General features: G+C 33.0%; 4 protein-coding genes across 12 annotated transcripts; 1 reads left to right on the top strand and 3 right to left on the bottom strand.

Moving 5' to 3' along the window:
• Positions 1–7,020: 7,020 nt before the first annotated feature.
• On the bottom strand, positions 7,021–9,967 carry LOC105780577 (peptidyl-prolyl cis-trans isomerase CYP22). The gene is made up of 7 exons (XM_012604980.2): positions 9,668–9,967; positions 9,548–9,571; positions 9,368–9,455; positions 8,593–8,685; positions 8,044–8,076; positions 7,467–7,523; positions 7,021–7,353 (listed from the first exon to the last, which is right to left on the bottom strand). Exons 1-7 carry the CDS (start codon positions 9,829–9,831, stop codon positions 7,243–7,245), a joined length of 570 nt encoding a protein of 189 aa, XP_012460434.1. The 5' UTR covers positions 9,832–9,967; the 3' UTR covers positions 7,021–7,242.
• Positions 9,968–17,124: 7,157 nt separating this feature from the next.
• On the bottom strand, positions 17,125–37,555 carry LOC105779593 (retinoblastoma-related protein). Of its 6 annotated transcripts, none has more exons than XM_052629786.1 (19): positions 24,466–24,720; positions 24,060–24,157; positions 23,866–23,970; positions 23,618–23,760; positions 23,433–23,529; positions 23,266–23,312; positions 22,427–22,625; positions 22,053–22,119; positions 21,652–21,831; positions 21,373–21,566; positions 20,403–21,273; positions 20,048–20,198; positions 19,886–19,958; positions 19,458–19,634; positions 19,253–19,372; positions 19,031–19,175; positions 18,804–18,916; positions 18,024–18,160; positions 17,125–17,584 (listed from the first exon to the last, which is right to left on the bottom strand). In XM_052629786.1, exons 2-19 carry the CDS (start codon positions 24,141–24,143, stop codon positions 17,434–17,436), a joined length of 3,054 nt encoding a protein of 1,017 aa, XP_052485746.1. In that variant the 5' UTR covers positions 24,144–24,157; positions 24,466–24,720; the 3' UTR covers positions 17,125–17,433. The 6 variants fall into 6 exon arrangements, with proteins under 6 accessions (XP_052485746.1, XP_052485743.1, XP_052485747.1 ...); XM_052629783.1 differs by having other exon boundaries at positions 20,379–21,273; positions 24,466–24,719; XM_052629787.1 differs by having other exon boundaries at positions 18,045–18,160; positions 24,466–24,718.
• Positions 37,556–39,716: 2,161 nt separating this feature from the next.
• On the bottom strand, positions 39,717–50,985 carry LOC105780200 (THO complex subunit 1). 4 transcript variants are annotated; one of them, XM_052629780.1, is made up of 22 exons: positions 50,680–50,984; positions 50,488–50,571; positions 49,745–49,819; positions 48,635–48,728; positions 46,881–47,026; positions 46,645–46,716; positions 45,677–45,749; positions 45,530–45,595; positions 45,386–45,432; positions 44,410–44,481; positions 44,166–44,291; positions 44,023–44,088; positions 43,886–43,924; positions 43,688–43,804; positions 43,517–43,599; positions 43,175–43,241; positions 41,794–41,865; positions 41,566–41,616; positions 41,046–41,105; positions 40,810–40,959; positions 40,170–40,454; positions 39,717–39,990 (listed from the first exon to the last, which is right to left on the bottom strand). In XM_052629780.1, exons 1-21 carry the CDS (start codon positions 50,683–50,685, stop codon positions 40,185–40,187), a joined length of 1,836 nt encoding a protein of 611 aa, XP_052485740.1. In that variant the 5' UTR covers positions 50,686–50,984; the 3' UTR covers positions 39,717–39,990; positions 40,170–40,184. The 4 variants fall into 4 exon arrangements, with proteins under 4 accessions (XP_052485740.1, XP_052485741.1, XP_052485742.1 ...); XM_052629781.1 differs by having other exon boundaries at positions 39,717–39,985; XM_052629782.1 differs by lacking the exon at positions 39,717–39,990 and having other exon boundaries at positions 40,005–40,454; positions 43,889–43,924; positions 50,680–50,985.
• Positions 50,986–69,538: 18,553 nt separating this feature from the next.
• LOC105779286 (protein MIZU-KUSSEI 1) lies at positions 69,539–70,412 on the top strand. The gene has a single exon (XM_012603046.2). It carries the CDS (start codon positions 69,539–69,541, stop codon positions 70,274–70,276), a length of 738 nt encoding a protein of 245 aa, XP_012458500.1. The 3' UTR covers positions 70,277–70,412.
• The last annotated feature ends 1,677 nt before the right edge of the window (positions 70,413–72,089 follow it).

The raw sequence follows: 72,089 nt of genomic DNA, 5'->3' as shown, positions 1-72,089 counted from the left end.
GGACCTTGAAATTTCCACGGAATCTACCAAATTATCTCTTTTGTGTTCCACAACCTACCTTTTATTCTCCCATAGGCATTTTTAGTGTGAAGGAACCTGTTGTAGACCTTCCCCCAATGACTCTATCCGAACCAACTGTTGAATACAGCGGAGGGACCCCCACAATCCTCCGGATGATCTCGTCTGGGAGCCAAAGTTTGAAAAGATCAAGATTCTAGTGTCTTTTACCCGTAACCATGTCGTTAAGTGGGCAATCCATCGCCAAGTTAGAATGAGATGGAATAAAAATACAAAAAAGAACAACAATAGGAATCCAATGATCATTCTAGCAGTTAGAACTATTGCCATCTCCCACCGATCAAATTAAATTTTCTCGAATTAGAGGCCATACATTTGATAGGCTTTTCCAAATGAAGGAGCCGCTACTTTGATTCAAGGTTTCCAGTATACCATTATGGATCCTATATTTTGACTTGAGGAAACGAACCCAAAGAGCTTCTAGCTCTGAAACAATCTGAAGCCTAATTTTCATCATGAAGACAGTGTTATGAATCCTGAACTTGTCTTAATTTTAAACCACCATTAGGTTTTGGCTGACAAACATACTCTTAGCAAACCAACGCCATTTCTTTCCCACTAGTAGAAGACCCCAAAATAATCTGCCTTACCAAGCACTCTATTGGTCACAAATACCCTTAGAGATCATTATAAACTGTACAAAAAAACTTAGGATTGATAAAAGAACAAATTGAGCAAAATTGGCCTTTCCAGCTAAAGAGAGCTTTTGCGCATCCCAACTATTCGACTTACTTCGAATCTTGTCCACCACAAATCTTAAAGTGTTATTGGTAACTCACTCATGAAAAAGTGGCACACCCGAGTACGATCTCAGATTATTCACTTTTTGAAATCCCAAAATATTTTTAATCCTCAAAGCTAGCCCATTATCAACCCCCTTAGAGAAAAAAATATTCGTCTTTTACGCGTTTATCTGATGTCTAGAAATTTCACAAAATCTTTCCAATATACCTTTAAGAATTTGAGCTTGTTGAACATTAGCTCGACCAAAAATAATAAAATCATTTGCAAAAAATATGTGAGAAAGAGGTGGACCCAAACAAGATAATCTAATCAGATCCCAATGCTTAGAATCAATGTGTGCAAGAATGCTATGGCCAAGCCACTCCACACACAAGACAAAAAGGTGTGGAGATAAGGGAGAACCTTAACGGACACCTCTAGCCGGCTTAAATTTTTGTGTAGGGACACCATTCCCTAGAATCTGCAAAGTAGAATATGTAATATCAAACATGATTACATTAATAAGGAAAATTGGGATACCTGCAGCCTGTAATGAAACCTCAATAAACTCCTACCGAACTCGATCATAAGCATTCTCCAAGTCTATTTTGACGGCCATCTACCTTTTATTTTTTGCCAACTTTTCATAAAATGAACGACCTTCTGTGCAATGATGGTGTTGTCAGTGATATATTTGCCAGCTATAAAGCCTGCCTGTTTCTGGGCTATTATCTTCGAGAAGACCACATTGAAACGATTAGTGATGATTTTTATAACCAGTTTATAAAGATCTGAACACAAACTGATTGGTTGAAATTGAGTAAAATTTTCAGGACTCTTTTATTTAGGAATTAGGACAACTAAGGAATTATTTAAAATCGGATCAATAGGGTTACCCGCAAAAATCCCTTTAACCCAATCACATACAGAGCCGCATATTTGCTCCCATTGATTCTGGAAAAAAAAGGCATGAAAACCATCATTGTCGGGCGCTTTCAAAGGGGCCATATTGAACATTGCTCTATTAATTTCCTCGTCCATAACTGACCGGCTCAAAAAGTGGATCTCAGAATCATCAAGCTTAGGAAAAGCATTTGAAGGAAGGTCTCTCAACAGGCTTAATTGCTCACCATAAAATTTTTGGAAAAAAGTAACTGCCTTATGTTTGAGCTCCTATTCCTCATAAATCCACTCTTCATTACCACTTTTCAAGGCTTTGATCTTATTACCCTTCCTCCTTTGTAAGGTGAGTCTATGGGAAAACTTAATATTTCGATCTCCCAAATTCAACACACCGTACATCGCCTTCTATTTCCAAAGAAACTTTTCATGATGTAAAACACTTTCCAACTCCTCACGCACATCCATCTCTAAATGCAAAAGATGATCAGAATGCACCCTATCCAATTCTCTCTAGATTCTCGCAAGTCTTTATATAAAGATTTTTTTCTTAGTGCCAATGTGCCCAAAAACTTATTTATTCCAAATCTTGATACTAGAAGTAAAACAATTGAGAGATTCCATCATACGCCCATTATAGTTCCAATTTTCCTTAACAAAATCAATGAACTTCGGATGCTTAACCCATCCTACCAGAAACTAGAAAGGGTGCCCTTTATAATAACAAACTTCTGGTTTGGTAGCAAGAATAAGAGGCCTATGATCAAATTTAAGTCTTAGAAGATGAGTCACCAAACTGTTAGGAAAAGTAGACAACCAAGTTTCGTTACATATTTCCTATCTAATCTTTCCACAATTCCTCCTCTTATCCACGTAAATTTTGGACTTCGAAAACCTAAGTCATGGAGATTGGCTGAATCCATAAAATCACAAAATAAAGAACATCTCCTTCCAACGACCCGTCCACCCTTCTTTTCATTATCTGAGAGGATAGCATTAAAATCTTAAATTGCTAACCAATTGATCCACTCACTATAAAAAGTCAATCTCAGCTCTTCTCAGAGAAAGCTTAGCTTCTGCTTATTTGGGTTACCATAAACAAATGCGATTGAAACTAGATGTTTGAGAGATTTATCTGATACCTTCGTTAAGCTAAATTGTGGATGAATTTTAATAACCTCAACACAAATAGACTCATTCCATCCAATCTAAATTCCTCTTGAAAAACCAATAGATACAACCCGATGTAAACAATCAAAGCCAAGTTTCTCAATGATTAAGTCAGCTTTACCCCTACTGAATCTCATTTTGTAAAGCCCAACAATATATGGCTTAAACTCCCAATAATACTCCCAAAAAATGCGTGAAAATTTGCGACCTACACACCATTGACAATTCCATGCAGAAATAGAAAAATTCATAATAATAAATAGATAAGGTAGAAAAGAACTAACCTTTAATGGTTAGAAAAAGCTCCTACAACATTATGTTCACCATTAATGATCTTTTCACCTTTATCAACTTTAATTTGCATTTGTGAATTAATAAGTCTGGCCGTCGAGTTCATTGTTTCTAATAATGTCCATATCGGTCACATGAAAAATAGAACGTCAGTAACGACTCAAATTCCACTCGTTTTGGGTTAATAAATCTATCTATTCTTGCAGCTCTTTTATAGAAATGCTTTGATCATTAGGAACTCTCCAATTACTTGTAAATGTCATTTCCTTCCTTTATCTTGCTATTCTTTATCACATCTATATTGATCTCAAAAGTTTGCACAGATCCAATCAGCTCATTAATACACATTGTATTAATGTTCTTTGCTACCTCGATCATTATCACTTTGATATTGAACCTTTCTGGAAAAGATCTAAGAAGTTTTCTTACTAGTTTAGAATTCAAATACTTATTTATAAAGGCAAAAGCCTAATTGGACAAATAACAAAGTTTGGCATAGAACTCGCCAATTGTCTTATTCTCCTACATCCTCAAGGTTTCAAATTTTGTAGTAAGCATTTGAACCTTTGATTGCTTCACCATATTGTTACCTTCATGTGTTATTTCAAGGATATCCCAGGTCTCCTTGGCAATAGTACACTTAAAAATCCTCTTGAATTCTTATGCACCTACTCTATAAAAAATGCATAGAGAGCTTTGAAATTAGCATTGACAAGTTTCTCCTCTTCAATAGTCTAGGTAAACTTAGATTTAAGTGTCTTGACATCAAAGGCTATAGTGAATAGGCACTCCTAACTAGTAAGAACAGATTTTTAGGCCTTTCCATCTATAAACTTGATGAGAGTCATCATTCGAGCATTCTAGTAGGCATAGTTTGCACCATTGAGCATGGAGAGATGAGAGACTAAAGAACCTGCCATTGTAAGCCAATATCAACACGAGGAAATCCACTAGATATGTTAAGTGGCAGGCTCTAATACCAAATGAAATAACTTAGAACAATATTTTCAAACAAAACTGAGCAGTGCTAGTTGCTTTAGGCATTGATGAAGAACAAAGAAGAACATAATGATATGTTTATGTAATTCAATTTCCTTACATCTGTGGGGCATTGCCCAAAGAGATAATTCACTATCTTAACACTTCGTACAACAAGTTATCACAAGCTCTAAAACTCACCAGATTAGCAACCTCACTTTTCCTCCTAAGATCTAGATTACTCTCTTATATGTTATCCTCTTGAAAACTTAGGCTAGAAACCAAGTAATTCACTTATTTTCACACTCGCTAAAAACCAAGTAATTCACTTATTTTCACACTCAGTGCACTCACAATAACAAGTTTCTCACCAAACAAATAAGTTCTTAAAATTCTTCGCAGAAAACCTATACAAATCTCAAGTGTTTAAACTACTTTCAATTTGTTAACATGCTAAATCAATTAGAATCAATCTTCCAAACAAAACAGCAAGATAATAAGCTCAATGACTATTTTCAGTATGTCCAAGATAATTCTTCAAGATATGTTTCTAAGTTTACCCGATTCGATCCAATCTCCTCAAAATACGAAAGTCGATTTGCTTGACCCATTCCAAAGTGATCTCCAAGATATATTCCTATAATAGTTTTAGATGCCATAGATGATTCTGCACGCATCCAAAGTATCAACAAAGGTCACATCCAATATATTTTGTTACCAAAATTTACTAGCACCATATATGGTAAGGTATAAGGTTTGAGCAATGTCAAACACCAGTGGACACTGCTCTCAAGCACTCATCATAAACTACCTCGACAACTAGGGTTTTTATAAGAAAAAACATGGGTTTTTACAAGGCAAAACAATTTCATCTCTTTAATTTCCTCTATTTTTTAGAATTAATCTTAGTTTTTTTTTTATACTAACAAGGGAAAAGCTAGGTTTTGCATGAAAAAACTTGAGTTTTATTTTTCTAGGAATTGAGTTACATGAAAAAATTGGATTTCATTTTTGCAATTGAATAACTCAAATCCCAAGAAAACTCGCTTTTCTTTTAAAATAAATTTAATTCTAAAAAAGGAAACGAGTGATCAAAATGAAAATTTACTAAAGTTGTGCGACTAAAATGAATGTAAAATAACATTATATAACCCCAAATCAATAGTGGGTGACTAAAATAAAATGATTGTTAACGTTAATGTCTAAATGCAAATTTTTATTTTCGATGTCCAAAATAAAATCTTATGAAAATGGGATAATAGTTTACTTTTGCATCAACCATAAATATTTGTAGTGAAATTCAAATTTAGACTTTTTCATAAAAGAAACTGAATTAGGTTATGAGCAGATTTGTATAATAATAATAATAATAATTCTCCATATTGTCATTAAAAGTCAAAAGAAATTATACACTAAAAAATCATATCAATTACGTGGGTGATTTGGATAATAAGAACAGTTGGTTAGACGATCAGATGACGTACGCAAGGACGTATTTAGGCATTTTCGTGTTGACTGAAATGCCTTCACCTTCGACAGAGAAAGCGGCAATTGCGGGGACGGTCTTTTCTCAACAGTGTTATGTCGTACACTTTCAAACGGTCGAGTAGACCGGAGACCTTCAAAAAAACGTTGTACTTTAGTTTGTTTAAGGAGTAGGTTGAATTTTTTTTACTTTCTCTACCATTAGTTAATTCTTTTATATAATTTATTTTATTAAAAAAAGTATATATTTTAAAATTTTATTATGTGATATTAGTTAGTCTAAATAATTTACATCTTTATATGTGATAGTTTTCTTATTATTTTACTTTTACGTCATTTGTATGCAGACAGGTGTCTAAGAATAAAAAATTATTTACACTTAAAAGGTTATAAGTGATTTTCTTTCAACTATATATGAACGTCTTGGCAAAAACTATGAACGTGATAAAGTGACACGACTATAAACGTGATAATATGTCTTAATTAAGGCATAATATTCATCTAAAGTATAACTTGTAAAATTAAGTTGCAACTTGCAAGGAAGCCGTACATAAAGAGAGCTTTATTTGATGAATTAAATTTGATTTTATAAAATTTATCAAAAAACATACCAAGATTATAGCATAATAAAATTACAAATTTTAGTTTTATATTTGTGATTATAATTGGACCTATATAAAATAAGACCAAGTTTTAGACAAATTTTTAACTCTCTTGATAGCGGAGTTAATCATTCACTTATGCTTAATATTTTTATTTGGATTTAATTAAGTAAATATAAAAAAAATTGGATATTGTTAAGGATTTTTTTTATATTTTATAATTTAATTATGAGATAAAAAATATCGGATACAGGAATTATCAAGTCCATACAAAATCTCGGCTATCAAAACTTCATTATCATTATCAAGTTGGATACAATGGTAAGACACATTGCCTTCTCAAAGGGAGAACTCAGGTTCGAATCTTGGAGACGACATTATTGGGAAGGATTATCACGAATCCCGAACATGAACCGTAAAACATGAACATATATATATATACTTGATAATTGCCACACCCCCTGAGGCTCCTCTGTTTGGCATTTCAAAAACCAGAATACAAATCATGGTATTGAAAAAAAAACAGTGACATCCCAAATAGGTTTTTAATCTTTGATTTAAATAAGCCCTTAACATAAATCGACATTTCATTGAAAAAAACAGCTATATTAAGTACAAATAAAAATAAAAAAGGTAGGTTTACTTAATAAACGTAAACTAGTTCAAGGGCTTTTTTTAAAAGTTTAACCTGTGTTTTCTTCATGATAAAACAACAGTAAAAAAATCTACTAGCCTTACCTGACCAGAATAGTACTTTGAACTAGTTATACAATAACTCAATGGCACAAATTACTAATCCAATCATGTCCACTGCCTACTTAAAATCTCATTCAAATCAAGCATTTAACATTATTATACGAACATTCATCAAACCTCCAATGCCAGCAATATATTGGTAATCAAATATTTCGAGCCAAAGGGGGAAAAGAACCCCAGTATAAAAAGTCAACATATCTAGAGGAAATTAACTCTAAAATGGTTTTTAAAACATTTGTGGTTAGTCTTCAGAACACGTTTACATTTCCCCGCACTCGGCTATAATGCATGGTAGTTTTGGCCTATTGTTCGGTCCTGTAGCCACATTCTCAATCTTCCGAACAACAAGAAGACTATCTCCGAGCACCCTCTACATGACCATAGACAAATCATTTGTTATTTCGAAGAAGTAACAATATTCTTCAACTTTATAGAAGGTAGGAAATATTGATATATTCGGCACTAATAGGTTTGAGAACGTACCCCAAATACAACATGCTTATTATCAAGCCACTCGCATTTTGCACATGTGATAAAAAACTGCAGTCAATAAACACTGAAATCAATATAACCGAGAAGTTTATAACGGCAGATGATAAAAGTTCTACCAAGAACCTTTAGAAATCTTAACTAAAAGCACTCAAAGGCTTGATGTATTTGCAACAACCATGCTTCCACCCAATCTCAATTCACAAAACTGGGATTGGACAAACCAGAGAAATAATTCTCGTGCCCCTTTAATATATAGAGATGCTTGATCAATACCAATGCTGTGGGCATGAAAGCACATTGACATTCTTTTACATCATCAAATTGCATGTGTGCGCATATGCATGTAAGCATATGTTACTCCAATTATTCATTTTTCTTGAAGTACCCAAGTCTAACACCAGTGTAAGATGCATTTCTGGACATGGTGGTAATTGAGATATGACCCTCTAAATCCATGGAAAAACTTAGAAAAAACTGAACATGCCTATCTTAGACAGGAATCCATATCTGGACATTACACTCAAATCCGAGTAACATTAATGTAAGCAAGAGAGATAGAGTAAGTTACCTGACAACCATTGGTGTTCGGTCCACTGTTTGCCTGCAATGGAAATGGCAAAAGATATGCAATTAATAAATTTTCATTGAACTTATCCATAATATTCTAGTATCTTCATATTTTTCTTTCTGTTTCTCCCTCCAGTGTTAAGAGAATGTGAATCTAACACCAGTTGTGAACCCCAAGTTCTGGGCTATTGGTTGGGTGTTCACCTTCCCCAAGGATAGCCTGGGTTCGAATCACAGTTGTACAAAAAAAAAAAAACCAGTTTATCAACAAAACAGAGGTGCGATATAGAATATTGGGGACTGGAAGAGGACTATAAAAATTAAGGCACTTCGCAAAGATTATCGAGATGTGGCAACAAAATCCTTTCCCAGGAACCTCCCACATCTAAGTTTTCTCAATCACTTCCAAAATCAAAGAAGTCAATGCTTTCTATACCTTCCTTTATCAAAAAGGTATTTACAAAAAATGAAGAATCTTCGTTTGAAAAGTTTAGAGAAAACTGGAAAAAGAAAATATTGCTAAAGGAATACCATATAGAAAATAGCATACCATTGATAGCAAACCAGGACCAGTGTGTTTGGCAATGAAATTTTCATCGTCAAATTTGAGCCCATAAATGGAAGTACATCCACTGCCATCACCCTGCAATGTAAGATTTCACTGTAACTAATACATAACATGGGAGAAAATGGTCTAAATAGCATAATCATTGTCAACAAAAAGTAATACTCCTGCAATATTTTACTCCAACTCTTTATTTTTGCTTGAGATACCCATGTCCGACATATATTTAGACTTGGGTCAGGAATATGATCCTCCAAGGACCCTAAAAAATATGGAAAGACAGAAAAAATAAACAGTAACTTAGCTCTTCTGCATCTTTTATGTTTAACAAATCAAATTTTAATGAGCTAAGCTAGACCTTCCGTTACTTTGGCAAACACTACACTCCAATTTTTGGGTGAAAACAATCCTTAATAAGGATATTTGCGCCCTCATCCGGGCTACAATGGACATTTAACAAAGAACGTAACAACAGAAAAAAAGAAAAGAAAAAAGAAAAACACAACAACAACAACAACAACAACAACAATTCGATCATATCATCCTCTCAAGTCAGCAAGCCAAAACTTTTAACTTCTGAAATAATCTAGCTTTAAAAGGAGTCCCACAAAATCATTATTCCCAGATACATAAAGAGTAAAGAGTTCATAATCTGCAAAAATCTGAAGAAGCTAATTCTGGGAATTTAGAACTAACATGGAGGAGCAAAGTGGCTAAGATGATAAGTGCAAAAAAAAAGCTAATACAGTAAAGTAACAACCTTGAGGAAATCTCCAGCTTGAATCATAAAATCTTTAATAACCCTATGAAATTGGCAACCCTTATAACCAACAGGCAACCCAGCTTTCCTGATATTCAATCCAATTAATAAAATGAGTAAGTAGCAATTATTTATTTTGATGAAGATAACAGAAAATTTTAAGGGAAAAAAAAAGTGAACCTGTATTCGCCAGTGCATAGCTGCCTGCACGACGAGCAGAAAAATTGAAAATCAGAATAGAAATTTGGAAAAGTGAAAAATAGTTATGGAAAAAGAACAAAAGAAGGGAAGTGAAAGGACCGGAAATTTTCGGCGGTTTTAGGGGCAATATCAGCGAAGAGTTCCATTTTGATACGACCGGCGGGGATAGAACCTATGGTTATATCGAAAAATACGATTGGATTTTTTGGATTCGGTGGCCTAACGTGCCACTCCACTCCGCCAGCACCGCCTCCGGACATCATCGCCGCCGCACGCACCTCTCTTTTTTCTTTTTGCTCTCACTGTTTAAGAACTTTGGCTCTAGTAAAAGATTCTGGGTTTGTAGGCTTTGATCTCTCCGGTGGCACCGTCGAGATTTGAATGCCTTTTCACTTGAACTCAAATTTAATTAATTGAGATTAAAAGTAACGGTTTCGCCATTGGTCTGATTGAAAAATTATTAAAAATTTTAAAAAATTTAGTTTAATCGGTTTTAGTCGGTTCAATTGATTTTTAACCCATTCAATTGGTTCATATTAATTTTAGATTGGTTCTCAATCCAATTGGTCCAACCGATCAATTTTGGTACGATTCAAACAATAATGATGGAAAGTAATATAGGCTTCAACCTTTGAGATAATATTAGTGAAGAATAATATTTTTTATAACTACATCTAAGATCACTCAATTATTAGTCAGTTTACACTTTGATCACTCAATTTTAAAAAATTACAAATTTGTCATTGAACTATTTGAAAATTATCTTTTAAAATCATTGAGTTGTTAAATTTCTAACATATGTTTGATGGTGGTTAACCCACTATCTCTCAAAAAGTAAACTTACTTAAGGTCACCCGAATATTAGTAAATCTAAACTTTGGTCATTTAATTTCAAAAAGTGACAAGTTAGTTATGGAAACACACCTAAGGTTCCTCCTTCACAGTTGTATTCTAGTAATTGCGCCACCGTCCAGCTCTTCCTGTAACAAAGAAACACACTAAACTAGAGCTTTTTCCCTTTATTTTTCAACTTTATGGTTTAATTTTCCTTGAAGTGGCATAAAACTCCATTGATTTAAACTTGAAGCCATAAGAAGAAGGTCTTCAATCTCTGTCCATCTTCATGGGATGGGCAAATGACTTTGATATGTTCCTTTTCTCAACAAGACTTTCTCCTTAACCTTTTGGACTAAGCCTCCTTACCAGAAACTCTTTGACTAACTCCAAACTAAATCTGGTAAATTTGAGTATTTTATTTTTGTGATATGTTGATTCTCTTCTATATGATTTAATTTTGGCTCTTTGCATTTTGTAAGTCCTATTTGGGGCTCACTAATAAAGTAGATTTTCTTCCTTTTTTATTTGGTTATTTATTTATTTTTGTTTGCTTTGATTGTGGTTATGAGTTGTTGTTAATACTATTTGAATTATCAGGTTGGGGAATAATGGTGCAAAGATTGAGCGACAAGTATATGATTTTGGTCACTCAACACTTCAGTCAACCAATTTCAAAACGTTACAAGTTGGTCACCGACTTTGATTTGCATTGGAGACAATGAAGACTGACGAGTATATGATCTTGGGTAGACCTGTCCATGGGTCGGGCGGCCCGGCCCGACGGCCCGCCCGAAATATGGGAGGGTTCGGGTAAAAATATAAGCCCGAAATATGGGCTTGAGCAAAAAAAGAGGCCGGTTTAGAAAATGGGTCGGGCCTCGGGCAGAAGTTTTTGGCCCGGGCCCGGCCCAAAAATATATTAAATATATATTTTTATTTTTAAAATATACTAGTTTAAGTTTTTTATGTTTAAAAAATATATATATTTTTTATGTTTAAGTTTAAAAAATATATATTTTTATGTAACAAAATATCCTGCACATGTATTAATATTGGTTGGTTTTAAGATAAAAAATGTAAACTTATTTGTTTACAAAATATTTGATAATACAAAATGTAAACTAATCAAATGTTAGATTTTGTTACAACAATTAATAATTTGATAATTTTACTAACAATTAATTTTAATAACAATTAGTTTTAATTTTATCAAAAAAATAATTTTAATTAAACGGGCGGGCCGGCACGGCCCCATATTCTTTCGGGCGGGCTGGACAAAATCTCGGCCCATATTTCGGTGGTAGGGCCCCGCCTAGGAAGCGGGCTGAAAATTTTTTTGGGCCCGGCCCGGCCCATGGACAGGTCTAATCTTGGGTTTGCAAAATTAAACAAATTAATAAACATATAATTTAGAAAATCATCAAAGTTCTAAGAACACCAACAATGAAATAAGGTGGATTTTAACCTAAAGGAACTTGCTAGTTCATAAACATAAAGTTAAACTCTTTTACTCTCCATCTAAAGAATCTTGCGAGTGTTCATGGTGTTCACAGTTTTTTGTTTTGAAATATTTGCTTTCTTGTTTGAAACAATTCGATAGGAAAAAAGAGAGGATGAATTGGAAAGGGAAATAAGTACTTGAAATTGAAATAAGTGTTGGAATGGAACACATTTCATGGCCAGCTATTTACCTCATCCCTTAACCATAAGGTCAGGGATTCGATCCCTACCCATAGGAATGGAGCACATTTCATGGCCAGCCATTTACCTCTTCGGAAAGCACCCGCAGCGAGAGAAATAGTCATTGCTACTGATGATGGATACCCTAGTTACAACCAAAATAGAAATTGAAAGAAGTATTGGAAATAAAGAAGTGGAGTTTTGATCCGTTTGGTTAAAATTTTCTTTTGTTTCATTTTGTTTTTGAAATTGAAATAAATGTTGCAAATTTTCTTTAATGGACATTTCCTTCTTTAAGTATAATTTTTTTAGATTTCATTATTGGTGTGGTTTTGAATTTTTTTAGATTTTTCAATTTATAATTTCGATTTATGATGAAGATGTGTTAAAGGACTAAATTGATAGGATTTATAAATGCAGAGGGTTAAATTTGCTGAATTATTTAGAATTAGAACCAAAGTTTATAATGTGTAAATGTTGGATAAAGTGTGTTATTATACCAATTAAAAAAAAGGTAATGTCATCATTTCTTTTGTAACACCCACACCCAACTCGGTTGTCAAATCTGAATGTGAGATGTCACATTTTGTTGCCAGAGTAACTAAGACTATCTTGATTAATTTTTATCAAACTTTAAAAGAAAAACATGACATAAACTCACATTTTACATGTTATACTAATGATACGCATTTAATCAAGACTAATTGAGCCCACTTGTAGTGACACGAGGTCGTATGGGTTAAACACGGAGGCAAGATTCAAGTCCAAACTCAAACTATCAAAATTGAATAATATGTTTTAAGACAATGAAGTCATGTCTTCAGACATGCTTCCCATGTTTCCTTATTTTTGCTTCGAAGTTAAGTTATCTCGAGACAATGGGGCTTACGTCTTGATATTCAACCTCTTATGTCTCAAGACAAGTCTCAAGGCATAGTTCTCCTGTTTCAGACCTCTAGCTTCAATGTTTATGTGTCTCGAGACATGTTCTTAATGTCCCGATACCAAGTGGTCGCTTTACCTATAAAACACTTTCTAACTCATTAAAAAGTAACCAACACATTACTAACTCATATCAACATGATACCAAATAATCATTCATCAAATTGACCACCCTAAGCACATCTAACACATCAAGGATTATAAGCCTATTTGTTAGGTATGTTAGGCCCAAAAATACCAAGAGGGGTAAGTTGATATCTTAAAAATTCTCTACAAACTATTCCAAAATAAAATAGGAAGGGAGAATAGCTTGAACAATTTGATTTATAATGGTTTCGCCCCAATTACTTACCTCCACTCCCTTGATATACCTCAACCAAGGATTTTCCAATTCATTATACTTGAATTGATACCTTTCAAGGACAATACATAACCCTTACAATCCTTATCTTTTTCACAAAGCTAAGATAGAACCTTCCCCTAATTTTTATGTCTTAACTAGAACCTTTCTTATCCCTTTAAGGTTTTATACCTTAAAACCTTAAGTATACTCTTTACAATAAAAAGAAGATGTCTTGAGACAAGTTTGAATAACAGTTGTTGGCAAGCTATGTCTCGAGACATATAGGCTTACATCTCGCAGATTGATAGGCTTATGTCTCGAGACAATCTGTTAATTGTCTCTAGACATATTGCCCAATGTCTTTAGACTTGCAGCTCTTGTAGCAAAATTTTGCTTTAAAGTTTTCATGTCTTGAGACATATAGTCGTGTGTCTCGAGACTTGCATACCAAAGTGCCTTAAAAACATTTTATTAAATACCTTAAAACACTTTGGTATTAACCCAAAAATATTTTGATAAATTAAAACACATTTGAAACATATTTTTTAGTATTTTGTAAGTTTTTGAAAATGTTTGATAAATTTTTCAACCATATTTTCACCAAATGACTTAGGAAATATAATACATATAAAATTTATATTAAATGTTGTTATATCAAAAGCTTGGGACATCAAAGTTGACAACAATCAACATGATCAAGATTCAAAACTTAATATTAAGACCTTATAGATCTAAAATATGACCAAATATACCAAAATAGCATATAAAACCCACAATTCAACCTAGGTGTATGCCATTAACAAATTATAGACAAAAGATGCATGAACAATGTCCGAGATGAGTTGTAGAGCTTTGGATGCTTCAGGAATTCATTGATCTAACACGTCACCTTATCGACACCTGCACACAGAAACAAACACATCCATACATTAAGTATTGAAACATAATGGTGCTAATATAATTTGGATTCAAAACATAACATTAAATAATTTGTAAACTAATAAAACATAACATTAACATACAAAAAATGTACATGATATCAATTGTTTCATAACATCTATAATATATATATATATATATATATCATTTGATCACTCTTTCATGATACCCTCAAGGCATTTTTGTCGAAAAAATCGATTTAGAAAACAGTCATTGTAGATACAATAAGAGTTTAAAAATTTTCTTAATTCGAGCCTGTTGTGTTATTTATAATAAAAAACTTAATCGAAATTATACATATGCTTTGTGTGAGATGGACTAAAGTTGATCCTGGCTTTCAACCAAATGGCCTTCTCCGCTGTCCTTGAACAATGAATTGCCTTGAGTGTGGGCTCGAGCAACATGAACCAAATCACATAATGAAACCTTTTATTTACTTTCAACGAGAAAATAGATTCTCTTTATAACCGATAAATGTACATTTGTCCTAGAAAATAGAATTTATTCTTAAAAATAAATTCTACTAATTTCTAGCAAAATAATGATGTATGAACTATAACAAATATGGTTCTTTAGGTATTATATATTTGGTCAAAATGTGGTAATGGCTTGAATATAAGTTGAATAGATTTAAAATGCATGTTTTGATTGAATTTGATTAACTAGTGGTATAATTCAAATAGAAATGATCGTAGTCGCTCCAGCAACAAATGTGGCATCCTGTCGCTCGGACCCGACGTTCGGGTCGGGTATAAGATGTTACAAAAAGTTTGTAGAGACTCAATCAACTCATCAATACACATTATATCAAAGTCTTTTGCTTCCTCAATAACTATCACTTTGATGCTAAGTCCTTCTGGCAAAGATCTAAGAACCTTTCTAACTAGTTTTAGTTTGAGTAATCATTCCCGAGAGCAAAAGCTTGTTTGCCGTAAAACTCATCAATTGTCTTATTTTATTGCATCGTCAAGGTTTCAAGCTTAGTAGTCAGCACTTGCAACTTTGATTGCTTAATTGTATTTGTACCCTTATGTGTTGTTCAAGGATATCCCAGCCTCATTGGCAATGGTACATTTAGAAATCCTCTTGAATTATTAAGCATCCTCACCATAAAAATTGCATAAAGAGCCTTTGAATTCACATTAGCAAGTTTCTCCTCTTCAATGGTCCAGGTCAACTCAAACTTAGGTGTCTTGACACTAGAGGCTTTAGTGAATGGGGCGTTCCCAACCAGTAAAAACAAATCTCCAAGATTTTTCATCCACAGACTTGATGAAAGCCATCATTCTAGCCTTCTAGTAGGCATAGTTCACACTTCATATCATCTAACATGGAGGGATTGAACACTAAAGATTCTTCCATTTCAAGCAAATATCAACACCAAGATTTCGACTAAATGTGCTAAGTGGGAGGCTCTAATACCAATTGTTAAGACTTAGAAAGATATTTGCAAAAATAAAAATAAAAATAAAAATTGAACAGTGCTACGAGTAGTGCCAACTACTTCAAGCACTGATAAAGAACAAAGATGATCTCAACAATATGTTTATGTAGTTCAGTTTTCCTATGTCTATGATGCCTTGCCTAGAGAAATAATCCACTACCTTATTAAACTCATATAACAAGCGATTATAAGAACTTATACTCACCAAATTAGCAACCTCACTTTTGCACCTAAGATTTAGGTTTCTCTCCTCTAAGTTTCCCCCCTAATACTTAGGGTGAAAACCAAGTAACTAGTTATCACACTCAATATACTCACAATCACAAGTTCCTTACTGAATGAATAAGTGCTCAATCTCTCTACGAAAAACCTATACAAATATCAAGTATTTAAACTATTTTCAATTTGTTAACATACTAAATCAATTAGAATCAATCTTCCCATCAATAAAGCAAGATATTTTATAAAGTGAAACTTTAACCCATCTTTATAATTCTAAATATGCAATATAACACTTTGATAATAATTAATTTTTAAAAATTTTAAAATTAGCTCAAATAATGTTTACGATGCGCTAATATATAAGAAAATTTTAATTAACTTAAGTAATGTTACATAGATAATTAGAATATTTATAAAAAAACTAAATAAATTAGATAATTTATAATGTATATAAACCAAGACAAATAAGAAAATTAAATATATATATTTAAAATTTAATATGCATTATACATTTTAGATAATTAGATGACTTGTTTAAAATCTTAAAATTAGGTGATCCACTAGATAATTTGTTAAAAAATTAAAATTAAATAATTTGAATTAAAAGTTCATTTTAAATTAATAGTTATTGTCTTATGTGTCGTTAAATAAATTAGGTACAATAATTTATTTGACCCTTTAATTTACAAAAAAATTATTTTAATCGTATTTATTTTTAAAACCCTTTTAATCCTTCAACTAGCATGGTTTGAAATAGCACCTCAAAATGAATTAAAAAATTAACATTTGTTAATTTTAATGACATGACATCCACATAATAGTCTAAATGTATATCACATCAACAATTAATTAATTTTTAAAATTTAAAAATTTAAAAATATTATAAAATCATTAAAACATTAAAAATATTTTAAAAGGTATAAAATTTATTTATATATATTTTATTTTAAAATTAATTTGTTAATGTGACATATACGTTAACTACCACATTAATACCACATCAACAATTACAAATGTTAACATTTTCATTCATTTAAAATGATGATTTGACAATCAATAGAAGTAATATATATATATATATATATATATATATATATATATATACATCCAATATCACCTTTACCTTAAAAGACACTGTTATAAAAGAAATTGACCTCAAAATCTCCTAAAACATTCCCAAAGAAAATTACCCCCTTGAAGGAGCACTGTGATTCCAATATAAATGATCAGTGGTACTATTTGGCTACAAGCCGGCAAAGGCAAAAATTTATTCAATTTGTTAGGCCAAGCTTCAAAGTATTGTTAGCTAACATCAGTAAACACATTGGGGAGGTGGCGGCTATTCTACAGTAACTCACCGCTCATACGTACCCCGTGTGATGAACTTACATTCAAACGTACGATCTAACAAGAATACGGGAGTGGGGCAGAATATACAAGGAATACAAGCGTGCTGGGCTAAGATTCTGGTTGCTCGGATTTTAAAGGTGCACCGGATGAGGATGCACAGCTCCCATTTTGCAGGTAAAGGCTATTTGCAACCATAGAATCACTAACCAAACCGACATCAACATCGTCGAAGTTGAGTGCCCCTCTGATCTTCCTGCCACTGGGAAACATCAAAGCAAATGGCAGCGTCATTAGGCAAGTTCATCGCAAGAACTTTGGTGAATGTAATTGGTAGGTCCCTTTATTATATGGACCAGGTCAAATTAACCCATCAAGATCAATTTAATCTTTGTATTATTAAAAAAAATCAATTAAGGCCCAAATTTCAACAGAGTTCACATTTACTACTTATAAAATATTATTTTCTACTCTCTTTTTTGGTGTAGAACTGTCAATGAAAAAATTAAATTTCATCACTTTTTAATCAATAAATGTCAACTCCATTCCATTTTAGCCTTACTTGATTCTTTTTAATAATATAGGAATTCATATTAATTCATATTAATAGTTGAGAGGCTAATTTGATTCAATCCCGATACGAGAGGGCTTTTGTAGGTACTTTCACCCAAGAACTTCTATACTTAAAAAAAAATTGTTACCCAGTGAGAGGAGAAGAATACCCATTCAAATGATTGTTGATAGCAGTTAGGTCTTTCGAAGGGCTCTGATAGGCACGAGTACTCTCTCCAACACAAGCATAGTAGCTTCTTGAGCTATGCGAGATTAGAGCATCCATCTGCAAATGAAAACAAGATCTAATTAATAAACAACGGCACATACTTCTTTCCTGTGGAACCACAAATTCCAACTATATTACTCAGACTCCTCAGTTATTTTTTTTTGCATGTACCATGTTCAGACACCAGTCTCATGTATATCTATCTATACACATGTATATCAAACCATGTACAAGGATATAGCCTTCAGTAGTCTTCCAAATACATGAAAAAACTAGAAAATTCTGAACATACCCATCCCAGAAACATTCCCATACCAAACACTCAAACCGGAGAGCCTGAGCAACATAGGGTTCAAACAACAGCAGCTAAAAATAGAATAATTTTCCATCATGCCTTGTTCAGTCAATCAAGAGACATAACCCGAGATTCAACTTTTTCTACAAGATTCATAGAACTTGATATCGGAAATTTTAAAGGATCTTTTTCTTTTATTGGTCTTTTATAAGTGCAGAATCTCTCGAGGGGCAATGGTTCTAAGCAATCAACTAAACTATTTCCCGTTTGCTCTAGAAGGCTGGTCAAATCTGAAATCTACGAGTCTGATTTTCCACTAAATGAAAATTTGATGACTCAGTCAACTAAATGGCGAGAACAAGAAAAGAAAAAAAGATTTAAGTACCTAAAAAAAGATTTAAGTACCTTGGATGTCCGCAATGGAGACACATATACGTTATGTGTTGCAGATACTTTCTTTGGGGACATATCAGGTAGACTTGGAAAAGGAGAAACTTTAGGAGATCCCGGGCATGTACCTAATTAGGCAAAATGATGATAGAACAATCAAAATTAGATAGCCTGCACATGCAGCAAGAACAGAATATAAAACTGAAACCTGGGTACAATAATTGTCTAAATGAAACATTTACCATCATTACTATTGTTGGCTTCAGCAACTCTACTCGTTCTTGTGGTTGTTCCAGCAGAACCAAGTTCTCCCAGCAAAGGCTTTATGGAAGGAACGAATATTTCGTTGTAGAATGCAATGATATCAACATTGTCCTGCCCGGTTCTCTGTTTACATATCATTAAAACGGTTAAAATTTCCTCGAAAAGCAGGGAGATGAGAAATTGGAGATGAGATATCGTACCCCATTTCTTCGTGCAGATGACCTGTCAACAAATACACTTTGGAAAACTTGTGGCTTACATTGTGGTTGCTTCCTATAGTTGCAAATAATTTCTTTGAAAGTTAGGCGCAACTGAGAAATCTGCAAGTCATTTATTCAGGAAGTAAGAGAAAATAGTGCAGATAAATTTAACTGCGGCTAAAATGATCTCATAAGAAGCGCAGACCTTCGCAACTACATAGAAACAACAAAGGATGATCTGATCAATATGACGGTTAAAGAACAAAGAAGTCCTCTGGTTAAGTATTTTTTGGAAAAGAGAATACACACTCTCCCTTATCTGTTGAGACAGTTGTAGCCTCTCAACCATACCATTAATCCGGACAGCAGCCAACTTATTAATCTGGGCGGCGCAAAAAAAAAATGGAAAAAAAAAGAAGCAAAATGTAAGACATGTAGTAGATGATAACCATTGAATTTAAATCAAATTCAATAGTAAGTACTTGTGGGCAATTTGCCTCAAGAAAATTATATCGCAGTAGATTTACATTTTACTATCAAGTACTAGGAGGTTAAATTTTTGAACCAGTAAAAGCGTACAAAGGTACACCATAGTTTCATAAAAAAAGTCTAATTCATCTCATGGTTTGATACCTTGCCAAAAAATATACTTATTCCTGTTTCCGCACATGTTTCTCCTCCACCACCAGGGTTAGGACGTGTTGGACTACAAAAAAAGTACCCAAAAAGAAAATGCAGTAAGCCAGTGCAATTAGTACAGGTCTCTACTTCCCTAGAACTTGCACCCTACAATACCTGGCAAATGCAGATTGCAAAGGTGCCTTCTTAAGGTTGTTTAATGCTAATAGGCGATCCTTCACTGGTGATGTAAAAGCATTCCGTTCAACCAACACACTCCTCAACTCAGTGCAAGGTCTCATGGGAGACCTGACATCCCCATTTTGTCCTGACAAAAGTAACATGACAATGTAAATTAAGTTTAGGATAGAATACATTGTGAGAAAGAACTACAATAAAATCCATTAACACAAATTACTGCATTAAACAAGAAGATTGGCATACTGATCACAAAGTTTTCCCCATCTGAAAATATACTGGCTAAAATTAAGCTACCAATGTTGCATACCTAAGATTGAGCTACCAGCATTACCCGTTGATGTTTCGTGTTTCTGCAAAGAAGGCACTGGAGGTGTACTTCCAGAAAAGTTCACATGTGTCGCAATTGCATCCAAAGGTGGCATTGGTTCAGCCAATAAGCCAAGACGATTTATTTCAGCAGATAGGGCAGGTTTTGCAACTATCAAAGAATTGTACATTGAGGAACCTTTATCCCACACCATGCTCTCCAAAAGCCTCTCTTCCAGAGAATTTAGATGCCGCCTCAGTTCTCTTGGTAGAGACTCCTCATGTCTAATAAAACTCTCTATCACCTTGCTCAAATCAAAGGCTGTAATACCAGTTCTCTCAAGTACTGTAGGAAACAACATTGTGGCAGTCTTATGTGTCGCCAGCACTAGTTCAGCAGAACAAGCAAGCATACATCTGTGAAACCTCTCATTAGTTAATAAAGAGGTCAAATTAGGTGCATGTAATATTTGGGCCTCAGCAGTACACATAGCTTCCAAAACCCTATAGTACAACTTAAGTGCCTCCAGTATTCGTTGTTCCATCCATATGTTATCCATCAGGTTTACACTCTGAAGGCTTCCAGTTACACTACACTCTTGATTTCTAGGAAATATTGCCTCCAATATTATATGCGCCCTACAGATCACATCATTGGTAACATCTTTATCACAAGATGATAAAAAACGCTGCAACTCAGCTGAAGGTTTTGAAGGAAGAGGACAAATAACAGAACGAAGCCATTTCGCAGTTGTCATTGCAGCGCTGACCGGTGTAGCTGCCATCTTTGCACTTGGTGGCCCAAGGACACCATTTGCATGAGATGCAGGAGGGCGTTGAGGAGACAGCGGGCTTGAGATCGACTTTGATGGTGAAGCTACTGAATCAAATTTCCTCTACTCAAAACAGAATAAATGCTTTCTTAAATAAACTGACTGCTAAGTAAAGCATAAAAACTAAAAAGTAAAATGCATTTTCTCAAATTTGAAACAGACCTTGATACCAGTAACATTCATGGTCCCTCCAGAAAAGCTCCCTAAACCAAGTAAACTATCTTCATCGTTTACAAACACCCTCTCATCCAAATCACCTTTATTACAAATTGCATTATCGTAATCCTTCTCTAACATATTTAAACTGGATGAAAGAGATTTTTCCTCCATTAAACCTTCAAAATAGATCAAGCTATCTGCATCAAAGAAGATCAGGAAAATTAGAAGCAAAACAGACGCAAGCATGCTGCCAAAATTGCATTCATGACCTATTTGACGAACCGGTATCAATATTTTCCAGTGTTTCAGTTTTGCACTCAGCTGCAGGACATGGCTTTTTTTTCAATATGTCCTCTATTAACTTATTGGCCGTCTCCATTTTTTTCCTCAAATCATCTTCTGAAGCATCATACATGTTGCAAAGTGACGCAAGCAAGTCGACACCTTTGTCACCTTTCTTAACTGAATGATTGCATGTCAAAGAAGTCAACAATGAGGAACGCCAAAATTTTACCCCCACCAGGAAAGGAAAATAAAAAGAATGTAAATGAGCAAGGACTAAACAACAGTGAAGAATGCTGGACAGAATAAAAGATAAAGACCAAAGAAGAATCACAAATGTATTCTCTTTATTGAAAAGGACAGATCTAAAAATTTGACAGCCATGAAGAGCAGATAATTACCAAAATGTGGAGAGTCATTGATCTTGAAGTTTCTGAAGCGAACAGGAACATGTATAATCAAGATAGCCTGTTGACAATCGCATTAAATAGTAAGAAAACATTAAACTCTCCATTATTGATCAATGTGCTATGAATGTACAAGGATAGAGTGCATCAAAGACAACAGCATAGTTGAGTTGAATCTTTTGAAGCACATTTAATTGTAACTCTCTACCTTTGCATTCCATTTGATAATTATTAAATTAATCCATTACACATACAAATAATATCAGAACATGTTTCACCATAAGAAAGAGATGACATGTTATTCCTTAGTAAAACCAAGTGTCTACCCAAATCAACTAGTAATAAAGCAACAGAAATGCGTAACTGACCAGTATAGAAACAAAACCGTTTGCACAAGTCACTAGGTCTTTAAAACGACTGAATGCGTGCACGCGGAGTGCCAAAAACAGTAACCATCCAAATCGATGACACTCTGATACATAATCTGACGAACTGGTAGCATTTTGCTGCTTGTCAATATTTGCATCACTTGTCAAGAAGAGTTCCCAAAATGCACGCTTGTATGACCTTTTTATACCATTAAAACAGCAAGATGCAGATGTTATTTACTTCACAAAATGGAAAATTATACACAGTAACCACAAAATTGAGGTTTTGAGGATACAGCTGCTCGAAGAAAAAAAATTTATAGCATGCGCGATACAAATTGTGTAATATATTATTTCAAATATAATTCTGCAATCTGCGTAAGTGAGAATTTCAAATTTATATCACTATCTTAACTTTAATTTTATCATCCGTCTGGAGAAGACAACAGTCAAAACATGCCATAAACAAGGGCACATGACCAGTTACTTTTATAATTATGGCATGTGTATGGATGTATTACATCATTATTGTATTTTTGCTTTATGGAGGATAAATACTTGATAAAACCACCACAATTAGGCCTCCTCCAGCAAATTTTAGGCAAGGTTCGAGACGAAATATGAAAGTAAACTGCAACTCTAACCCTTATAGAACATAAGTTGACGAACCAGAAGCTATATACCTTTTTCACCAGTGTGATTTTGTGCATTTAAAACTAACCCATCAAATTTAGCACATTGTAGCCCTATTAAAGATTAGGGGAGAAATGCTAATACAATTACAAAGCTATTTGCACATATTATCTTTATAACCTAGGTTATAAAAGAAGGGTACCTACTTGCTTAAAAGGCTCAAGTGCACAAAATTGGCCTGCATCTCCGTACCCTAATTGATATAATTACCAAAAGCAGATAGTCAGGTCGAAGTGACATGGCCGTACAATTTTTAAAAAATATAGACAAAATAGAAAACAAGCGGAAACATAAATCTATATTCTTTCAATACCTCAAGTCGAGTCGCACAATCTTCACCATACATGTTACGTAAAACGGGACCAGCTTTTACCACAAACTGAGGCAACTCCTTAAAAAAATCCACGATACTGCAAAAATAAAATAAACTCACTATCATTGAAATGGTTATTGATCGCAAAAGTTACCCTTACATACACAAAATTAACAGTATCATACTTCAGCTTTGTAGCTCTCAATATCTGGCAAAACGAAAACCCACTTTCATCAGACTCTTGTTGCGTATTTTCTCCAATCTTTTCACTCAGCCGCTTGAGCGAATATAAGACAAATGAAAACCAAAATCGCTCTGCTTCTTCCAGCTAATCAGAATAAATGCAACAAAGTTATTTAATTAAAAAGCAACTCCCTTTCGTAATTTTCATATAAAAGGAAGTTAAAATAATAATAAAATAATAATAATCTACCGTTCCGCTTCCAATTGATGAAACATTTGACGTTAAAAGGTGTTTTGTTTCTTTGAATAGCTTCATAGCATTTGAACAAGCTTTCTCATCCAGAGATAACCCATTCTGGAAATCAGGAACACATAACGCTAAAAAACACAAAAAAGAAAATAGAAATACTTGAAATAATATTACTGGAAATAACAAATCACTACCTTGCACAAAGCATTGAATCTAGCTTCAACGGCATCGCCATCTGTGCCACCAGAAGTTGCAACTGAAGGCTTCGTGTCTTCCATATTTATTAATAACCCTAGTAGTGGATCTCAAAGTTATCAATTTCAGAAAAGTTCAGGATTCAAATCTCTCCAACAATTTTACTCTTAATCAGCATATACGAGATTAAACTAGCTAAATCTATAAATACATAACAGCAACTTAAACCTCCGCCTCAAAATAAAAGTTTATGCCAACATTTCAAAATTTCTAGCTATTAATATACAATTAAAAAGTAATAATCAGTAAAAAAATCATTTATACTTCAGGAAATGGCGAACTACTTTTCAAGAGTGACAAGCAAAAAGTTGAAAAAAAATAAAACATTATTCAAAGAAACCTTACAAAATTTAGGCTTGAAATTAGGTTGAGATCTCGGATCTAACGATCCAGCAAACCAGAAACCCTAGCTTCAAATTCCCCGCCCAAAACATAGCGTTTTAAGGGATCGAGAAAAAAGAAAAAGGGAAAAAAAATCGTTCTTTAATAATTTGGATTAAGAACAATAATCCTAAAATTTCCCCTTTTTTTCTTATATATTTTCGCCCTTCTTAACCTTGGGTTTCTTTTTGTGGAAAACCCTATCAACGAAGGATCTTTCCCTCTTTAGCGCGGGAAAATTAACCAACATAACATCATGATGGATATGCACCATGCACATGACATTCATAGCTAGCCAATTATTTTTTGACGCGTACTGTTGCCGCCATTGGATTTTACCGCCAAAATCCATTAACATCTAGCCGTAACGGAGATTCCCGTTTTGGAAAAGATCGGTAAAGGATTCGCGTTTTCTCCGTCACGGTGAATTTAACGGAGAGTTGGTGAGTTGGGCCGAGCAGTTGTCGGAGTCTTGAAAATTGGGAAGAGATAGTGTCAGGTAGACTCGTGTGAGTATGGGGCCCACTGAAAGGGTTTTTTTTTTATAGTGTCGTTTAGCGGTAAGAAGTTGTGTCGTTTTATGTGAGTGAAATGTTACGATGAGTGCATTCACAGAGACTTTTCTGTAGGACCACGTCACTGATGCTTAGGCACGTAAGGCCTTACACCTTACATTATAAGCGTACACCATTTTATGTACAAAATTATTCTCTCACTAAAACATTTGGAGTAATTGAAAAGAAAATTATGAAATGTAGTTTGGTGGTTGATTTCTTTTAATCATGATATTAAATATTTAGTCTCTGTTTAAAAGAATAAAACACATTTCATAATTATTTATTTATTTATTAAGAGAGTATCTGCACCTTAACTCGATTTGTATGAGCAATGTTGCTAATGCAGAAGGATGTGAGTTCGAATGCGTTGAAACCAGTACAACTAATTGAAAAGAAAATTATGAAATGTAGTTTGGTGGTTGATTTCTTTTAATCATGATATTAAATATTTAGTCTCTGTTTAAAAGAATAAAACACATTTCATAATTATTTATTTATTTATTAAGAGAGTATCTGCACCTTAACTCGATTGGTATGAGCAATGTTGCTAATGCAGAAGGATGTGAGTTCGAATGCGTTGAAACCAGTACAACTAATTTCAAGAACAACATGAACTAGATAGGTATTGCCAACGGGAGGACCATCCTACCACCTCTGGCATTGTTGCTTGCAAAAGGTGGATTGAGTTGTTTCCTCCTCCAGAGGCTGGTTATCCCTCTTGTCAGTGTCCCTAGATGTTCTAACCTCATACTAGGCAGTCTTCCAAGTCCAACAAGCGTTGTTCCTGAAACTAGTCGTGCTGCTTAAAGAGTTGAGCTAAGGTGGCGCATCTTCTCCTACATTTCTGTGCCTTACTGTCGGGAGCCAGAGTTTTGATGCTGAATATTTTTATGAAAAATGTATTCCAACATGGATTTGGAAAAACCAAAACCTCAAAATCATCATGCATGTTGGATTAAATTTTGTTTTTGGTTCCTCTACAGTATGGTTTACAATGCCAATCCTTGTATGGTTAGCTTGTTTTCTCCTTACCAAAAACAGTGGATTTCAGTGGGAATCTGAGTTTCCTGTTTTTGCTTAGTTTTTGGATTCCACCAACTCATGATAAATTACCGATGGCCAAGTTATCCTAGGGAACACTTTAGCTTTAAACTTCTCATTCATGTGTTATGTCAATAAGAATGAAGGAACAGTACTAATAACATGATTTGTGTACCTCTGCATCAAAGTTGAGAATCAATTTCTAAGCCTTCTGATATTGATGATGTTTTTTTTACGTGGTGTAGGTAAACATTTTTATCTAAAAAAAAAGCTATATGAAGAAAACAAAAGTGCACACCCCAAAATGAAAGTTTTAACTTAAAAAATCACGAAAAATAGTATCTAAATTATAAATGTTAATATAATATAAGAATCTAATCTAATATATATATATATATATATATTTAGACGTAAAAGAGATAACTTAATAGTTAAGATAGTCTTTTTTTAAATTGTAAAAATTAAATAAAAAGAGAGAAATGCCACTTGGCGCTATATGGGCTTCTGTACCTTATTATATTATATATATTATTTGTTACTTTATGAAACATGAAAGCAAAAAAACATATACTTGCACTAGACTTGAAACGGGAGCCCAAACCAAAAGTTTCAAAAATTGAAGGACTTAATATATATAAATATACACTTTTAAAATTTTAGGGGGATCGGAGCCTTTACCTACCCCACATCGACCACTTCTTCGAACTTTTTACTCTTTCTAGATTAATCACATAGTTTAAAATAGAATTCACCAATTGTCTCATTTTCCTGCATCCTTAAGGTTTCAAACTTAATAGTCAGTATTTTGCAACTTTGATTGCATAACTGTATTTTTAACCTTATGTGTTGTTTCAAGGATATCCAAACCTCATTGGCATGGTACACTTAGAAATCCTCTTGAATTATTAGGCATCCTCACCACAAAAAAAATTGCATTAAGAGCCTTTGAATTCGCATTAGCAAGTTTCTCCTCTTAGTGGTCCAGGTCAACTCAAACTTAGGTGTATTGACACTAGAGGCTTTAGTGAATGGGTGCTCCCAATCAGTAACAACAAATCTTCAGGCTTTTTCATCCATAGACTTGACGAAAGTCGTCATTCTAGTTTTCCAGTAGGCATAGTTCTCACCATCTAACATGGAGGGATGGGACATTGATGATCTTTCCATTTCAAGCAAATATCAACACTAAGAATTTTACTTGATGTGCTAAGTGGGAGTTTTTTTACCAATTGTTAAGACTTACAACGATATTTGTAAAAAAAAATGAATAGTGCTACGAGTAATGCCAACTACTTCAAGCACTGATGAAGAACAAAGATGAACTCAATGATATGTTTATGTAGTTTGATTTCTATATGTCTATGAGGACTTGCCCAAATAGATAATTCACTACCTTAACAACTCGTACAACAAGTGATTATAAGGACTAATACTCACCAAATTAGCAACCTCACTTTTGCAATTAAGATCTAGATTTCTCTATTCTAAGTTTTCTTCCTGAAACATAGGGTGAAAACCAAGTAATTCACTACTTATCACACTCAATGCACTCAAAATTACAAGTTCCTTACTGAACAAATAAGTGCTCAATCTCTATGTGAATAACCTATACACATCTCAAGTATTTAAACTACTTTCGATTTGTTAACATACTAGATCAATTAGAATCGATCTTCCCATCAATAAAGCAAGATAATTAGCATGGAGAATATCTTCAATGAGTCCAAGATATGTCTTTTAATTTTCACTATATGTTACCAGGTTACTTGGTCTGATCCAATCTCCTTAAACTAGGGAAGACAATTTGCTTGATCCAATCCATACCAATCTTCAAGATATATTAATACAATTGATTTGGATATCATAGATGGGCTTACACACATCCAAAGTATTAGTAAAGATCATAGCTTAATAAGTTTTTATTTACAAAAATTGTCAACTCTAAATATGACAAGTTATGAGGGTAAGTAGTTCTAAATAGCAGTGAGCACTACTCTAAGCACTCGTAACTACCTCAACATGATTTATATAAAAAAATTAAAAATTAAAATAATGATTAAATTGAATAAAATAAAATAAAAATCTAGGGATTTATTCCAACATTATCAATATTGAATTATGGAAAATTTAATTAAAAACAGTGTAGTGTACCTTGCATTTTTCAGATCCTTTCAAGAACTTTTTGTCACCAGCATCACAACATGAGGACGTCAGAATTGCAACACCTCCAACAGGCAACGACATCACAACGAGAAGGCTTCTAACGTCACGATGAGGAGGTTTCCGACATCACAACGAGGGCGAATATGACGTCGGGACAACACGACTTTTTCCCCAAGTAACTCATCCGTGATTTACAGCAAAGCGGGGTTACTTTTCCCAGTTAAACTCTAATCACTTCAGCATAATTCTAGTCATACTAGGTCACAAATGTTAGCCTATTTAAAGGCAACAGTAACACTAGAATTTATATATAGAAAATACAAAATTGAGAGGAAAAATAAGAGTTTTGCAGGAATTTAGTAAGAACTTTATATTTTGGCTTCATGTTTGTTTTGATTTTCTATCTTGTACTCTTTCGATTTTGCTCATTAGTGAAGTTTTCTTTTTTCGTGGCTTTTATCCTCTTCATCCGAGGAGTTTTTCTACGTAAATATTTGTTTCTCTATTTCTTATTTCTCGTTGTTTATACGGGTCGAACCCCAACTAAAACATTGCAAAATTCAAGTATTAAATTAAATAAAACATGAATCCTGTAAGGATATTTTTGGAATAATATCAAGCTAGGATTTGTCGAACAAAAAAAGAGAGGCTAAATTGAATATGTATTTATAGAATAAATTTATTAAATACAATCCATTCATGCATTGCAGGGTTAAAAACTAATATATATGGTAAAATAAGGTAAAAAACTCTTATGTGACATCATAAAATTATGACAGTATATATTTTCATCAATTATAAAATTAATACAACTATTTTTTTGTAACATTTGCAATGCACATGAAAATTTTATTTATTTAAATTTGTCCCTATTTTTAAATAAAACATTATGTTTTTCTTAAACCTAAACTTCCCATATTTTTAAAGATATCATCAAACTAATTTTTAATAACTAAAAATTAACTACCACACACATTTCATTAAAAAAATTACATATAAAAATAATTTATCATTGATCGCTTGTTTATAACAATTAATAAAAGTTTGTCTATTAATAAAATTGTAAAGTGAAACTTTAACCCATATTTATAATTTTAAATATGTAATATAGCACTTTGATAATAATTAATTTGTTACAAAATTATAAAATTAGCTCAAATAATGTTTACAATGTGCTCATATATAAGAAAATTTTAAATTAAGTTAATAATGTTTGCAGTCAGATAATAATAATAATAATAATTGTTAAAATTTTATTTTAACTTAAATAATGTTGCATAGATAATTAGAAATTTTATAAAAAATAAATTAGGTAATTTAAAATGTATATAAACCGAGACAAATAAGAAATTTAAATATATATTTAAAATTTAATATATATATTGTACATTTTAGATAATTAGATAACTTCTTTAAAATCTTAAAATTAGATGATAATTTGAATTATGTGCCGTTAAACAAACTAAGCATAATAATTTATTTGATTCTTCAATTTTACAAAAAAATTAAAACTATTTTAAACCTCCATTTATTTTTTTCATTTTTCATGTAATTAGCTTTTTAACTAGCATTATTTGCAAAATCGCCATAAACAGATAAAATAAATTTATTAGCTTTATTGACGTAACATTCACATGTATGTCACATTAATAATTAATTAATTTCTAAAATTAAAAAATTATAAAATTATTTTAAAATTAAAATTATTTTAAAACATATAAAAATATTTTATATATTTTAAAATTTTAAAAGTTCATTAGTTGTTGCGTGACATACAAGTCAACTATCACGTGAATGGTTACAAACATTAATATTTTCATTCATTTAAGATGATTTGACAAGTGATACAAGTCATATATTTATATCCCTCCTTTTATCACCTTTACCTTAGAAGATACTGTTAAAAAAGAAATTGACCTCAAAAAATCTCCTAAAACAATCCCAAAGAAAATTACCCCCTTCAAGGAGCACTGTGATTCCGATATAAATGATGATCAAACAGCGGTACTATTTGGCTACAACCAGGTAAAGAAAGGCAAAACTTTATTCAATTTGTTAGGCCAAGCTTCAAAGTACTGTTAGCTAACATCAGTGAACACATTGGGAAGGTGGTGGCTATTCTACAGTAACACACCGCTCATACGTACCTCGTGTGATGAACTTACATTCATACATACGATCTAACAAGAATACAGGAGAGGGGAAGAATATACAAGGAATAAGAGCGCGCTGGGCTAAGATTCTGGTTGCTCGGATTTTAAAGGTGCACCGGATGAGGATGCACAGCTCCCATTTTGCAGGTAAAGGCTATTTGCAACCATAGAATCACTAACCAAGCCGACATCAACATCGTCGAAGTTGAGTGCCCCTCTGATCTTCCTGCCACTGGAAGCAGCAAAGCAAATGGCAGCTTCATTAGTTAAGTACATCACGATAACTTTGGTGAATGTACTTGGTAGGTCCTTTTTATTATATGGACCAGATTAAATTAGCCTATCTAAGATCAATTTAGTCTTTGTATTATTAAAAAGAATCAATTAAGGCCAAATTTCAACAGAGTTCATATTTACTATTTAAAAAATGTCATTTTCTACTCAACTAAGTTATATTTTGAAAGCTTTTAATGGCAAATGAAATATTCTTTTTAGAGTAGAACTGTAAATGAAAAAATTAATTTTTCATATCATTTTTTAATCAATAAATGTTAACTCCGTTGCATTTTAGCCTCACTTGATTCTTTTTAATAATATAGGAATTCATATTAATAGTACAGAGGCTAATTTGATTCAATCCCGATAATAGAAGGCGTTTGTAGGTACTTTCACCCAAGAACTTCTATACTTGAAAAAAATATTGTTACCCAGGGAGAGGAGAAGAATACCCGTTCAAGTGATTGTTGATAGCAGTTAGGTCTTTCGAAGGGCTCTGATAGGCACGAGTACTCTCTCCAACACAAGCATAGTAGCTTCTTGAGCTATGCGAGATTAGAGCATCCATCTGTAAATGAAAACAAGATCTAATTAATAAACAACGGCACATACTTCTTTCCTGTGGAACCACAAATTCCAACTATATTACTCAGAGTCTCAGACTCTTCGGGGTTTTTTTTTGTTTTGTATGTACCATGTTCAGACACCAGTCTCATGTCTCTATACACATGTATATCAAACCATGTACAAGGATATAGCCTAAAAAAGCCTTCCAGATACATGAAAAAACTAGAAAATTCTGAACATACCCATCCCAGAAACATTCCCATATCACACACTCAAACCTGAGAGCCCGAGTAACATAGGATTCAAATACCAACAGCTAAAAATAGAATAATTTTCTATGATACCTTGTTCAGTCAATCAAGAGTCATAACCCGAGATTCAACTTTTCCTACAAGATTCATAGAACTTAAAATCGGAATTTTAAAGGATCTTTTTCTTTTATTGGTCTTTTACAAGTGCTGCATCTTGGACAAAGTGCAGCATCTCTTGAGTGGCAATAGTTCTAAGCAATCAACTAAACTTTTTCCTGTTTGCTCTAGAAGGCTGGTCAAATCTTAAATGTACGAGTCTGATTTTCTACTAAATGGAAAATTGGCGACTCAAAGTCAACTCAATGGAGAGACCAAAAAAAGAAAAACAGATTTTAAGTACCTTGGATGTCCGCAATGGAGACACATATACGTTATGCGTTGCAGATACTTTCTTTGGGGACATATCAGGGAGACTTGGAAAAGGAGAAACTTTAGGAGATCCAGGGCATGTACCTAATTAGGCAAAATGAAGACAGAACAAGTAAAATTAGATAACCTGCAGATGCAGCAAGAAAAGAATATAAAACTGAAACCTGGGTACAATAATGGTCTAAATGAAACATTTACCATCATTACTATTGTTGGCTTCAGCAACTCTACTCGTTCTTGTGGTTGTTCCAGCAGAACCAAGTTCTCCCAGCAAAGGCTTTATGGAAGGAACGAATGTTTCGTTGTAGAATGCAATGATATCAACGTTGTCCTGCCCAGTTCTCTGTTTACATATCATTAAAATGGTTAAAATTTCCTCGAAAAGGAGGGAGAAAAGAAACTGGAGATGAGATATCGTACCCCATTTCTTCGTGCAGATGACCTGTCAACAAATACACTTTGGAAAACTTGTGGCTTACATTGTGGTTGCTTCTTATAGTTGCAAATAATTTCTTTGAAAGTCAGGCGCAACTGAGATATCTGCAAGTCATTCCTTCAGGAAGTAAGAGGAAATAGTGCAGATAAATTTAACTGTGGCTAAAATGATCTCATAAGAAGTGCAGACCTTCGCGACTACATAGAAACAACAAAGGATGATCTGGTCAATATGACGGTTAAAGAACAAAGAAGTCCTCTGGTTAAGTATTTTTTGGAAAAGAGAATACACACTCTCCCTTATCTGTTGAGACAGTTGTAGCCTCTCAACCATGCCATTAATCCGGACAGCAGCCAACTTATTAATCTGGGCGGTACAAAAAAAGAAAAAGAAAAAGCAAAATGTAAGACATGTAGTAGATGATAACCACTGAGTTTAAATCAAATTCAATAGTAAGTACTTGTGGGCAATTTGCCACAAGAAAATTATATCGCAGTAGATTTACATTTTACAATCAAGTACTAGGAGGTTAAATTTTTGAACCAGTTAAAAGTGTATTAAGGTACACCATAGTTTCATAAAAAAGTCTAATTCATCTCATGTTTTGATACCTTGCTAAAAAATATATTTATTCCTGTTTCCGCACATGTTTCTCCTCCACCACCAGGGTTAGGGCGTGTTGGACTACAAAAAAAAGTACCCAAAAAGAAAATGCAGTAAGCCAGAGCAATTAGTACAGGTCTCCACTTCCTTAGAACTTGCACCCTACAATACCTGGCAAATGCAGATTGCAAAGGTGCCTTCTTAAGATTGCTTAATGCTAATAGACGATCCTTCACTGGTGATGTAAAAGCATTCCGTTCAACCAACACACTCCTCAACTCCGTGCAAGGTCTCATGGGAGACCTGACATCCCCATTTTGTCCTGACAAAAGTAACATGACAATGTAAATTAAGTTCAGGATAGAATACATTGTGAGAAAGAACCATAATAAAATCCGGTAACACAAGTTACTGCATTAAACAAGAAAATTGGCATACTGGTCACAGTTTCTCCATACCTGAAAATATAACTGCTAAAATTAAGCTAACAATGTTGCATACCTAAGATTGAGCTACCAGCATTCCCCGTTGATGTTTCATGCTTCTGCAAAGGAGGCACCGGAGGTGTACCTCCAGAAAAGTTTATATGTGTTGCAATTGCATCCAAAGGTGGCATTGGTTCTGCCAATAAGCCAAGACGATTTATTTCGGCAGATAGGGCAGGTTTTGCAACTATCAAAGAATTGTACATTGAGGAACCTTTATCCCACACCATGCTCTCCAAAAGCCTCTCTTCCAGAGAATTTAGATGCCGCCTCAGTTCCCTTGGTAGAGACTCCTCATGTCTAATAAAACTCTCTATCACCTTGCTCAAATCAAAGGCTGTAATACCAGTTCTGTCCAGAACTATAGGAAACAACATTGTGGCAGTCTTATGTGTCGCCAGCACTAGTTCAGCAGAACAAGCAAGCATGCATCTATGAAACCTCTCATTAGTTAATAAAGAGGTCAAATTAGGTGCATGTAATATTTGGGCCTCTGCAGTACACATAGCTTCCAAAACCCTATAGTACAACTTACGTGCCTCCAGTCTTCGATGTTCCATCCATATATTATCCATCAGGTTTACACTCTGAAGGCTTCCAGTTACACTACGCTCTTGATTTCTAGGAAATATTGCTTCCAATATTATATGCACCCTACATATCACATCAGTGGTAACATCTTTATCACAAGATGATAAAAAATGCTGCAACTCAGCTGAAGGTTTTGAAGGAAGAGGACAAATAACAGAACGAAGCCATTTCGCAGTTGTCATTGCAGTGCTGACCGGTGTAGCTGCCATCTTTGCATTTGGCGGCCCAAGGACACCATTTGCATGAGATGCAGAAGAGCGTTGAGGAGACAGTGGGCTTGAGATCGACTTTGATGGTGAAGCTACCGAATCAAGTTTCCTCTACTCAAAACAGAATAAATGCTTTCTTAAATAAAGTGACCGCTAAGTAAAGCATAAAAACTAAAAAGTAGAATACATTTTCTTAAATTTGAAACAGACCTTGATACCAGTAACATTCATGGCCCCTCCAGACAAGCTCCCTAAACCAAGTAAACTATCTTCATCGTTTACAAACAACCTCTCATCCAGATCACCTTTATTACAAATTGCATCATCATAATCCTTTTCTAAAATTTTCAAACTGGATGAAAGAGATTGTTCCTCCATTAAACCTTCAAAATAGATCAAGCTATCTGCATCAAAGAAGATCAGATAAATTAGAAGCAAAACTGACCGACGAAAGCATGCTGCCAAAATTGCATTCATGACTTATTTGACGAACCGGTATCAATATTTTCCAGTGTTTCAGTTTTGCACTTAGCTGCTGGACATGGCTTTTTTTTCAATATGTCTTCTATTAACTTATTGGCCATCTCCATTGTTTTCCTCAAATCATCTTCTGAAGCATCATACATGTTGCAAAGTGACGCAAGCAAGTCGACAACACCTTTGTCACCTTTCTTAACTGAATGGTTACATGTTAAAGAAGTCAACAATGAGGAATGCCTCAATTTTATCCCCGCCAGGAAAGGCAAATAAAAAGAATGTAAAAGAGCAACAACTAAACACCAGTAAAGAATACTGGACAGAATAAAAGATAAAGACCAGTGAAGAATCACAAATGCAATCTCTTTATCAGAAAGGACAGATATGAAAATTTGACTGCCATGAAATAGCAGATAATTACCAAAATGAGGAGAGTCATTGATCTTGAAGTTTCTGAAGCTAACAGGAACATGTATAATCAAAATAGCCTGTCGACAATCACATTAAAAGGTAAGAAAACATTAACCTCTCCATTATTGCTCAATGTGCTAGGAATGTACAAGAATAGAGTGCATCAAAGACAACAGCATAGTTGAGTTGAATCTTTTGAAGCACATGTAATTGTAACTCTCTACCTTTGCATTCATTTGATAATTATTAAATTAATCCATTATATGTACGAATAATATCAGAACATATTTCACCAGAAGAAAGAGATGACATGTTTATTCCTTAGTGAAACCAAGTCTGTCTTCCTAAATCAACAAGTAATAAAGCAAAAGAAATGTGTAACTGACCAGTATAGAAACAAAACCATTTGCACAGGTCACTAGGTCTTTAAAACGACTGAATGCATGCACGCGGAGTGCCAAAAACAGTAACCATCCAAATCGATGGCACTCTGATACATAATCTGGTGAACTGGTAGCATTTTGCTGCTTGTCAATATTTGCATCACTTGTCAAGAAGAGTTCCCAAAATGCACGCTTGTATGACCTTTTTGTACCATTAAACAGCAAGATGCAAATGTTATTTATTTTACAAAATGGAAAATTATACAAAGTAACCAGAAAAATGAGGTTTTGAGGATACAGCTGCTCGAAGAAAAAAATAAAAATTTATCACATGCGTAGTACAAATTCTGTGTAATGTATTATTTAAAATATAATTCTGCAATCTGCGCAAATGAGAATTTCATATTTATATCACTATCTTAAATTTAATTTTATTATGCATTTGGAGAAGACAACAGTCAAAACATGCCATAAACAAGGGCACATGACCAGTTACTTTTATAATTAGGACACGTGTGTGGATGAATGACATCATTATCCTATTTTATATTCCAACATCTTTGGTATGCACATCTTGCACGGTACATCCCCCCAACACACACAATTTTTTTTCTTTGTGGAGGATAAATACTTGATAAAACCACCATAATTAGGCCTCCCCTTGCAAAATTTCAGACAAAGTTCAAGACGAAATATGAAAGTAAACTGCAATTCTAACCCTTGTAGAACATAAGTTGACGAACCAAAAGCAATATACCTTTTTCACTAGTGTGATTTCGTGCATTTAAAACTAACCCATCAAATTTAGCAATTTGTAGTCCTATTAATGATAAGGGGAGAAATGCTAATGCAATTACAAAGCTATTTGCACATATCATCTTATAACCTAGGTTATAAAAGAGGGGCACCTACTTGCTTAGAAGGCTCAAGTGCACAAAATTGGCCTGCATCTCCTTAGCCTAATTGATATAAGTACCATAAGCAGATGGTCAGATTGAAGTGACATGGTCGTACAATTTTTAAAAAATATAGACAAAATAGAAAACAAGTGAAAACATAAATCTATATTCTTTAATACCTCTAGTCGAGTCTCCCAATCTTCACCATACATGTTACGTAAAACGGGACCAGCTTTTACCACAAACTGAGGCAACTCCTTAAAAAAATCCACGATACTGCAAAAATAAGATAAACTCACCATCATTGAAACGGTAATTGATCACAAAAATTACCCTTATATACACAACATTAACAGTATCATACTTCAGCTTTGTAGCTCTCAATATCTGGCATAACGAAAACCCACTTTCATCAGACTCATGTTGCGTATTTTCTCCAACCTTTTCACTCAGCCGCTTGAGCGAATATAAGACAAATGAAAACCAAAATCGCTCTGCTTCTTCCAGCTACTCCAGAATAAATGCAACAAAGTTAGTTAATCAGAAAGCAACTCCCTTTAGTAATTTCCATATAAAAGGAAGTTAAAATAATAAAAATAATCTACCGTTCCGCTCCCAATTGCTGAAACATTTGGCGTTAAAAGGTGCTTTGTTTCTTTGAATAGCTTCGTAGCATTTGAGCAAGCTTTCTCATCCAGAGATAACCCATTCTGGAAATCATAAAAAACATAAACACCCAAAAAGAAAGAAAAGAAATGCTTCAAATAATATTACTGAAAAGAACATAACACTACCTTGCACAAAGCATTGAATCTAGCTTCAACGGCATCGCCATCTGTGCCACCAGAAGTTGTAACTGAAGACTTCATGTCTTCCATATTTATTAATAACCCTAGCAGTGGATCTCAAAGTTATAAATTTCAGAAAAGTTGAGGATTCAAATCTCTCCAACAGTTTTACTCATAATCCTCATATACAAGATTAAGCTAGCTCAAGGATGCAGTGGGAAGGAAGCAAATTAGACAAATTTGAAGGAAAGGAAAAGTTTGAGAAGAAACGAAAATGGTGTCTCTGCTGCAGCAGTGGATTTGAGTTTTACTTTGTTTGGCTGACCGTTTGGATGATGGTGGGTGGATATCGGGTACTTGTTTGTAGTGGATAGGGGTAGTGGGTGGATATCGGGCACCTGGTTTCAAATGGGTAGAGGTACTGGGCTGAATCTAGAAATAGGGGGCTCGACTCATACGTGCATTTGGGTCAAAGCGTTAGTTAGATTTTATTTATTTTTCTATTTGCTAGTTTTTTTTTATTGTATTACTTATTATATATAAGGTTAAATTTGTCAAAAAATATTTAGTTGATACCTGAATTTGTATTCCGTCATCCAGGTTGCTACATTCGTACTAACATCTTTAGCTTATATTAACGCGGCATTGATGGTCAATCTTATACTGACACGTGGTAGTCTCTCAATATGACACGTGGGGGACACAAATTGAAATTTTAAGATTTTTTTAAATAATATAAATTAATTTTAAAAATATAATTTTTAGACAAATTTAAGTACCAACTAGGTACTTTTTGAACAAATTGAGACAATATGTGTGACAGAATATAGTGGTACCAACTAAATAAAATAAAAAATTAAGTACCAACTAAATACTTTTAGACAAATTTAAAGATATTAACCTTTTATAATTTTTTCAAGTCAATTTTACAATTCGCATAAAAAATTTCAAATCATTTATATTTCTATGAAATTTACCTTTAATATTCTATTTAACACAACTTAAAATATTATCCCTTGTTAATTTCATTACTGCCAAAAATAATCCATTTAATCTTATATTATGATGTTTTTCTATTTTTTTATCCCCACACCTGACTTGATTATCAAGTTCACTCAAACTGATTTGTACTTAAACAAGCATTCATTTGAATTAACTCAAAATTTAAACATTTATAGTATCAAAATTTATCATTTATATTACTTCAAATTAACTCAAATTTATAATACCCTTAATCTGATAATAAATTTGAGCAAGAGATATCACATTCAAATCACCAATATATTTCACAACTTCTATTCATTATTCATTAAGGGTATGCAACCAAAATTTACAGTCTAACACCTGTATATTCATACTCTAATATCATGCAATAAATTACTTATTTGAAAAATAAGAAACATAATTTTCTATAATTCTAAAACAATAACATTATAAACTAAAATTTTTAATTAATTTAATTTTAAATAATACACACTATTAACCAATGCAGTGCATGAGTATGTAAACTAGTAGTTTAAATTGAAGCTTTAATAATCTATCTGAGTCTTATTTGAATTTTTCTTTGTGAATATATGAATTTCATTTTATTAGAATTGATTAGCAATAATTTTTAAATGAAATTGTGTTTTCATGGTCTTACAAATCAATTTAAAACCATTAAATTGTATTTTAATAGTTATAATTGTTATATTTTATGTTATTTTTCATAAAATTATTGCATTACTATTTTCATTCACACCATGAAGTGTATCATAATTGAAAATTGAAAAGAAAATTATGTATGATAATATATAGGCTAATATACTAAAAAACCCTTAAACTAGACACTTTATTTAAACAAGCCCTTAATAAGTCCCTAGTCTATTATTTTTGCCCATAAGAGTCCCTTGATTTTTACCCATGAGATTAGCCTATATATTAAAATTAAGGGCTTTCATGAATAAAAATCATAAGTTAGGAGTTTATTTAACTACAAAATAATATAAGGGTTTGTTTAAATAAATGTACTGGTTTAAGGGCTCTTATAGTATATTAACATAGTATGATTTTTAATATATTAACTGTATGTGCAGTATATTTTTTCAATAAAAAGAAAGAAACCAAATTAAGTTCGAATGATTCAAATTGATTCTTCAATTTTTTTAAAAATATATAAAAAGAAATTGTATACTACATAAAAATTTCACTAGTTTAAAAATAAAATAATTAAAAACATTTAAATATTAAATAAAAATAAAAATCTACTCAATTAGAAAAAAATGTGACTCTTGACTTACAAAACGGAATAGAAAACATTACTTAAAATAAAATCGAATTTAATAAAAACCAGCTGAACTAAGCACAACAATTTAAATCGATTCAGGTTTTTTTTCATTTTTTTTCTTAGTTCAACACATCAACTACAAATAAAATACAGAAGAACTTCCGTTGCGATTCTATGTTCATTGCACTACGTACGCAAGTCTAAATGAGTTTTTTTTTGAGAAGCACTCGTAATGCAATGAATAAAGAGTACATATATATATATATATCGGATTATTATTTGATACATCGTCAATAGAATAACAAACTCCACATGCAGGTATAGGATATACCATTTGTACTTGGCGTGTAGTAAAATATTAATAATAGAATAATTAAAGACATTTGATATTAACCTAAATTTGTTTGTGAAGTTTTTTACTCGACTGGCGGTGTACTGAATAATAATCTTTAACACTCAAATTGCTACGTAGAATGTAGCAACTCGGAAACTTCATAATCTTCTCTGCACCCGTAATATATAAGGAAGTTATTCAATTGAGGTTGAGAATAATAACTACAGAACTTATAGTTCAAAATTGGATTAAGTTCAGTCAAACACTCAACTCTCCTTTTTTTTTCCCCAGTTTCTAGTGTTAAGAACCCTTAATGAACAACTAGAAAGCAGAAACTATTTCTTCATACCTTGAAGGTTGAATCTCATCCTACATTATCAGATTCGGCTTCTGGATCTGTCTCACCGTCTAGCATCCCAGTCTCCACTTCAGCATCTGCTTCTAATTGCCCAGCTTCTTGTCCAACATCTGTATCAGGGCTTTGCTTTTGATGTTCATCTGGTTCTGGAGTTGGGGTGCCCCCTTGGGAATTATTTCCTGTTGCAGCTGAGACATCTGTATCCATCACTGCTACAGAGGCCTCTGCATCAGCTCTGATTCCTTCTCCCTCAATCTCACTTGCCGGTGTTGCAATCTAGATGACAGCAAAATAAGGGAAAAGATTTTTAAAAAAAAAAAAAAAAAAGACTTGCACAGCGTATGAAAATATTCATCCTTTTGGCTCACTTCTGTGACACTGTATGATAAGCCTATAGTTAACCCTCTATGAATCATGTATTTATGAAATACCAGCCCCAAGCAGATATATAATAGAAAATTTCCGCACAAATCATCACAATGAACATGAGGAAAAGAAAGAAAATAAGATTGAAAGGCATCTTTTATGTTCCAACCATCTGGATTAAGCAGTTTAGAAGTCCTGAGTGGTCAAACACTTCTGTTTTCAGAGATGATGAATACATGGAAAGATAAAGTTCCCAAAGAGATACCTGACTTTCCTCAACCTGATGTGAAGTACTCCTCATCTCCTCCTTTTTGGCACGTTTCGACCTGTCACTAGGTTTACCTTGGAACTTTGATCGCACTTCAGGGGGGAGAAGTTCCAATGGAACAACTCCTTCAATACCGTGTTCAGTAAACTGTAATAAACACCACAAAAATTTTAATAGGATCAGTGATTTAACCTAATTATATGTAAGAACTCTTCATATGCAACATAACTTACTTTTGAGAACCCTTCTAAGTCTTGCCTAGCAGAAAAACGAAGGCCCTTCCAGCAATAAACCTGCATCAAAAAAATTGTAAACTTCCATGAATAAATATATATGGAAAAGTGATCAATATAACATCTTATGGTTACATTGGTTATGATAGTTTGATCTCATTTTGATGTCTAAATGCATATACATTTGGAAATCTTAGGAGGTTTTATTTAAAGAAAAAAGAAAATCTTGGCAGGTTTGTTGATACCAATGGTAAAACCATATGCATGAAGGATGAGTGCATTTATGCATCTAGTGAATAACTTTAATATATTGATTCAATCCAATTACTATGACAGACTGGACAGTTTACCTAAAAATGTCAAAGGTTAAGTTTCTTAAGCATATCATGTGAACTTCAATGTCCTTAATAATAATCAATCCAAACGCACACCATGCATCTATATTACAAGTCTATATATGGGTAAGGGTATAGGTATGGGTCTGAATGAGAATTAAAAAGTCCGGAGAAGCAAAATTCACCCTGTTATTTTTGTGGTGATATTCAGCTTCTATTCCTGCAGAATCATCCATCTGTAATTTCAAGGAAGAGATTATTATTACTTTTCTAAAAGCTTATGTGCTGAAAATAAAACAACAGCATCACAGAAAAGTTGAAAGACGTGTAAAATCTCCTAACATGAAAGAACTAAAATAAAGTTGAAACAAATTATCAGTATCAACTTTAAGGAACCAGATAAGGGTACTTACATCTTCAGCCAAGGGTTTCCAGTAATCTGAGATTGTAGGAGTTCGAACACGTTGAGAGTCTGTCAAAGCATTCTGGACATGCCAAAATAGATTTTGCAGATTTAGAAGTACATAAAACTAATGCACCCCGGCAAGAAATAATTAGTAGTTAACAACTAAACATCACAGAAATACAAGGGAAAAGTGACATCAATGCTCTTTTGACTCCAATCATACAGATCTAGCCCTGGACTTTAAACTATTTGAAGAATATATGATACAAAGTCTTATTAAATACTTGGAATTGGGGCTAGTGCAATGAAATAGTCAATGCCAATGCCATTTAAAACTCGAAAGTTGCAGTAATTGTATGTGAGAACTGTTATGTAGCAACAGGAACAAAAACCAACAGGACAGAAAACAAAAATCACAGGACGAGGTCTAACGGATAATTTGGCCTATAAATCTCCAAAGAACCTATGACAGATGTTATTAAGAGTAAATCCATGACTGGACCTCTTCTACCCTTGTGGCTTCTGGTGACCAAACCTCTAAATTTTTTATGCCACTGACCACATGTCAGAAAGTTTATAGAATTGACATGGCAGCTTAAAGAGTCCAATATGTCATGAATGATCCTTGCCAATAGGTAATTATATCATGAGGAACATGTTTTGTTCCTTTCAAATTGAAATAAAGAAAATATAAATCATAAAGATGACTCTAGATATTAACAGAACAACTCTTTCATGTCCCATACTTCTAAACTACAACTATAGGATCACAAACATAAATCTCCATGACATCATTCCCACGCATTTCAACTATTTTTATTAATCAAAATCACAAATTGATAAAAAAATAATCTTATAGCTTTTAAACTTTTCAAGAACTAACTGAGGAAAGCTTTTCAGTTTCTTAACAAAAGCCCCCTCACGATTGTAGTATAGTAGCAGTAGCTAATACAAATACTTGTAATAAAAGAAAACGAAAGAATTAAAGCCATGAAAATTTATGACTTGACTATTTGGAGGATAAGCAAAGAAGCACCCAAAACATAAAATTCCACACATATGTTACTCTGACCCATGGGTAAATGTTACATTTATGGGTATGTACCCAACATGGATGCACTAAATTTTTCTTATGATTTTACATATATTTGAAAGACCAAATCTCAATTCCCTTGTTCATGGGATATGTCAAATATGGGTATTTGAAGGAAAATAAGATTTGTAGCAACATAGAAGTCAGCGATGGATCTGAACTACATTACCAATAAGATTGTCTAGTATATGGTTAATATTGTTTCACTAAAAAAGGGAGGGGGGGGGGGAGTAACAGTTTGTTTGACTCTTATTGTGTAGAGAAATTATAAAACATTGAGTTGGTAAGTACACACCGGATTCTGATCTGCCCACTTCCACAACTGAGAGAGTTCCTTATTCCCCAATCTCCACCTTGGCCGACTGTAACAAGATTGGAGAAGATATATCTTTTATAAGAATACATGGACAGAGGCCACAAGCATGACAAATATTTAAATTATGTAAACAAAATTAATTAACCAGAACAAGAGTATCACCAAACGTGGGGGGCTAATTGGATAATAGAAACACAAAAAAGTTTTGAGCAAGAAATATGTTTTTCATTGCACCCTCCTGGCATGAATACTCATCTACATACACCTCAAAGTTTGAGGAAATTTATGATAAACATGAAGATTAACTTGCATTCAGCATACCGTTTCTTAGTTCCATCATGAACTGTTTTTTTCTCTATTGGTTGCTTTTCAAATGGTTGACAGCCATCACGTTTCCACCAGACCTAAGAGCAAAAAGACTCGGGAAACATAAGTGACTGCCCTAACAATGCCAAAGATATGATCTAGAAAAATAAAAGAACTCAAGCTTACCCAATTCTTTTCACGATCCAATATATGCTCAATACTATGAAGAAAATCTTTCCCCTTCGGAGGAGTCACTTCGAGTAGTTTCTTCACTCGATCTTCACAAGAATTAATTTCTTCTTTCTGGAATTAAGTTTAAGAAAAAGTAGAGGGGCATTAGCAAATTGCCTAGAACACAACATAAAAAATAAAGAAACTACTAACCACGCTTTCAGATGAATCTTTATCATTCTTTCCTGGGGCCTAGCAGAAAAGACAAATAATTTATCAACTACTATAATGGATGGAAGAAAAAAAAACTTATTCAATACATGAATTATTCCAAACATAGAAATTATTACCTTAAGATAATCAAATAGTATGAGGCACTGCAAAAGAATGTGGCGCCTGAAACTTGGATCTTTTAACTGGTTTCAAAAGGGCAACAGATTAAATAAGTATGTTTGCCATAAATAAATTATCTTATCGTCTGAATGCTTCTCACCTCTAAGCCCATCAATTTACTGCTTGTAAGATATTTGATGTTGAAAGTGGTTGCCTCTTCCTCCAAATTGTTCTCAGCTCCCTCTTCCTCACTCAAAGGCTGTGCATCAAATGTATTCAACACAACCTGCACGAATCAATACCCAGTGGCTGAACAAAATTTACAACTGAGCAACAAAGTGAAATTGATATCCACGAAGAATAAAATAAAAATAACCCTCATTCAGAGCTTATAAAAGGCATACCATTAAACTAGCTGTAAATTTCTGCCACTTTAAAGGAGCGTTTGAAAGGGAAGCAGGGTTGCAAAAGTATTCCTGAAAAAGCAGAAAGCTAAGTTCAATAAGATAATCAGATTAAGAATGATGAAATCTTTATAAATGTTTATTTATCCAGGATGCAACTTTGTTCTTTGGTGCAACAGTAGAAACCTTGCTGGGAAGAACAAGGACTGGATCTTCTAAAACAGCTAAGAAACAGAACCATCGTGGGATACCATTTAAGAACTAGTATTAATTCCTAAAACAGAAACTCAAGGGAATCTAAACCCAAATATTTGGCATAAAGCAATTGAAGTTCCCACACAAGTTATCAGTTTACCATGCAGGATTTCAGGTCAATGGGGAAAAGTTATCTAAATGTTTAGCTACTTTTTATAATAATTTTTTTCACATTTCTTAGACAATAATGGAAGGCTAAAATAAGTTATGCTTCACTTGAGAAAAACTTATATGCTCAAAATTTTAATTGGGAAAACTATTTTTAAAATTTTGTAAGGGAAATACTGTCATTTCCATTAAAATTCTGAATTTTGTAGGGGTAAAACGGTCCTTTTCATTAAACTCACTGTTGTGGGATCAAAAAAGTTATTTCCATCAGAAACCTTAACTGTGGGACAAATTTAGTATTTTACTAAAATTTTGAATTTTCAATATTTAAAAGTTCAGTGGGACAATTGCCCCCACAAGACCCTACGTAGATCCGTCCCTGTTACAATGCACAGAAAGTGAACTATATCTCCTCCCTGTGTTAAAAATAATGGAGTTTGACCTATAACAGACAGTTTATACTACCTAATGACTACATAACCTACACCAGCAGCTCTGAAGTTTATTTATATCAGCAAAAAGCTAATCTTAGGCCTATTTTGAACAATAAAGATTCTAAGAGACTCAGAAAAGCTAAGATCCACATCCAAAAGTTCAAAGTGGCACAACTAACCTGTAAACTCCAGAAGGTTCTATAGAAGTTGAAATCAACAGAAATGCCTGAATGAAAACATATAAATTAAAGTTTAAGCAGACATTGACGGGCAAAACATACAAAAATTTTGCAAGCAAAATGCAAACCCAGAGTTAAAAGCACCTTCAGGTGGGTCTTTCTCATATTTTGTCTCATTTGATGTGTTAAAAACTCCCTTTATATTCACAGCTGCAAGCATTATTTGAAAGCACAAAGTAAGCAGCAGAAATAACAATTGAAAAGTAGAATGAAGCTGAATAAAACAACTACCTGAACGTTCAGATAATGGAAAGAAATGAGCCAGAAACATTAGGATTCGCCCACAAAATACCACATCATTTGCCTATAAAGTCAAGTTACAGTGAATTAGAGAAACAGATAAACAGCATATTTCAGGATTGATGTACCCAGAACAAAGTAAATGCTGCATAACTGCCATTTTACAACAATAATTACCATTACAAACTTATTTTCATGATTAGAGAAAAAATAATATGTGACATAATTAATGTAACAACCAATCACAACAAATTTTCAAATTAAACTTATAAATCTATATAAAATGAAATTCATCATCATATCCTGACTGCTTAGACAGATTGCTTCTGCATGATTCTAGAATTCTCAGATATATTGAAACAAAGAGATCGATATTTTCTTGATATCAGAGATAGACAAAAAGTACAACAAGATAAACAGAAGGTATCAAGCAGGTTCTTTTTTAAACCGTGTACTTATACACTTGAACAGAAAAACAAAAGGCTAGAGACTAGAGAGGTAGAAAAGTCGCTTTCAAGACAATATAATGCCAGAGAGAGACCAACAAGATTACTGGAACCAACATAAATACTGCCTCTGGCTGAGTTGGATGTTCATACAGGTCACGCATATGCCATAATAGATGGGGACTTCATGCATGATGACGTTTTTAGTTTATTAGGTAATGGAAACTAAATAAATCTGGCCATAAGGAATCAGCAAGCAAATATTACCTGATACCACAAAATCTAAATAGTAGCTAAATGGAATTCAAAACGGGATCTGAAAATAGTTGTTGTTTTCCTTCAAAGAAACGGATAAGGAACAAGTTCTCCAAATTCTAATGTAGAAAGTGTACCACTAGTAAGTCAGGAGCATGACATACATGCATAAGAACACCGGTGAGAAGTTATTCTCACTACTAAACACTGCTTTGTCAAAAGAGAGCATGTAGGAAGAAAGAAATTCTTAAGACATACCTTGGACAGTCGACGAAGAAGTTGATTGCATGTTCTCAACATGACAAGTTTTCCACGAGCAAAAAGCTCTTGCTGTAAAAAAGTGCAGGCATCAATTTTCTTGAATAAATATTGTGGCATGACATGGACACCACTTAATAGGGAGAGTAGTGAACCAATAAGGAATGAGAACTTCCCGATTTTTAATTTACATCTATAGACAGCACCAAAAACCTGAATTGATTTTAAGAACGCACCTTCCCCAGGATGTCCTGCTTACTTTCTATATAACGGAAAATGTCTTTGCAATTTCTCATTGTAGACATTTCTGTCAAGTCCTCTAGAAGTTGGAATATCATACCACCTTCAACATGTTCTTTCTCACAAAGATAGAGCACAACATCTAACCAAATGAAATAGGTAAACTGAGAATCTGATTAAAGTCGTAATCAAACAATCACATTATTGTCAGCATATCAATTCAAAGGCAAACTTCTGTCTGACTACCCATGTAGATGAAATGTTCATACTGAAACAATTGACAAGTTAGAAAAAAATGGGGGGATGGAGAGGGACTAGAGTTACAAGTATATCTATGAACGTATCTTTTTTCCCCAATACTAAACTATTCAATAAAATCTAGAACATGGAAATGAACAACCAAGTCAACAACCAAAATGACAGAACACATGTCACTCGGACTCAGGTGTGAATGTTGAATGTGGGCATATCTGTATATGTTTAAAAATGCATGTTCGATTAGGGAGTAACCAAGCAAAGCTCACTGGTTCAAGAGATGGTATCAAGTAAACTGACTTTAAGTAGATGTGCAGCCACAGTTTCCACCACCATAAACTAACAAGCTAGTCTGATGTGGTGCTTGACTTACCACTGGTTAGAGAATGCAATGAAGGGAATTTAAATAGCTGATAGTCGAGCATATGCAACTAGGTTATAGACTCATAATCCTTCACCTCCACAAAACCAAGAGCTAAGTCATAGTTCAAACAATAAAAATATCCTTTTGGTTCAGGAGAAGGTATTGCATTGTAGGTCACTGAGCAGTTAGCCTGCCATTTTTGTGGTTTATCTGAATTCTGAGTGCAAGAGATTTTGGTTACTTTCTGCCATGAAGCAGGCCTATTATTCTGATTTATGACCCATATTCTTCCCTACTTTAGTCAAATTAAGCTAACGAGACCTTTATACGGTCTTTCTTTTGCTTGGGCTAGGTCTTATTTTCTATTTCTATTTCTGATATATTAAAGATGATCTGTAACGGGATTTGAGTCAATTTAGAATCTCAGAGAACTTTAGGATGTCTGATCCATTATTTTATTCCTTCTAGCTCTTCTATAATTTTCTATTACTCATTTAAGTTGAGGTCTGAGTTAGTGTTCATAAACCACAAATAGAAACAGGCCCACGAAACTTAATATATTCCTCTTCTATCACTGAAACCTCTGTTTTGCGTCTTTTATACCCTAAACTCTTCAAATTTGACAAGACCAACTCCTACCAACTTAGAAGCACCGTAATGCAGCAAAGGTGATATAAAAAAGTCAATTAACCAAACTTCCCAACTCCAGCCAATGATTCAATGTCAAATCTCAGAACCTAAAACCCTGGTCCACAATCTAATTAATTTATAGACCTCAAACCTAATTTCCATGAGTCTAAACCTTCATTATATTTATCTGTATGCATAGGTTTATCATAATTCTTCTACACGAGTTAAATTGCACCGTCGAAGCATTAACAAGCTATCTTCCTGCCTATGGCCTTATGCTTGAACTTGTCAGTAACTTGAAAGTAAATATAAATTTTACTCTGTTAAACAGTTTAGTAGAAATCACAACTTCCCTCAGGTTCACTTAAGTTTCTAATGTTAAATCATAGACTAATGGAGATTTGTGAAGGTAAAATAATTTAATGAAAACTGCAATACTGAATTTATAGTGACTAAAAAAAACGGATATGAAAACTTTATCTGGAAAGCATATTCACAAACCTAGAAGTCGTGGAATTACACCCTGCATTTCATCCACATCATCAATTGACTTCCCATACAGCATTATCTCCTCCCCAGACTGTACTGCAGATGACTGCACATGAGAAAAAGTAAGAACGTTCATGTTAGTGAACAGACAAACTTAAGCTAATTTACAGGGACAAAAATTGCTATATTGAAAGTGGAACTTATCATCAAAGTCAACTCCCACTTCAATTCAGTAAATATTATTTCCAAACTCATATCCACTTCCACTACAGTTGATTCTCAATATTTTAAATTACTCTTTCCCCACCTTCCTAACTAAAATGAAATCATCTATAAGAAAAGCTCTCTCTTTTTAATATTTATTAAGAGGAAATATGCCAGCTTTGACTAGCCTGATGTACTTTTTGAACTTTAAAGATGGAGAAAGGGTAGATAGTGACCCATCATTTTATGTCTTAGGATTCAAACGGAAAAGAAACAGACATGCATGCTTTCTAGTTGTAAGTAAATATTTGTATCACTTGAAAAGACAGCATATCCACTACAAATCAAGATATTCAAAAGTAACACAATTCATGCTCAGGTAGCAATAGCACACAACCAAGAATGACAGTTCCAATGCCATGGAATAGTTGCAAGTTTAAGTTTAAGTTTCTAGCAAAGATTATACTTCGTAAGGCATTTTTCACATTATTGGTATAAGAGAGAAACTGAATGGAAGATTGAGCATGGAAGAAAGACAAAGACAAGATTAAGGAACAGCTTGCTAAGAGTTGCCCAATATCGAGGACCAGGAAAGTATAATCTAGAATTGTCACAGATAATTAAGAAACTAAAGCCCCATCCATCCTTTAGAGTTTTAATTGTTTAATAAGCTATACTGCATCAGCTTATTTTTCTTTCATATCATATAAGAAAATTTAAAAAGAAGAAAGAAAAAGAAGTTAACAAAGAGAATACTCAACCTAGAAGAAGTTAAAGAGAATGACTGATAAATATCCAAAATGAATAGCCTGTAAAACAAGATTACATAATGCACACTTGCTAAAGACCAAGAATATGTATATATAGAAAGAATGACTAAAGAATTGTATAGATGCAGTAATAGATATGATTACATACCACCAATTCCTGAAGCAAGGTCCGAAGCATGTTCTCCAATAATTGGTTTTCATCTTGAGCTAACTTTGTTTGTTTCTGTTGAAAAATAATAAGAAAGAAGCAAATTACCGAGAAATGCCCAATCACCAAGATACTGAAATTAAGCAATGCCAACCAAAAAAGAAAAAGAAGACAAAAGAATGACATCATCGGAATATACGTAATTTATCTGTACCTAAGTCACAACATTCATTAAACTCATGCCATCAGAACTCAGTCTGAGGTTCACTTACAGGCACCATTTATAACAAGGAAATCGGCACCAAACTTGTAAAGTTCACAGAAGATTAGCTTAACACTGAACTTGGTTTTTCCGGACAAGAGATGATAACAATTTATAGATGTTAAAATCTGTGAAGCATATAACCGTGGAGATGTATCTCACGAGAATCTCGCAATGCGTATGTCCAATTTTATTTCCCCTAACTGATAGCTTAAAATCTGTTTCTCAATAGACGATTCTAACACCCAATTTCAAAGCCTTTTACCATCTCTACCTCCACTGCCACCGCACTTCATAAATTATTACATATGAATGAGAAATATGGCATAAATCGATATTGATTACTCTAAAGGCCCAATAATAGCAATGCATAAACCAAAGAATTGCAAGGAAGATTCATACAAAGGCAACGGCAAAAACAAAAGTAAAAAGAAGTTCATTAAGTAAAGGAATTATAAACAGTGCAAAAATTCAAAAATACCTGAGGCTTTATAACCTCTTGAACCGTCTTAAGTGCAAAAGTTTCCGGCGGGCCAGCCTGCAATATGGCTTTCCTGAATGCTTCCTGGAAAATTAATTAATAATCATAAATCTCAGTTGCAAAATTAGAAAAACCACCAAAAATATAAACATTATTTTTAAAAAATAATAAAGAAAGTAGGGTTACACTTACCATCATGAAGAAGACTCAGGCCTAGCAAGAATAATCTGGAAAACTGAACATCAAATGTTTGAATATATTAGATATTATAATGGAAACAGTGTATAAGACTACGTCTGTTGTGGACTGTGAAAATATAAGCTCCGAATTAAGGGTAGCGAAGACGGCGACGGCGGTCGAGTGCTGGGGATTTTAGTTTTGTGGTGGCCATTAGGCTAGGAGTAAATGAGATTGTTAGCATAGAAAACGTTGTTATGTTGTTAAGGTATACGAGTAACGGGGCTATGGAAAATTGAAATCCTTTTCTCTTCTCTCTTTTTTTGGGTTAAAGAAATCGTTTAATCTGAATTTAGGTTATTCTCGTAATTCCATATTGTTATTTTAAATTAATAAATTAAATAAATATTTTATATTAGCATTTATATTTTTAAAATTAAATTTTAAATAAAATCTTTTTTATTTTCTTTTCCTGCATTAAAATTCTTTTATGTCTAAAATTTACCGTAGACTTAAAATGACCTAATAATTAAATTTAGATGTAATTATTTGCATTACATATTTAAGTCACTATTATAATTAGTGGGTTTCAACTAAAATTTTTTATTCTACTCACAAAAGCAAATAACAAATATGACTAGCACAACTCAAACCTAAACTACACCAAAGACGATGAACACCCTTAACCATAATTCATATTTATATAAATTTTAATATAACAATCAAAACTTTATAATTTTATATACAAGTTACTTATTTTTGGTTGCCTTATTTTTTTATAACAAAACTAAATGAAGTAAAAAATAATGTATCAAAAATTTAAAAACATTAAAAATAATATTTTCTTTGTATGATTAGATTAAGGTAGGAAAGAGAAATAAAGAGAGAGGAATCAAATAAATTTTTTGTTTGATTGTTTAAGAGGAAATAAAAGAAATTGAACACTTTAGAAGATGAAAAGTTGTCATTCTCTTTGGAATTTATTTAGTAGGTTGATAATTCTCTGTTTAATAGGTTAAAATTATTATCTTTCTTTAGAATCAGGGCGAAATTAGGAGTGACAATGGTTTTAGTTCTCTAAATTGGAACTATTTAGACCTTTTATAATTGATAAAATTTTAAATTAATAATAATAATTTTATATTTTGGTCCCAAAATGATAAAATTTTATTTAATCACTTAAAAATTATAAAGATATAAACTATTAAAATGATGAAATTGCATTTTACTACTATAAAAATATATAATTTAATTTCAACTCAATTTTTTTATTTCCCCATTTAGAATGTTATTTTCCTTAATAATGGGAATGTCAACGTGATTCCTTTAAATAATTATAAGTAACTTTCCCATGTAATTAGAAAATTAAAATTTATCTGAGTCAAAATTACCTCTTTTTTCTTTTTTATTTCATTATTTTTATATAATACTTTTTCACCGCAAAATCATATAAAATATTTCATTTTAAATTTATTTTAAATGCTATAAAATTGTATTTTAATTTAAGTACATATTAAATATTTAAATTTTATTTTTAAATTTATACATCTACTAATTTTGAGTTGAATATATTATTTTATTTTTATTTAAAATAAATAGATTAAATTAGACTATTTTACATATAAAGGCCCTTTTTCAAGTTTATTTACGGAAATTGGTCAATTTTTGCATTATTTACCGGAAAAAGCCGAAAATGACAAAACGCGTCCACGTAGGAGTTTTTTTGGTGAAATTTCAGCAAAACGTGTCCCTGGTGGAGCGATTTTGCCATGTCAACACAAAACGCGCTGACATGGACGCGTTTTGTTGACGTGGCAAAATCACTCCCCTAGGGGTGCGTTTTGTTCCGTGTTTTTTTTCCCGAACGGCTACTTTATTTTTTGACCGTTGGGGGGTCCAACGGTCAAAAAAATTCTATAAAACCCCTTCCTATTTTTTTCACACTTTATTTCTTCAAAAATTGGCAAAAAACTCTCAAATTTCTCCCTAAATTTCTCAAAGTTCTCAACTTTCTCCTTAAATTTCTCAAAGCTCTCTTTAATTAATTATTTCCTTTTAATTTTTTCTAAATTAGTATTATTTTTTATAATTTCAAAAATATTTAATCGTGTTAGCAATGGCCGGGGAATTAATTCGTCTTGATTATAAACACATCTCCGTCGAACAAATGAAAATGGTAAGGGTTAATTTTAATTTTTGAATATTATTTAATATTTTTTATTATGTAATTTTAATTAATTTTTATTTTATAATTTTTTATAACAGTCTATAGATCGGGTGTTACAATGTTATATTTGTAATAAGTCTGGTTCTCCATCACCGTTGATAGAAAATTACTTGAGGGAAGCGGGTTTTTGGCACATGATCACTATAGGTCGGGGGTGCAAGTTAGACCCGAAACTTATCAGCACGTTAATAGAGAGGTGGAGACCCGAGACGTACACATTCCATCTTCCATGCGAATAGTGTACCATTACTTTGGAGGACGTGCAATTATAATTAGGATTGCCAGTGGATGGGTCCGCACTCACCGAGTCCGTTTAATCTGCTGATTGGGGAGCCATATGCTATGATCTTTTGGGTGTGATTTCGAATAATATTTACGGAGGTCGGATCGAGATAGGCTGGTTACAAGACACATTCTTGGAGTCGGGGAATGATTCGATTGAAGTAGAAAGAACACGATACGCTTGGACATACATCCTTAGATGATTGGAGGTTATTTGATGCCAGACTTGTCACGAAACCTTGTACATTTGAAGTGGCTACAGAAACTCGTTGATTTTAGAGTAGCTGGTGAATTTAGTTGGGGGTCTGCCGTGTTGGCAATATTGTACCGAGAGATGTGTGAGGCAACGCCACCAAATAAAGCCAAAATCAGAGGTTACCTATCACTACTACAATCATGGGCTCGGTTTCGCTTTCTATTTTTACGTCCTCAAGTGAACCACCCATATACATTCCCATTCATAACGAGGTAAAATTTATATTTGATTTTACAACCATTATATAGATTTAAAATATAATTGTATGCTAAAAATTTATTTAATTAGGTGGAACCATTCGATGAGTTATGTTGGAATACCTACCGCTCTTGAAGACATACGACTTCTATTAGAACAACGGTCGGAAGCAAAAATAAGTATTAAATAATATATATACATAAAATAGTCGTTTCATATTTAGTATTTAGTATTATGTATATAACTAATATTTTTATCACATTCATATAGTTTCAATAGACACCATACGAGGATCCGGTAATTCGGGCAGTAATATCGGATGAATTCTTTCAAAATTTGAACATTTGGCATGTTAAGGTCCCATTAGTCAACTATACTACTGTCGAGATGCACCAGACAGATAAAGTGTTGCGGCAATTTAGATTCAGACAACCAATTTCTGAGACACTTGAGGTGCTCGATAATGAGCACAAAATTAACTTACGACAAACAAATACTAATTTGCCGACATTCTTCTTGGAATATATCAAAATTTGGGGAAATCAGTATGATCATATACCTACTCGCGAATCAATCATCGTTCTAGAGTTAGCGTGCGCGCCGGATTACATGCCATGGTTTAGGATCCATGGAAAGCCATATTTACCGTCGAAAGAGCAGAGGCATTGGCAAATCTGTGTCGAAAGGGAACGACGGGTACATTTAAATCCAAGGAGAAAGGATGAAGGCACGAGCCCATTAACAGCGCCCACATAATCACCGGTGCGTATCCTAGCCCTTATATATATCATAACCCTTATATGTTTCCTTTTTCTAGTCTTATGCCAGGTAAGAATGCATGGCCCGGTGCATCTCCTTTCCCAATGACTTCGACTCAACCCTCGATATATAGGCCATCGTTGTCGGAGGGATCGTACGAGGCACCATCTGCGAGCTCATCTCATTACCAATCCTCATCACCTTATGAGATTCAAACACCTCCGTCGTGGGTGATGCAAACACCTCCACATTCTTTATTCTATCAAGGTGGGTCATCCTCCCAACACCCACAATCGGAGCAACCACAACCTCCGCCGGAAGCTGAACTAAGAAGGAATCCAACGCGTAATCGTCGACCACCCCCATGTGGCACTAATTCCGACCACCACATTTAAATATATTTGTACAAACTTTTTTTTATATTATTTCATTTAATAAAATAAAATTTATTTTTAATATTTTAATAGTAAATTATTTTTATATTTTTATTTAATAAAATAGAATTTTTTTGAATAAGGCAATAGAAATAATGCAACATAGTTTCATTACAACAATTATCAACTATTTTGGTTTGGACATGATTGAATTGTATGACCTGGGTTCCTACACCATCCGCACAACTTCTGTTGGTTTGTTCTTTCCCAGATATCCATATTATTATGTATTCTACTCGAGGAAGGTTGACCTTTTAGTTTGCGAAGTGATTCTCTATCCGGTAACAACTTAAACAGAGCAAGCGATATAGACGGCCACTTACGTTCATCTAGGACTGGTGGGAATACGTGTCTCTACACATTGTACATGTAATCTATTTTGTACACTTCGTCGACATATCTCATGAGATCTAAACGAATATTCTGACAAGCTATAATTGCATGAGCGCATGGATAACGAACTGCGTTAAACGTCCCACAGTCGCAAGTCCTATTTCCCAAGTGTACATGATATTGCCTGCCTGTAATACCTTGGTTTGGTCTATCAAACTTGGTCACACGAAATCATAGGTTGTCGCAATCGTGACACACTATGTGCATGGTGTTGGCTCGTGCATTCGCCTTGTTAATTTCTTGCAATACCTTCCAGAACCATACATGGCCTCCCTACATTTGGCCTTTATAACTTGCTGCTCAATTTAGAAATAGTGCCGCCAAACGAAAATATGTCGCTTGCACAACCGAGGTTATCGGTAAATGACGCATTTATTTTATAGCAAAATTTATGCATTCAGCCAGGTTTGAGGTCATATGATCATATCGTAGGCCGCTGCCGTATGCTTATGTCCACTGTTCGAAAGGTATGTTATAGAGGTAGTCTGCGCCTTGTTCGTTAATTGAATGCAAAATTTCCAACATCTCATGAAAACGGTCCTTATTGATTTCGTACCCTGCCAATATAAGTTGATAGCAAAAATTACATACCACTATTCCATTCAAAATAAATTGAATATTACAAATGAAATTATATTAATATAGATTAAATACTCATGTTGGTCACTTACCGTCTTTCAGTGGTAGACCAATATTTCCCGTAGTAGTTAGACGCAACGTGCCTTAGACAATACCGATGATGTGTGCGATCCTATAAGCTTCTCTGTAGCTCAATTGCAGCTAGTATTCCAGTGCCTCGATCTGATATAACGCAAATATCAGGTTGGGAGCATACATGCCCTCTTAACCTAAAAAGAAAGAAATCTCAGTCATCACCTAACTCCCCTGGTGTTATTGCAAACGCAATTGGAAGGATTCTCCCACCGCCATCCTATGCCACAGCTAGCAATAGCCGATGGGTATATCTACCATACATAAAGGTACCGTCAATTTGTACCAATGGCTTGCAGTACACAAATGCGTCCGACATTGCTTAAAGCTCTAAAGCAGATGCTTGAACACTTGGCATCCACGGAGCAATTGGTCGTTGTAGTACGGATGGCTCATTTCAAGGTCTGTTATGCAACCTAAGACGTACTTCTCCAACACCTGACACCACTGCCACACCTCATTCTATGAAGCGTCCCACCCACTATGCATATTTTCCAACGCCTTCTGCTTAGCTATCCAAGCCTTGCGGTAAGAGGGCGTGTACCTCAATTGGCTACAAATATTGGCAATTAAGACCGACACAGAAGTCCTGAAATCTGCCTTCACCATCAGTAGTATTAAGCTAGTTATCATACCTGAATCCATCTTAGGATGATATTGTGAAACACCTGTCAATGAAGTACGTTAAATAATGCAACATTAAGTAATAACATTATTATTATAAAACCCTAAACACCAAGTGATTTTGAACCGACAGTACAGGTATGTGGACCTTTGTACTTATTTATCTCCCACAAGCTTGTCTTTTTCTTAACCGAAGTCATGATTTTCCATGAATATGTACCGTCTTGCACTGCACACTTGGCCTCGAACTTCTCAGATTTAGATTTAACCACATTGTAGCTAACCCCATAATTGATGCTTTGTTGTTTTAATGCACCAAGAAAACTATCCTTACTGGAAAACTCCTTACCAACTTCTAATTCACCCAAATCCAATGACGAATTTGTACGGTAACGCCTTCTGTGTGGTAGCTCTGAAAACTCTAACGCATCATCTGTCTATATATCGACATTATGCATATGAACTAGAGGCGAGTACGTTTTGAATCACGGGTCTTCTTTTTCTTCTTCATTTGAACCCCATTCAACATCTTCAGGTTCGGATGGAACAGACTCTGGTTCAGAAAATAATGCAATTTCTGCACCATCCGGACCGAGCTCTCAAGGTGGATATATATCGGACTCATCATCCAACCCACCATTATTTGCAATGTACGGGGTCCCCTCGCCGATAGACGTCGTAGGAAGTACATCATCCCTTCTTGTGGACGTTTCGTAACGTCTTCAATCAGATGTGGATTACCAACCACTAGAAGTTGATGTCATTCCCCAATATGCATTTCCAGCATCGAACATCGACCCACCGATATGCATGTCTCATCCACTAACTGAGTGTCGTACAGGAGTTGTGTATTCTATACTGCCACCAAATACGGGCGTTTTCGTGTTATACCTCCCACTAACGAGGTGTCGGGTAGGGGTCGTGTATTCCTCTCGAACAACAGTAGATGTTGAAGTCGCTAATGCTTCATTTGGTGATGAAAATTGTACATATAACTTAAGATAGGGTGATCCACTAGCGATATCAATTGAAGCACAAAATTGATACTTAATAGAAGAAACCCTCACTGGCGTCGTTCCGAAGATTTTGCGCCTAATTCTTTTATGAAGTTCTATCAAATCTATGTTCTGGTTAAAAACCAGTCGCGTTGTGTTCTCCGATAAAAAAACAATGTTGTTCTCGGTGTCACGAGCCTAACCATCATAGTAAATAATAGCACTGATACGTTCACTCATCTTCAATTTTTATTTTGCTTAGCCTCTCTAATTTTTCTTGTTGTAACTTATGCAACCTAATAATGAAATTTGACTCATTTATAGCCTAAGGCCAAACATGAACTACTGTAGAAAAATAGCGTCCACGTGGGAGCTTTTTTCATCAATTTTGCTGAAAGTGCATCCTGCTTGAAGCATTTTTGACACTATTTGTTCAGAACTGTCTTCTCAAAATTATTTTTTCAAGAACTACTGTAGAAAAAGAACGTCCACGTGAGAGCTTTTTTCATCAATTTTGCTGACAGTGCATCCTGCTTGAATTGTTTTTGACACTATTTGTTCAGAACCGTATTCTCAAAATTATTTTTTCAGGAACTACTGTAGAAAAAGAGCATCCATGTAGGAGCTTTTTTCATCAATTTTGCTGACAGTGCATCCTGCTTGAACTATTTTTGACACTATTTGTTTAAAACTGTCTTCTCAAAATTATTTTTTCAGGAACTACTATAGAAAAAGAGCGTCCACGTGGGAGCTTTTTTCATTAATTTTGCTGACAGTGCATCCGTCTTGAAGCATTTTTGACACTATTTGTTCAGAACTATCTTCTCAAAATTATTTTTTCAGGAACTACTGTAGAAAAAAATCCTTATTGTCAATGCAATTTTTCCTAAACCATAAACCTAAACACAAAGTTATTTTAAAAAAAAGGAAACCCTAATTTAATTAATTTTCTTAAAAACTTTAAGCCCTTATTTAATTAATCAATTTATTTAAAACCCCTAAAACCTAATTTAATTAATTTTTAAAAAAACACTAAACCTTAATTTATTTTTCTAAATCCTAAACCCTAAATTATTTTAACCCTAAACCTACAACCCCAACCCTACATTAGTTTAACAAAACCCTAAACCTAAAAACCCTAAATCAAAAAACCCCAGGGACTAAACATGCAAAAATCCCTAACTTAGAAAAACATGGAGCAAAATGCGCCCCTGGGGGAGCGATTTTGCCACGTCAGCAAAGCGCATCCACGTCAGCACGTTTTGTGCTGACATGGCAAAATCGCTCCCTCAAGGACACGTTTTGCTGAAATTTCACCCAAAAACCTACATGGACGATTTTTGTCATTTTCGGCCTTTTCGGTAAATAATGCAAAATTTGGCCCATTTTCGTAAATATATTTGAAAAAGGGCTTTATAGGTAAAATAGTTATTAAATTACATATTTGTTAATAGTAAAAAGCTTTTATTGATAATAAATATTACTAAAAATGTTAAAACTAATAAAATTAGCATTTTATTTGATGGGATTATTTCAAAATTTACCATCATATTTTTAGTAGTGTTTAACAAACCAAATATTCATTATAACATTTTTGGGATTTTAATTAGGCTTAAAGGTTCAAAAATCCTCAAACCTTTTTAAAATATCAATTAAGCTATTGTTTTTCTTATACTCAATTAGATATTCAAACTACCAAAACATATTAAAAAGACCTTATTGACCAATGTTGACTGTTAAAGTGATGATGTGGCAGTTAAGTTTGACATCTCTATTCCACTTTTTTTGCCAAATAAGATGCACCTCAGAACTTTTACTTGTCATTTCTGCTTGCAAAGTTACCATAGTCACGATTGCAGCTAAACCTCTGTTATTATTGAGTCTTACCACCTGCATATTATCACTTTTCACTTCCACTTTCTTAAACCCTTTGCTCCATGCCAACTCCAAACCAGTAAAGACTGCCCAAAGTTTTGCATTTATAACTTTTCCCATACCTGTAGCTTTTCGAAACCCCACTATCCATTGGCCCTTCGCTTCGCGTATTACTCCACCCATTCATCATATGAATTGCCCCATCAACATTAGTCTTCACCATAGAGCGCCATACAACTTGCTCTAAATAGATTCATAGGACAAAGCTCATCAATTCTGTATTTCCTACGAAGAACTTGAACCCATAACTCATCCTTTTTAGTGAGAAAGCCCATCCTTGATTTTAACAGAAATGACATTCTATACAGGTAATTGATGCAACCCAAACCACATTTTTCAAGCGGTTCACAGCAGGTATCCCACTTAACAAGAGTTAACTTCCATTTACCATTGGAAGACCCCATATAGACTTGCGCACAACCTTCTTTATTTCATTCACTACACCTATTGGAATTAAAAGTGTTTGCATGAAATAGCTAGGTACTACACGTAAAACCGATTTGGCAAGAGTCACTATTCTGGCCATTGACAATAAGCTGGCGTCGAAAACATTTAGTTTGCTTCGAATCAATTAAAAATTGAAATGTCCCATTAGTGATTCTTTTATGCAGGAACGACATTCCCAGATAAATACCGAGATTTGTGAATATTTCTCTGCATCGAGTGAATGACCTATTGTGCAATAATAATGTTATCCGTGATGCTTCTTCCTAATAAAAAAATTTGTTTGAATAGGCCAAATTAGCTTTGACATGATTGGTTTCAATATATCAACTAGCACCTTCGTAATAATCTTGTAAGGCACCGTACAAAGACTGAAGGTCGAAACCAAAAGCATCTTGTTCAAAAACTCCTCCAACCTATCCTCAATAAATACCTCTTTAACCATTTTGAAAATAGAATTACATACCGCGGGCCACTAACTTTGATAGAACAGTGCATGTAGGCCATTGATTCTTGGTGCCTTTAGGGAGGCTATCTCAAACAATATTGCGCTTTCTGCCTCCTCATTGTAACACTACACCGAAGTCTATCCAACTCACTTCTATGAAGAATTGGAAAACATCCTTTGATAGGGTATCACCTCATGCAAGGCCTATCTACTTTATACAGTTTCAGAAAAAAAATGAGATAACTGTCGCTTGTAATTTCCCCTTATCGTAGCACCAACTGCCTTCCTGCAGCTTCAAAGCATTTATCTGCTTGTGTTGATGCCGGGAAGAGACACAACTATGAAAATACTTGGTATTCCTATTGCCTCCAATAATCTAGCTGTGTCTAGATTTTTTTACGCTAGAATAGTTCTTCTTGAACCAAGTTTATCTCTAGCACCCTCGCAATTTCGGTTCAATTCTCATTAAATTTTTTTAGATTGGTATTTCTCCAAAGCTGCCTATGTTGGAAAATCGGGTTGAAAAGAGTGAAAATAAGCAGAAAGAAATTTTTAAATTTTTCAATGAAACCAACTAGTTGTGATAATGTGTTGGAAAATCGATTTGAAAATAGTGAAAATAAGAATAATGAAATTTTAAAATTTTCTTTAAAACCAACCGGTTGTGATATTTATAACAATAAACTCTTTTACTCAAATTATACCTATGCTTTCGGATTAGGTGGAGTACTCAATCGTTCCCAACTTTCAATCACTTGATCTTCTCTACTAATCTTAACCTCGGTTTGTTAGAGTGTGATCTCTATTCCCAAATCAATGAAAACTTTGTGAAACTTTCAAGGGTAGAAACCAAAGACAAACTCTATCAAAAGATAGAATTTATTTTGAAAATAACTTGATTATATTTTGACAGAATATCGACGTAGAGAAGTATATTTTTGACCTAGTCATTAGTCTCTATTTATAAAGAAAAATAATAAGAGTCTCAATAAAAAAGGTGTAACCAAATAATACTATTTTAATAAGGAACATGAGTACATGACTCACACAAAGAGTGTACATGTAAGGGGGCGACATACCCTTTCAAGGATTAGGGTTTCACCCCTTCTTCAAAACCTGGCCTAGATGGGCCTCATCATGTAAACACAAATAATTTATTCAATCCAATAAATATATTTCTTATGTCCAAAATATTAATTAATTAATTAAATTAAATTAATTAACTAGACTAGTTAAATTATTTTCTCAACTCAATTCTAATCTCGTTAAAGTCATAATGACTTTTCCGTACTAGAATCTATGAACAAGCCAATTTAATTAACTATTTCTCATGAGATTATGATGACTTAATTAATTTAATTCTCACTTCAAATTTCAATTGTTTAATTAAAAATTAATTAAATAATAATTCAAAGACATTAATTAATTCCTGAGTCATCTCTTGTTCATAGCGAGAAAATGCATTCACTGCAAATAGTGATACATGTGATCTGTTTCTCTAGTTCGTCGTTTCATATTTTTCATATCATCAATTCTATTATAAACCTTCAAGGTTATACCGAGCTAGTGGAGTGACCGATTTGGACATGTATGATTAGGGCTCAAATAATTTGTAATTAAGTTTCGACTCTTCGTCTATTAATTACAACATTATTCACTATTATATACCATTACGCAAGTTACTAATTGTTCGTCCAATGACATTGTCGTATGTGTGTTACCCTCATGGGACATCCTTAATCTCTTTGGGATAAATTTGTTTTCTCAATATAATCATATTTTATCTCATGCTAACTATTGCATCTTCTTTCATGGAAAAGTAAATTGCTAACATATAGTAATTAAATCATTTGTCTTAGGACAAATGACCCGTGGCCACGTTACTTTTCCATCTATCATGTAATGGCAATGGGATGATATCTTACCCTTTATAGGGTTATGAATTCCACTATTGTAAGCGAAGTTATGCCATGCAGAAGTCATATACCCAACGTACTAGCTTTCGGCTCCATTACCAATTGAACTCAGGCTATCAATACATCAAAGTATACGAGTCATGCATATATAGTCCATCACTTACTCAAGATTGAGGTAAGCCACACTAAGAACATCACAAGTGAATAAATCCATAAACAGATCTAGGATTTATTTTACTTGGGTCTTGTTTGGTGTATTGTCAGTCCAATCAGTCACATCTATGTCTTTATCTTCTAGGAGTCATCTGCTCTGATACCCAAGATAAGGTATCTTACCAGTTAGACTTTGATAAACGACATAAGATATCATATGATTCGACCACATAATGCAACTTAGTATTAGTTAAACGTTAAATAATCAATGGTCTAATATTTGATTTGATTTTTCTTTGCATACAAAAACCTGTCGAGGACATTTATACAAAAGATTTTAATGATAAAGATGGAATTTATATAAACCAATTTGTTCGAAATATTACAAGTACATAAAGTACAAAGACGATATTACTACACTAAAGGCACTAGACTCCAAAGTCTCCCACTTGCCCTAGTGGAGTAGATAAGTCATATTTTTCATTTTCATTCCTTTACATGTTTCTCAAAACTCCTAACCACCAAAGTCTTAGTAAATAGATTCGCAAGGTTGTCCTCTGATATAACTTTGACTGTATCCACTATCTTATCTGCTATCACCTCCCATATGATGTGATATTTTCTATCAATGTGCTTTGTTCGCTTGTGTTTTATGGTTTCTTTGGTGTTAACTATTGTTGCACTGTTGTCACAACACAGTGTAATAGCCTTTTCCATACCAAGAACGACTCCAAGATCTATAAGGAACTTCCACAGCCATATTGCTTATTTTGTTACCTCAAAAACTGACACATATTTGGCCTTCATAGTGAAGTCAACAGCACAACCTTACTTGACACTTCTCTACACTATGGCTCTACCACTGTAACAGCCTGAAATTGGGCCTAGTCGGAACAGTGGTTTTGGGACCACAAATGTAATATTTTGAAATTTTCTACAGTAAGATATTATCTTTGGTATAGTAAAATAAGGAAATAAAGTGATAAAAAGGGTAATATTGAGTTATGTCAACATTGGGAAGTATATTATGACATATTAATTCAAGAAAGGATTAAATCGCAAAAGTGAGAAAAGTTTTGTGGGTCAAGAGTAAATATTCAAAATTTAAGGGGTTAAAGTGTAAATACAAAAAAGTTGAAGGACCAAAGGTGTAAATATTTTAAGGGCGGAATGATCTAGAAACTAAGAAAAATGGATGGATTAGGACCAAATTGAAAAAGGTGAAGAATTTTGAGGGACTAAATCGTAATTTTACCAAATTAAGTGATGACTCAAGGATGGAATTTTAAAAGATCATAAAGGGCAGAATGGTCATTTAGAAGAGAGAGAAATCTAGAAGATAATGATGATGTTGGAGATATTTTAGATTAAATAAATAAATATTAGTTTATTAATATTTTAATTTGATTTTTAAATAATATTTTATTATTTTATTGTTTAGTGTATATATGTGGAAAGAAAGATGAAAAAAAAAACCAACAACCCATCATCTTCCATGCATCCAACGTGAGGAGAAGAGAGAAAGAAAGAAAGTTTTACTTTCTTTACAATTTGGTCCCTCTTTCAAAAAAATTACCATTTTCACCTAAAAATCAAAAGAATTTCCATATCCATCAAGAGAGAAAGATAACAAGGAGACTATGGGGAGCTAGAATATCAAGTTAGATTCAAGAAATAGAGGCTGGAGGAGAGAGAAAATCAAGTTAAAGATTGAAATCAATTGAGCAAGGTAAGAGCATCAAGATTTCAATATATTTTTGAGTTTGATATTATTGAAAAAGTATGAAATTGATGCTAATGTAGGGTTTTATTATATAAGGTTTTATGTTCTTGATATGTTAGTTAAGAGAAAATAAGAGAAAGTGATGAGAAATAGTGTAGAGAAGGAAAATAAGAGTGTTATAAACTTAGTAATCAATATTTTGCACTAAAACAGTTTTGGACAGTAGCAGTAGGTTAACTTTGAAAAATCACCATAAATTGTGGAAATCTAATTAGAGGATGAATAAAATATGAAATTAAAGATTATTTAGTCTAGTTTCTTATAGAAGAAACGGCATAAGCAATAGAATTGTAAATCATGAGATATAATAAATTTTGTGAGACAAGGTCAGAATGATTTCGGGTTCCCCTGTACTGACATTGGAAAATCATAAAAAAATTTGAGAAAATTAATTAGAGCCTTAAATTTATATGTTTAAATCCTTAATAAGTCTATTTTAGATAGAAACAAACAGAAACATCATTAGAATTCTGTACGAGGAGATAATTAATTTTTAGTGAAGAAGGGTCGGAACTGTTAGACAGCAGAATAGGGATGAATTTAAAGAATAAACTGTACTTATTGGCGAAGCTAAAAATTCTGAAAATTTTATGATAACAACGTATGTGAGTCTAGTTTCAGATAAAATTTAAGGATATTGATTTGGAGTTCTGTATCTCAAGATATAAATAATTTAGTGACTACGACTCAAGTGGACAGCTTTGAATGAATTTATATAAGTAAATTGTGAAATTATAGATAATGTTACCTATAAGCATGTTATATACATTAAGGATGTGGAATGGAGAGGAGGAGGAAAATATATGATTATTTAACTAGCATGAGTTTTCATTAAAAATGACAAATTTACATGTTTTAGGTCCAGGGACTAAATTGAACAAATGTGAAACTTTAAGGGTAAATTTGTAAAAATGTCAAAAAGTGACCAAATTGCATGAAATGGATTGGTTATTTATCTAAATTACAAAATTGAATGAAATTTAGAACAATATTGGGTGGAAATATGAGAAAAATAGAAATTTTCCAAAATGTCCTTGAATTTTGGTATTTCTGCAATGTAGTCCGGTGAGCTCGTATGAGCTATATTCTATATAATTTTAATTGAAGTGAATGCTATTTGGTAATGAATATTATATATATATGTGTGTGTGTGTGTGTGTGTTTTATTATTGGAATCGAATTATTATTGGTAATATGTATAATTATTTGATGCATTTAAATGATTATCGGAAGCTCGATTGGGTTGGAAGCTTGTTGGAGATATATCACATTATCCATTGGTTTTATTGGTAATTTTGGATGATTTGATTCTGGTTATAATGACTTATATAAGTTAAATTGGTTAATGTTAGCTCATAAATGTTTTGATTTTAATTGGTCATAAATATGAATGCTTGATGAAATGAAATGTCTGAAAATTAATTTGTAAACTCTGGTAATGCTCTATAACCCTATTCTGGAGAAGGATACGGGTTAGGGGTGTTACAACCACCTAGGACAAAAAACACAACTCGATGTTAATTTCCTTAAATCCCAACATGTTTGGAAGTCAATTTGTATAACTGATAGGAGTGAGATCTTTTCTAGAATATACAAGCATATAATCATTTATTCTTCGTAAGTACTTGAGTATATGCTCAATTACTTGCAAATGTCTTGGACCGAGATTCACATTATATCAACTAAACAATCCAACTGCATAACAAATAATTGGATGTGTGCATATTATAACATAACAAGAGATACATGAGACTTCTTAATTACCTTTTTATGACAAAATTACCTTTTTACCTATTTTAACTCATTGTATAATTTCTTCTTAATAGTAGGCAATTATCAATCTTATAAAATATTTAATATAAATCAATATATGGTAAACATTACATCTTTTCCTTTCTTCCGACAAAATTAGGAAATTTACAATTTAATCCTTGTACTTCTCAATCCTTTCAATTTAGTCCTAAAAGTGATTTTCACCATACCAATTCATTTTCCAATTTATTCCCATGAAAAATAGACAATAAAACTCTCATTTTCCTTTTTGGCCAAATTTGCATTTTAGTCCTTAAACTTTTCAAATTTTGTAATTTAGTCCTCTTATCATAATTTCACTTTTAAAATTATTTCCATTAATTATCATATCAAAATCACTTTATTATAACAAGAATCCTTTTATTTAGATAAATTTCAAATTTTCTCGAACATTAACCATATCCGCTACGGAATAGTGCCACGTGTCTATTTGGAAATTTTCGAATGTTGCATATATTAAATTATTTTATAGATTTATAATTTTACTAATTAATAATATCTTATGTTATGTTTTAAGTATAACTTTTAAAAGAAATGACCAAATTAATTAATTTCATATTAATATACTATTAATTAATATTATTTTATTATTATCACATAATAGTACGAATAAATTATTATTCTAATGTCAGTTTAGTAATATAATTAACAATAAAGGGTATTCTCATCAGTTCAAAAGTTTTTCAAACTCGTACTTTATATATACTAGTTTGTAATGTTACATGCATTGCATGTAAATCTATGCGCTTTAATTTTAATTAGTTTTTAAATAACTTGTGTTATATCAATAATTGTGTTAATAATTTACAAGAATTGGATCTAATCAAAATTTTATGTATATAATTACACATTAAACCATAGTTTATGTATAGTTTTGGGATTTATCCCCAAAATAAAATTAGCACAACTTCTATTTTAGGTCAAAATTTTTTAACTAAAATAGAAATTGTAATTGCAATTTATCACAATTTTTATATTTAATTCTTAGAGTTCTATTCAGATAATAACTCTCTTTTAAAATTAATGTAACTTTTTAACTAATAATTATAAATTAAATTATAATTATTTTCAAATATAAATTTAATAATTTAATAAAAATAAAGGGTATTTAATTAATTCAAAAATTCTTCCAAACTCATATGTATATAATATATATAGATTATAGATATATGATACAATGTTAAGTATTTTTTAAGAAACATATACTTTAGTAAAAGTCTACTTTGATATGGTATAATAAAGTGTGAAATATGTAAGACTTGTTCAAAGTCGTTGATTACGTTGACCATCATTCTATATTAAACACAAAAAAAGATCTGACTAATGGACGGCTGGAATCCTTCCAATCAAAGATCAAGCAAATTACTCAGAATCTATTTTATTAAAAGATATACTTCTAAGCACGTTGGAGAAATGGAGAGTAGTATTATTTTTCAAAGAAAATGGAAATTATATATTTTAATTAATAATTATTTCATATATAAGCATTGATGTTTTTTAATTATGGGAATGAGAAAAAAAACTATCACATGCTTTTAATTTATATTTAAAAAATTAAAATTAAAATGTTATACTTTGTAGAGAAAAAAAATAGAAATATCGTTGTCGAGTTAAAGGCAACCACTAATAATATATCCAGCAAATGTTTTATGGAGTTGGTGTCTCGGGTCAATCAGACACCAATTCAATTATGAAATTTTTTAAATATCTTTTATATGTAAATTAAGCTATATAACTAGATTTCTTGTTTACCTGTGTTGCAGGTGAATAAATGTGTTTGTTTTTACAAATTAAAAATAAATAATATAACTAGATTTTTTATAGGGTCTTGTGTTTGATTCCCAAATAATGTTTTATAGTTATTTTATAAGCTTATATAAAAGTGTGAAAAAGATGAAAAGTACTTTTATAATAATATTAATTACCCTTTAAAGGAAAAATATTTTAGTAATTTCATAGCCGAGTTGATGTCGAGTTGACTCGTGATACGAACTTAATCAGCTACTTTATATAGTACAGATAATTACGAGAGAAGCTTACGTATATATTTTTATTTAAGATTTAAATTAAGTGGGGTTGAATTTTATTTTTTGAATTAAATGAAAATTTAAATAAATTCATTAAGTTTTATCAAATTTGTGCTTTGTTAAGCTTTTGTTTGGATAGAATGTAATTACGAATGCCTTCCGGAGTTCTCGAGTATGAATCCCTTTGGATTAGTGTTTATATTGAGTGGGTTGGCTTTTGTAGAAGGATTTACCTTCAATCTCACCACACCTTACTGATGAGGCTGTTTGAAAGACCAGCAGTTGAAAGAACACACCTCAGTACCGGTCAATTTTTGTTTGGGGGATGGAAATACAAATCTCCAGTGGAATGGGGTAATTTCTATTTTACCCTTTCAACTTCTTTTTCCTTTTTCCTCTAATTGTAGTTGTTATTTTAATTAAATTATTTTTTTTATATAAATATAATATTAATTATTATTTTATATCCAATCACTTTAATTAATTTATCATTAAAAATAATTTACCATCGAATCATATTAATTTATCATTTAATAATATAATAAATAATTTTAAATGATGATAAAACATTTAATTAAAATATTTATAAAAATATTGTGATACATATTGTTTTATTAAATAAAATTACAATTTCACATATTTTTAATAATTTTATAAAACTAAAATATTTTAAAACTTCTATTGTATATGAGTTTTAATGAAATGCCTTTAATAGTCATTTTACTTCCTTGTCTTATCGCTACAGCTGTATTTGAATCCAAACACACATCCAACCGTTGTTTCTAATCTCATCGCTGCAATATCCAATCTTACTGCTACAGTAACTAATCTCATGACCGCAACCATTGTTTAATTTTAACTTCACCAGACTGCCCATCCAAACTAAACCTTAAACTACTTAAATTTTGGTTGACATCAAATTTAGAATCTAACTCGGGTTTGAACAACTCCCGCCTCTTATAAAATATTAATGTATAGGTTATACAATTATAAAAACTTCAAAAATTGATGTAACAATATCTTAAATTCGTTTGTAGAATTCTTTTATTCCGCTAACAATGCATATAATAATTATAGGAAATCCTTTTAAGATTCACAAACAGTGTATAGAATAATTATATGAAAAGTCGAAATGTTTTTATTGTTAATTTATTATCGATAACATTTAATAATTAATTTAATTTTTAAGAAAACATTGTTGTAGCTAAATGATTTACAACTATGGATGGATATAGTCAAGCTTTAACACTTTTAAGTGGTTCCAAAAATAAGTAAAAAAAAGAGAACTATTTTTTAGTTAACTAAACTAAAAACCCTAACCATAAGTCAGTATTAATTTACTTAAAATAATAACAACAATAATTTAAATAAGTTCCCATTAAGTGAAGTTGAAGAACGTGCATGCCATACACTTGCAACTATATATATGCTCCACTCGTAACTCCAATCATCACACAGCGCCCTCCTTCCACCATCCATGGCAGCTCAAAACAGTCCTTCCGAAATATCACCTTGCAATGATACATCTACTACAACTTCTCCGGCGAGTCCTCGATCGGAATCTCGACCACCAGTCTCTCTTCAACAACCATCAAACAAGAAAGGATCTTCAAAATCCTCCAAGATGTTTAGGCGTTTTCGTTCCGTTTTCAGGTCATTTCCGATCATAACGCCTGTGTGCAAAATCCCAATCAATCTCCACGGACACGACAGCCATATCCACGGAGGTACACGGATGACCGGAACCCTATTTGGGTACCGTAAAGCAAGAGTTAACCTCGCCATCCAAGAAAACTCGAAATGCCTCCCTATCTTAATCCTTGAGCTCGCAATAAATACAGGGAAACTCCTCCAAGATATGGGATTAGGACTCGTAAGGATCGCTCTCGAATGCGAAAAGCGTCCGTCGGAGAAGATCAAGATCCTTGAAGAGCCAATATGGACATTATATTGCAATGGTAAAAAATCAGGCTATGGTGTAAAGAGAGATCCGACAGATGAAGATTTGATGGTGATGCAAACGTTGCATCCCATTTCAATGGGCGCCGGGGTTATACCGGCCGAAGCGACGGAGAATCCTGACGGCGAGCTGACGTACATGCGCGCACATTTCGAACGAGTCGTTAATTCTAGAGATTCGGAAACTTATTACATGATGAATCCCGATGGTAATTCCGGCCCTGAACTTAGCATATTTTTTGTTAGGGTTGGATGAAAGAGTTTAAGGATATGGTATGTAACTTAGGGTTTATTATGTAAATCGGTCCTCCAACTTTATATTTTTTAGCGATTTGGTAGTTAAAGAAAAAAACAAGGTTTACAATTGGGTACGTCAAATTATTGTATTGATCCTCCATGGAAAATTAGGTTATTTTAGCAATATATGAGAAAATAATGTTTATTTAAATGAGAGCATTAGTCTTTGATTGATTTTAATTTAGAAATGTTGTTAATTATTGTACCCTTTTTTTAATTACGTATTCATAAAAGCTATTATTAAGGAAGGAAATCAGAAAAGATTTCTATTGAAGAATTTTATTTTATAATAATTCAAAGTAAGGTGGTAAAAGTATTATAGAGGCCCTTTTATTAGGTGTTAGATTGTATTTTTTTTCCTTTTACTGTAAAAATGGATAAATTAGTTTTTATACGCTAAATCAAAGAGTAAATTGGTCCTTTTGTTAAAAATTGTATTCATTTCTACTATTAAAAAATGGTCAATGTGTATCAGCATGAGGTTACGTGGCACGACATGTGTGGTTATTTGGTTATTCTGTCAGTCATGCCAATTTTTAACAGTAGAAATGAATGATTTTTTGAACAGAAAGGGCTAATTTGCCCTTTGATCTAATATACAGGGACTAATTTGCTCATTTTTTAGTAGAGGGAGAAAAATGCAATCTAACAACTAGTACAAGGGCCTCTATTGTATTTTTACCCAAAGTAGCTTAATATTTCTTTTGGCTCATGTAATGTAGCTAAATTACCACTTTAATATTTGTATAATTTTTTTATTAGTTTGATCCATGTACTATGTAACGACCTAACTTTTGTTGGCGTCGAAAAATGTGGTTTCAGAACCCTATTTTTATAAATCGAGCTCCTAAGAATAAAATAGGAAGATTAATAGCGTTAGTGTAAAAATATCTTAAAGATTGATTAAGTAATTTAACCGGGAAAATTGTTAATTAAAGCTCAGGGACTCTCATAAGAATAAAATAGGAAGATGAATAGAGTTAGTGTAATAATATATTAAAGATCAGTTAAGTAATTTAACCGAGAAAATCGTTAATTAAAGCTCAGTGGCTAAATTGTAAAACTCCAATAGCTATCGAGTTTTAATTTAAAAAATACTTGAGGACCTAGTTAGCAATTATCCAAAGGACCAAAATAATTATTTAACTATTAAATTGAATTGAGTTGTGGAATTTCATGGAAATCCACTCATTTTAAATTAGTAAGTTAATTAATGGATTAAGTATATTTAAATTGTTAAGATTAAGAATTAATTAAGTTAAATTATAAGTTAATCTAAGTGTATATATATACATATACTAATGTAAGTGGAGATGACAACATATAATCATCTTCCTTAAGTTTCCAACGGTCCCACCATTAGAAAGAAAGAAAGAAACTTCAAGCTATTAACCCAACATTTGGCCATTGAATTGTTCAAGGTAACTAAGCTATTTTCTTAAAGTTTCTATAGATTCATGATCATGGAAGCTTGATTTAACTAGCCTATGTATCAATTGCTTCAACCGTTAGATATTTAGTAAGTTGTCATTAAAGTGAAATCGATGGTCTTGAGCTTGATTTTAAGAAATTGTTAGTTAGTAAGCTTAGTTTATGATAAGGACTAAATTAGAAATTAAGTTAAACTTGTTAGATAACTTTGTGACATTAGGGACTAAATTGAATAAATTGAAAACTATCGTGAAATTACGCTATAGATAGAAAGTATAAAGTCCCAAATGGAAGGATGTGAAATCAAATTTTGATCTGATGTTAGATATTGAAAAATATGA

This window comes from Gossypium raimondii, chromosome 4, assembly GCF_025698545.1.
Source record: "Gossypium raimondii isolate GPD5lz chromosome 4, ASM2569854v1, whole genome shotgun sequence".
Taxonomy (NCBI): Eukaryota; Viridiplantae; Streptophyta; class Magnoliopsida; order Malvales; family Malvaceae; genus Gossypium; species Gossypium raimondii.
This window is presented reverse-complemented; position numbering and strand designations above follow the sequence as displayed.

Coding starts and splice junctions, on each gene's coding strand:
- LOC105780200 (XM_052629780.1), bottom strand. Junction 44,089..44,165: donor GTAAATTGATGGGCTTAGAG/GTGAGAAGCATT, acceptor TTTTGAAACCAG/TTAAAAGATCCAAGTTTCAG. Junction 41,617..41,793: donor GGAAACCCTTGGCTGAAGAT/GTAAGTACCCTT, acceptor TTGAAATTACAG/ATGGATGATTCTGCAGGAAT.
- LOC105779593 (XM_052629784.1), bottom strand. CDS start 37,310: ATGGAAGACATGAAGTCTTCAGTTACAACTTCTGGTGGCACAGATGGC. Junction 23,530..23,617: donor TTGAGAGCTACAAAGCTGAA/GTATGATACTGT, acceptor TTATTTTTGCAG/TATCGTGGATTTTTTTAAGG. Junction 19,959..20,047: donor TTGCAATCTGCATTTGCCAG/GTATTGTAGGGT, acceptor CTTTTTTTGTAG/TCCAACACGTCCTAACCCTG.
- LOC105780577 (XM_012604980.2), bottom strand. CDS start 9,831: ATGATGTCCGGAGGCGGTGCTGGCGGAGTGGAGTGGCACGTTAGGCCA. Junction 9,572..9,667: donor AAAACCGCCGAAAATTTCCG/GTCCTTTCACTT, acceptor CTCGTCGTGCAG/GCAGCTATGCACTGGCGAAT. Junction 8,686..9,367: donor AAGCTGGAGATTTCCTCAAG/GTTGTTACTTTA, acceptor CTTACATTGCAG/GGTGATGGCAGTGGATGTAC.
- LOC105779286 (XM_012603046.2), top strand. CDS start 69,539: ATGGCAGCTCAAAACAGTCCTTCCGAAATATCACCTTGCAATGATACA.